At 41.8% G+C, this 72,089-nt stretch overlaps 3 protein-coding genes across 7 annotated transcripts in view; 1 reads left to right on the top strand and 2 right to left on the bottom strand.

The window, feature by feature from the left end:
• Positions 1 to 16,353: 16,353 nt before the first annotated feature.
• vps35 (VPS35 retromer complex component) lies at positions 16,354 to 53,706 on the bottom strand. 3 transcript variants are annotated; one of them, XM_079998111.1, is made up of 17 exons: positions 53,632 to 53,706; positions 51,221 to 51,307; positions 50,911 to 51,007; positions 46,690 to 46,813; positions 46,000 to 46,182; positions 39,339 to 39,558; positions 31,979 to 32,062; positions 30,685 to 30,794; positions 30,352 to 30,448; positions 29,776 to 29,924; positions 24,598 to 24,805; positions 24,343 to 24,498; positions 23,894 to 24,016; positions 23,592 to 23,771; positions 22,913 to 23,152; positions 19,448 to 19,591; positions 16,354 to 17,734 (listed from the first exon to the last, which is right to left on the bottom strand). In XM_079998111.1, exons 1-17 carry the CDS (start codon positions 53,632 to 53,634, stop codon positions 17,555 to 17,557), a joined length of 2,385 nt encoding a protein of 794 aa, XP_079854237.1. In that variant the 5' UTR covers positions 53,635 to 53,706; the 3' UTR covers positions 16,354 to 17,554. The 3 variants fall into 3 exon arrangements, 2 of the variants coding, with proteins under 2 accessions (XP_079854237.1, XP_079854236.1); XM_079998110.1 differs by having other exon boundaries at positions 51,221 to 51,319; positions 53,632 to 53,689; XR_013844086.1 differs by having other exon boundaries at positions 17,633 to 17,734; positions 19,382 to 19,591; positions 51,221 to 51,319; positions 53,632 to 53,689.
• Positions 53,707 to 55,244: 1,538 nt separating this feature from the next.
• orc6 (origin recognition complex, subunit 6) lies at positions 55,245 to 69,925 on the top strand. Of its 2 annotated transcripts, none has more exons than XM_079997708.1 (7): positions 55,245 to 55,369; positions 56,540 to 56,666; positions 59,149 to 59,312; positions 63,332 to 63,421; positions 63,670 to 63,779; positions 68,352 to 68,435; positions 69,277 to 69,925. In XM_079997708.1, the coding sequence occupies exons 1-7, from the start codon at positions 55,305 to 55,307 to the stop codon at positions 69,417 to 69,419; spliced, it is 783 nt and encodes a 260-aa protein (XP_079853834.1). In that variant the 5' UTR covers positions 55,245 to 55,304; the 3' UTR covers positions 69,420 to 69,925. The 2 variants fall into 2 exon arrangements, with proteins under 2 accessions (XP_079853834.1, XP_079853833.1); XM_079997707.1 differs by having other exon boundaries at positions 55,255 to 55,369; positions 56,544 to 56,666.
• Positions 69,926 to 70,056: 131 nt separating this feature from the next.
• mylk3 (myosin light chain kinase 3) overlaps positions 70,057 to 72,089 on the bottom strand; it is a 27,794-nt gene continuing 25,761 nt past the window's right edge. For both annotated transcript variants that reach the window (XM_079997704.1, XM_079997705.1), the window contains 2 exons: positions 71,129 to 71,264; positions 70,057 to 71,055 (listed from right to left, as the gene is read on the bottom strand). In XM_079997704.1, coding sequence (XP_079853830.1) covers positions 70,984 to 71,055; positions 71,129 to 71,264 — 208 coding nt within the window. In that variant the 3' untranslated portion in view covers positions 70,057 to 70,983. The remainder of the gene's footprint in view (positions 71,056 to 71,128; positions 71,265 to 72,089) is intronic.

The following is a 72,089-nucleotide window of genomic DNA, read 5'->3' as shown; positions in this document are numbered from 1 at the left end:
TTAAGTGTAGGGGAGCTCCTGTAATCGCACTCAAGGCGTCTTACTGGTTCAACATTATGATTTTGTTTCCTTGATCCCTCAGGCTGGGCGAACACACGGTTAATAATAGTAGCCTGTTTATCTTCACCCATAAGGCTATCCTGCTCATCTTCCAAACTCAGAACCCTCAGCTTTGGAATAGCACCCTCCCAACTAGCTCCAGATTCACGTCTCTGTGCAGCAGCAGCAGCTGAGCTGCCGGGTTGCTGTTCCATCGCAGCCCCATATCGTGTCTTCAGCCACTCTCTGAACAACTGTCTCTTTTCCATTTCGGGTGTGTATGCTGAACTATGATGTTGATAATCAATCGATTCGTCTCCTACTTTCCTCCGTTGTATCTCTGTTCCACCCAAACGTACCTCCATCTCTGCCGGAGTTATATCCGAGCGCGCTTGACTCACTTTTGCTTCCAAAGACAGGAGGGGGGGTTAGCACTCCACTCAGCATTCTTTTCTCCTCCATCGCCGTCGTTTTAGCTACCGTAGATTAGTGGGAAATCCAACACTTCTGACACCAATGTGACGTTTAGCGGGGTAGCTTGACAGACGAGGCGTGGAGACAAGATCAATGTTGCTTACTCAAACACTGAGCCCAGATTTATTTCCCTGTCAGTCACGTACTGACGTACAGCTAACCCGAGGTTGAGGGCACTGGATTAAAACAAATAACAGGGTGGCTAGCCCAAGGTAAATGGTAGATGCGGGGCAGTGTCTCTCAGCTACTTCGTTCCCCCGAGCGCACCACCAACAATCACAACCACCACCTTCGCTTCCCTCCTTTTTCTCTCCTCCGGAACAGAACCTGCAGCCAATCCCCAACCAGTGACACCTCCCTCAATTAAAGCAACAGAACACACATGTACACAGTACCCAAGCGTTACAATACATATCAAACATAAACAGAAAAAAAGCATTATAGTGTTAATCCACTTTCCTTTTAGTGGGAACAGTGTTGTTGATCACCCATTTTTTCCAGTGCATCCAAGTCTGGTGTTAGTTTTGTTGTAGCAATTCTCAGAACAGATCTGAGGTGTTCATCACTCAACTGGGATCTGTGGGGTGCTTTGTTGGTGTTAATCACACTAAAAGTCTGTTCACACATACGTAGAGCCAAACAACACCAGCATCCTCTGTGCCATCTTCTGGATGTTTGGAAATTTGGCTGCGCGAACACACATTTCAGTGCTCAGGACTAGGAAACAGCTCCACTGTCAGCTTGTCGTACAAAATGAAGAAGCGAAACACTGTCAGAGGGTATGTTAACAGGCAACAGTCAAAAATATTTTAGGTTGGCTTTAAACTTGAAAAAGGAACTTGCTTGTGAGAGGAACTTCTCACCGATACAACGGTAAGTGCTACGGGTAGCATTTAACTCCAAGATGGCAAAAGTCACTGCTTTGAGAAGAATTCTTTGCTCTTCTTTACATCAGGGATAATGGTATCACTTCCAGGTTTATTACAGTCACTCCTGATGAGCATAAAACTCATCCAGTTTAAGAGAGTTGAACTTCTTCTTCTCCTTAAGACAGTGTCACATTGGAGATCAATCAGTTCCAACTGCAACTCCTGTGGAGCCGTTTCAGGGTCTTGTGAGAAGGGACATGACACCAGCTGAAGTGACTTGTCAATTTTTCCAAAATCAGAGAACCGACGGCAGAATTCTTCATGCAGGTCATCCAGTGATTTCCTGTATTTTTTCACATGTTGTGGGGCCTCTTTCAACGTAGCCAGTGTGGGGAAATGAGTGAATGACTTGTTTGGCATTTGCTTTGAAAATAAAGCTAGCTTGGTTTTGAAGGCTCTGACGTTTGTATGCATTTCATGCACAAACTGGTCTTTCCCTTGTAGCTTCTTGTCAGCTCATTAATGTGTGACAGTATGTCCACAGCAAAAGCTAAATCACAAATCCAATGTGTCACTCAGCTCAGGAAACTTGTCGGCTGTTTGAGCTCCCACACTCGTTGACATACTTTTCCCAAACTGAACCAGCGGACATTAGAATGGTAAAGCAAGTCCCCGTGATCAGTGTCACTTTCGTCAAGAAACTTAATAAACTGACGATGGGGAAGTCCCCTCGCTCGAATAAAGTTAACAAGTTTTACAACTGGTTTCACCACGTGGCCAAGCTGCAATACGGATTTACACAGTGCTGCCCGGTGAATTATGCAGTGTAGGAAAATTACCTCCTGCTCAGGGTTGTCCTCTTTCACCCTCTCCTGGATTCTTTTGAGCAGTCTGACGTTTTTTCCCGTCAGATTTGGCCATCCATCTGTGGTAACGTTGGCACACTGTCATACAAGTCCTCTCCCCGTGTTTTCCCTTTTAGGGATTCCATGGCCAAAAACTCCTCGGTTTTCTCAGAATTGTCATTAATCCCTCTGATTAAAATTAAAAGCTGAGCGGTGTCCTTTATCTCATTACTTTTGTCCAGTGCCAAAGAATATAATTTAAATGACTCCGCTTTTTTGTTTAGCTTGCTAGCTAGCTTCATCAAATAGTTCAACACGGCGAGTAACTGTCCTGCGTGATAAGCTAATTTTTTCAAATTTGTTCTTGCTCCCAGGACACAAGATACCTGCTGTCTCTACCATGCACTCTTTGAGAAACTCCCTTTCGGAGAAAGGCTTGCTGGCTTTTGCTAATTTGAATGCCAGCAAATAACTTGCCTTCATGCTTGATTCTTGGATGGCAGTTTGTCGGATAAAGGTGTTTTGCTGAGCCTGCAAGCCAGCTGCCAACCTCTGAGCGGTAGCCATCCGTTATATGTTGATTGGTTGTTAGCGTAATTAGCATGCTTGGTGGAAAAGTGAGGGCTGATGTATTCCTTTAAAACCGCAATCGTTTCTTGGCTAATAAGACATACAGCCTTTGACCAGACCTAGGTAAAAAAGTATTTAGTTGTCCATTCCTTATTAAACACTCGGCACTCACTGTCGACTTTTCTTTTCTTTGGCCAACTCATTGTTGCAGATGGGTTCAGAGTAGTAGCAGAGTAATTACAGAGAGTAGCTCGGGCTCCACAAAATCAAGTCACTGCGCCTAATGCACCACCTGGTGAAACACCAGGCATTACAGGTCAAGGTGAAATGAATGCAGTCATAATTATGAATTCTGTACCAATCTTCAGCGGGCTGGATTAAAAAGACCAACGGGCCGGATGTGGCCCGCGGGCCGTAGTTTGCCCACCCCTGTTCTAAAGCCATAACATGACAATATAACACTATACGTATATATAAGTATAACACTATATAACACTCCAGCTAACTACCCCACACTACCTGTCATTACTGCCAAGCAATCACACGTGTATTGATGAGCTTTACATTCTAATTTTTGTATCATATTCGTGCTTCATTTCATGTTTTATGTCGGTCAATGTTCTTTATCCATTTTATTTTTTAATCAAAACATCATTACCTTTGTAGGATAAAACACCTATGGAGGGAAGTGTACACACAAGTCCTTGATCTGTTCCATGCTCTCTTCCGAAACCTTGACAGAGAGGGGATGTTAAATCCTGATGATGAGATTCATCTTTTTGCACTGCACTGGACTTTTCTGCCTCAACTACAAAGGCAACTTCCCTTCTTTATGGATGCCTGAAACCATTACAGTCTGAGAACAGCAGGTAGCCAGATTCCATACCAACTTTAGACAAGATTAAGAAACCTTGAAGATCCTGATCAGGTGTGTAACAATAGTTGGTTGTATTGTTTTAGGAACCAGTATTCAAAATATACATTTAAGTTGTATAAACTACTTATATGGTTATGTTACAGATAATATTGTGTCTTTTAGCTGAAAGGCATTTAAAAATAATTGTGATTGCTTCAGAAAAACCACTGCTGTTCTCTTGCATCCTCATTTGTACTTTTCTTCCACTGTTTTTTATACATGCTCCTCGTACACTGTTTAAGCTAGACATGCCATTCCAACTTGAAAGGGAAAGACCACTCTGATGCTATTTCTCTGCAGAGATCACTTTGACCAGCCACACAGAGGAACTAAACCAGTAATGCCTTTTCTTTATTTTTCTTTCAGCTGCTCCCATTAGGGGTCCCCACAGCGGATCATCTGCCTCCAATATCTTCTGTTCTGCGCATCTTCCTCCCTTACACCAACCACCTGCATGTCCTCCCTCACTACATTCATAAACCTTCTCTTTGGCCTTCCTCTTTTCCTCTTGCCTGGCAGCTCCATCCTCAGCATCCTTCTCCCAATGTAACTCTCATCTCTCTTACACACGTGTCCAAACCATCTCAATCTCGTCTTTATCACTTTTCCACCAAACTATCCAACCTGAGCTGTCCCTCTAATGTACTTATTCCTAATCCTGTCCATCCTTGTCACTCCCAATGAAAATTTCAACATCCTCAACTCTGCCACCTCCAGTTCAGCCACCTGCCTTTTTGTCAGTGCCACAGCCTCTAACCCGTAGAACATAGATGGTCTCACTACCGCCCTGTAGACCTTACCCTTCACTCTTGCTGGAACCTTTCTGTCAGATCACTCCGGACACTCTTCTCGACCCACTCCACCATGCCTGTACTCTCTTCTTCACCTCTCTCCCACACTCTCCGCTGCTTTGGATGGTCGACCCAAAGTACTTGAACTCACCCGCCTTCTCCACCTCCTCTCCTTGCATTCTCAGCTTTTCGCCACCCTCCCTCCCATTCTGGCACATGTATTCTGTCTTACTCCTGCTGACATTCATTCCTGTTCTCTCTAATGCATGCCTCCACTTCTCCATGCTCTCCTCAACCTGTTCCCTACTCTCGCTACAGATCACATTGTCATCCAGGAACATCATAGTCCACGGAGACTCCTGCCTGATTTCATCTGTTAACCTGTCCATCACCATTGCAAACAAGAAAGGGCTCAGAGCAAGATCCTTGATGCAATTCCACCTCCACTTTGATGGCCTTTGTCACACCTACTGCACACCTTACAACTGTCTGACTGCCCTCATACATATCCTGTACCACTCCTACTTACTTCTCTGCCACACCCGACTTCCTCATGCAATACCACCTTCCTCTCTCGGCACCCTATCATATGCTTTCTCTAAATTCACAAAAACGCAGTGCAACTCCCTCTGGCCTTCCCTGTACTTTTCCATCATTCTCAAAGCAAAACTTGCATCCGTAGTACTCTTTCCTGGCATGAAACCATACTGCTGCTCGTTGATCTCCACCTCTCCTATTAACCTAGCCTCCACTACCCTTTCCCATAGCTTCATGCTGTGGCTGATCAACTTTATTCCCCTGTAGTTACTACAGCTCTGTACGTCTCCCTTATTCTTGAAGATGGGTACCAGTACACTTTTTCTCCACTCCTCCGGCATCCTCTCCCTTTTCAGGATGGTGTTAAACAGTCTCATTGTCTCACCTAAACATTTCCATGCTTTCTCAGGTATGTCATCTGGGCCAACTGCCTTTCTACTCTTCATATTCTTTAATGCTGCTCTCACCTCATCCTTGCTAATTTGCTGCACTTCTTGATCCACTATCCCTAAATCATCCACTCTTCTCTCCCTCTCATTTTCTTCATTCATCAACTCCTCAAAGTACTCCTTCCACCTTCTCAACACACTCTCCTCACTAGTCAGCACATTCCCATCATTATCCTTCATCACCCTAATCTGCTCTACACCTTCCCAGCTTGGTCCCTTTGTCTTGCCAATCGGTACAAGTCCATTTCTCCTTCCTTATTGTCCAACCTCTCATACAACTCGTCGTATGCCTTTTCTTTTGCCTTTGCCACTTCTTGCTTCGTCGTGCGTCGCATCAGCTTGTACTCCTGTCTACTTTCTTCATCTCTCTGACCATCCCATTTCTTCTTCACCAACCTATTCTGCTCTATGCTCTCCTGTACTCCCTCTTTCCACCATCAAGAGTCCTTGTCTTCCTTCCTATTCCCGCATGATACACCGAGTACCTTCTTGGCCATCTCCCTCACCACTTCTGCAGTTGTTTCCCAGTGATATGGTAACCGTTCATTCCTGTCTATTGCCAGCCTTACCTCGTCCCTAAATTGCATGCAACACTCCTCCTTTTTCAACTTCAACCATTTTATCTTTGGCTCTTCTTTCACTCTCTTCCTCTTCTTGGCCTCCAGAGTCATCCTACAGACCACCATTCGATGCTGCCTAGCAACCACCTACCACCACCATGAAAGAGATTAGTGACTGCAACACTAATCTCTTTTATATTGCACCTCCTGCATAAAATGTAGTCCACCTGTGTGCACCTTCCTCCACTCTTGTATGTCACCCTGTGTTCCTCCCTCTTCTTGAAATATGTATTCACAACAGCCAATTCCATCTTTTTGACAAAATCCACCACCATCTGTCCTCCGGCGGGTTATCTCCCAAATAGGAGCCTTTCTGTGTGGAGTTTGCATGTTCTCCCCGTGCTCACATGGGGTTTCCTCCAACTCACGTCAGTAAGGACCCCCCTCAAAAACATGCACACATCATCGTCTGACCAGCGATGGACACTTATCACCTGGGCGCGTCTATGTATGCTGCCCACTGCTCCTGGCTGTGGCCCCGGAGGAAGGACAGGCCAGGATGGGTTAAATGCAGAGGAACCATTTCACCGGCCACCATCCAAAGCATTTGCATGTGTGTGTGTGTGCAAGCATGTGTTGTAGTGTGGTGTGTTGTGTGACAAATAAAGACTGATTCTTCTTCTTTCTTCTTTCTTAACATTCCTCTCCTTGACACCATACCTACCCATCACCTTCTCATCACCTATGTCTCTGATCTCTTCGCCAACATGCCCATTGAGATCTGCTCCAACGACCACACTCTCCCTTGGGGATGCTCTCCACCACTACATCCAACTCACTAAAGAATTTGTCCTTCTCTTCCATCTCACTCCCAACTTGGGGAGCATATGCACTGACCATATTCATTATTACCCCATCAATTTCCAGCTTCATGCTTATCACTCTGTCCAACACTCTCATCACCTCCAAAACACTCTTGACATATTCTTCCTTCAAGACTATCCCTACCCCATTTCTCCTGCTATCCTTTCCATGGTAGAACAGTTTGTACCCGGCTTCGATACTTCTGGTCTTACTCCTCTTCCACCTGGTCTCTTGTACACATAGTACATCTACCTTCCTTCTCTCCATCATGTTAGCAAGCTCTCTCTCTCTTTACCCTTCATAGTGCCAACGTTCAAAGTTCCTACTCTCAACTCTACTCTCCCACCCTTCTTCTTCTCCTGCTGTCTCCGGACACGCCTTCCCCCTCTTCTTCTTCGGCCGCCAGTAGCACAATTTCTACTGGCACGCTGTTGGCTAACGGCACCAATGGCGTTCGTTGTTGCCCCGGGCCTCGACCGATCCGGTATGGAAATCAGATTTGTTGTCTGCATGTTTTATTTGGCATGGTTTTTACGCTGGATGCCCTTCCTGACGCAACCCTCTCTATTCATCCGGGCTTGGGACCGGCACTGATGAAACACTGGCTTGTGCACCCCCAGTGGCCAGTAATTCCTTGATCTCGTAAATTATTTTAATGTTGTTTTGGGGTGGAATTTCTCTTTAAAATGTACAGGCTTGTTCAGTGGAGTGTGCCCACACGCATGCACGCACGCACACGCACACGCACACACACAAACACAAAGCTGAGAGATTTACAGTTACAGATGAGAGTATTGTAAAGTTGTATTATTTTAACCAGAGAACTGTGCCACTACTTTAAGGCCACTGATTGCTTTGGAAGTATAATAATGTGGTGTAATGTGGTAACAATCTTAAAGGTCCCCTATAGAGTGCAACATTGACCTCCCACGTTTGAATGGCTTCTGTTTAGCAAGTGAATTTCCCAATTCATTTCTCCATTGACATTTCAGAAAATCCTTAAATTCAGAGTTTTAAGCCTGGAAGCAAGCCAACCAACTACCCGATTAATCGTGACCATAAAACATTTAATTCAGAGCAAAACATTTTTGGTAAAATGGAAGAAAAGACAACCCTACTTTGTAGCTGCCTTTTCTTCCATTTTCCAATCTCCACTCTCCTCATCACTCCTTTTTTCCACTCTCCTCTCCTCTCTATAATCCACTCCACTCATGTCCAGTGTCTCAGCTCTGCTCCATTCGAGTTAAAAAGAGAGAAATATATTTTTGAACATGTACACACGCACACTATCTCTAATAGGTAAGATATAAAGTAATCTTTAAACACAGTTCCCTTCTCTCTTTTCTTTAGTTAGCTTCATATGCTCAGGTTAATTACATCATTACGTAATAATTTAGCAGACGAAAGGTAATGATATTTAGATGAAAAAAAAATGGATAAAGAACATTGCTAACAACACCGTTATCGTGGGCTTGATCACCGACTGCGATGACAAGGCCTACCACGAGGAGGTGGCTGACCTGTCACTCTGGTGCCAGGACAACAGCCTCCACCTGAACATCAGCAAAACTAAGGAGCTGATTGTGGACTTTAGGCGAGGATTACAACCGAGGACGCACACGCCCTTGGTGATTAATGGGACTTCTGTTGACAGGGTGAGCAGCTTCAAGTACCTGGGAGTCCACATCACAGAGGACTTAACATGGACTTTACAAACAGACACTCTGGTGAGAAAGGCGAGGCAGTGTTTTTACCACCTCAGGCAGCTGAGGAAATTCCGGGTCTCGGTGAGGATCCTCAAGTCCTTCTACTGTGGAGTGGTCGAGAGCATCCTGACAGGCAACATCACTGCCTGGTTTGGGAACTGTACTGCTCAGGCAGGCGGGCCCTGCAGAGGGTGGTGCGTTCAGCTGAACGTACCACTGGAACTACCCTCCCCTCCCTGCAGGACTTATACACCAGGAGGTGTAGTAGCAGAGCCCACAGAATCATGAAGGATCCTCACCACCCAAACAACGGACTGTTCCAGCTTCTGTGGTCAGGCAAGCGCCTCCGCAGTCACACAGCGAGAACAGAGAGACTGAGACGGAGTTTTTTCCCGCAAGCCATAAGAACTGTCAATGCTGACCTCACCAGGGGTCCTAACTGAGCCACACACATAGGCTCCACTACCTTCTTTACTGTATGTAGCATACTGTACCGCATACTGTATCACTGTTCAGGGTTGTTCGGTGTTACCGTATTGCTGCACCGTACTGTTGTATACTGTGCTGTATTATCCCACAAACACTACCTCACTTTAATCACATGTCACTTTAATGCGCATATCTGTATTTATATAATTGCCTACCCCATATACATAAGTCTATCCCATATATACGCAAGCCTATTCCCTTTATCTATTCTATTAATTTAATTTAATTGTATTTTATTCTATATATATTTATTTTATTCTATAAGTATTCGATTTACTGTATTACGTTTTAGAAATTAGTTAGTTGGTCTAGTACCTTGGTGATGTCCCGTCTCGACTACTGCAACGCCCTCTTAACAGGCTTGCCGGCCTGTGCGGTGAAGCCACTTCAGATGATACAGAATGCGGCGGCGCGACTGGTGTTCAACCAGCCAAAGAGGGCACATGTCACTCCGCTGCTCATCGAGCTCCACTGGTTACCTGTAGCCGCCCGCATCAAGTTCAAGTCTCTTATGCTGGCCTACAGAGTGATTGTTGGGAATGCTCCCACCTACTTAAATGCTCTTGTAAGAGCACATGTTGTCCCCCGGATGCTGCGCTCGTCAAATGAGCGTCGCCTGGCTCTGCCGGCCATACAGCCACGGCAATCCAGGTTATTCTCATTTGTAGTTCCACGTTGGTGGAACGAGCTGCCAAAAATGACCAGAGCGGGGACCTCCCTCTCTGTCTTTAAGAAGCACCTGAAGACCCAGCTCTTCAGTGAGTACCTCCTGTCCTAATCTACAATTACTTAGCACCACCTTGCAGTATTTATTGTTACACCAATGTTGTTATTACACTAATCTCTGTCGCAATGTAGCTGAATGTTATTCTCCCTTGTAAGTCGCTTTGGATAAAAGCGTCTGCTAAATGACTAAATGTAAATGTAAATGTAAATGTAGTAGAAAGAAATTTTCTTAGGTAGCTACTGTGAAATGTTACCGGGTAACATTACCGTACCATACCGGGTGCGTTGCATTAACATTTCACTGCATATATGTATGAAAGTATGGATATGTATGTGACGAATAAACCTCTTGAATCTTGAATCTTGAATCTTGAATGCGCGTATGCTGTCATAATACTGTGTGACAACTTTTTTGCGGCCTTGCAGCATTTTCTTTAGATAATTCAAGTGCTCTGTAATGTCCACCATAAATGCTAGGTCCTCCAGCCATTGTAGCGATTGAAATTCCAACACTGGTTTACCCTTTTTCTCCATGAACTGTCCAATTTCCGTTCGTAGATCAAAGAAACGCCTCAGCACGGCACCTCGGCTTAACCACCAAAGTAAGGTGGTTAAGCCGAGGTGCCATGCTGAGGTACTTCAGTGTGGTATGGCAGGCCATAGGTAACATCTTTATCACTGAGAAGGCTCTCAAACTGACATCTGGCTCGGATGAAATAAATCGTTCTGACAACCACTTCCATGACGTGATCCATTTTGGACGACTTGCAACATATTGCCTCCTGGTGCAAAATACAGTGAAATGTCCAAAAATGATGTCCTCCATTTGTAGCCTGTACTTTCTCTCAAAATTTTGTAACAACACCTGCTTTTTTCCTGATTATTGATGGCGCACCATCTGTAGCCAGGCTCACAGCAAGGGCCCAGTCCACTCTAACCCTGTCCAGCACTCCAACGAGAGAGTTGAAAATGTCATTTGCAGTTGTGGTGTCCGTCATTGGCACCAACTCAAGGAACTCCTCGGTGACGGTCAAGTCTCATCAACACCACAAATTTATTTGGCCAGTTGAGCAACATCAATAATGTCCGTGCTCTCATCAATTGCAGCGGAAAATGCAACAAAAGACTTGACTTTGTGCTTCTTTTCGCTGTCCCAATCTGCTGAAGTGAAAGCTAGCTAGCTTATTGCTAGCCAAATAGCATCAGCATCAAAACCATACTGTGAGGGGGAGTTTGTGAAAACATGCATGCTGAAGCTGCAGAAATCATGTGCCCTGAGAAGCGACAGACATTTGCTAACATTAGTCTGACAACAAACACCGTAACAGATAGGATTTCAGATCTTTCAGATTCAAGATTCAAGATTTTTATTTGTCACATACATATACATACAAATAAAAATCTTGAATCTTGAATCTGAAAGATCTGAAATCCTATCTGTTACGGTGTTTGTTGTCAGACTAATGTTAGCAAATGTCTGTCGCTTCTCAGGGCACATGATTTCTGCAGCTTCAGCATGCATTTTTTCACAAACTCCCCCTCACAGTATGGTTTTGATGCTGATGCTATTTGGCTAGCAATAAGCTAGCTAGCTTTCACTGCTGCGTCACTGATATCTCGGCTACGGGTAAAAAAAGGCTGCTGTTTCATCAGACCCACTAACAAATCATTTATGTTCTCTCTTCTCAGTTATCCTTGCAAGCTGTTGCATTTTGCACCATGATGAGTCTCATAGTGGCGCAGAATATTATATTCTTTGAGTACTGAAACCTGCTGTGAACACACTAAGCACACGAGTTTCCCATTCACCTCTGTAAATTAATAGTAAAAAGTCCAATTTCCCACTTTTCCACTTTTTTTTTCTCCACTTTTCTCCTTTTTGACGAAGACATTTTAGGTAATGAGGGCGCCACAGAGTGCAATGTTGACAGCAAAAGAACACGTAGAATATGAATTTTTTTACTGGCAGCTCCAGCAAAAACAGTTTGCTTGCTTGACAGTGTTGTGTGTGACCCCCAGTGGACAAATTTGAAATAACAGTTACTTTTATTGAAAAATTGCAGTTGATGTCTTCTCTGTAATGTCTGTGATGTCTTCTCAGGCCGGATTGTACCTTCTGGCGGGCCTTGTTTGGCCCATGGGTCGTCTGTTTGACACCCCTGCTGTATAGTGTGTATTAGACCAATTTATCAGACAATAGGTGATGTCGGACCTAACCATTGAGTGGAAATATCTTAGCCAATTTTCCAAAATTAACTTTACTTTTTAACACAATTTTTATGTGGGTTTTGAAGCCAAGGTTTTAATCTATGTGTACTCCTAAATATTTGTATTCTGAGACAACTTGTAGTCTCTCTCCTGAGATGAGAATATCTTGCTCTACCTCTACGCTGTGGCCTTTGGAGAAAAGCGTACAAACTGTTTTCGACACATTCAAATACAAACAACATTGGTTAAACCAGAATGTGACCTTCAACATAACATCTGTAAGCTTGATTGCAACCTCTTCTGCAATTTTACGATGAGTAAAAATAACTGATATAATAACTGGTATGCTGATAATAATAAATATCATCAGCATACATTAAAATATCACATGGTCAACACAGGTCATTAATGTATATGCTGAACAGGATTGGGCCCAGTGGGACCATTATGACTTGGTAAACTTTGTATACTTCATGTGATACAACAGCCTAAGAAGGTCACAGTCTTAAATAATACTACACAAACACCTACGTATAACTAACAAAGCATACTTAACCACTTTTGATCATGTGTCACTATGTTCCACTGGACCCTAAGAGCAAAAGTAATGAATATACTTTGTATATCAGTCCATACGCTGGGCCGGTTCAAAGGGGGTAGATTGCAATAGGCGGACACATTTGGGTCCCCTAACCCACCCAAAGGCTAACAATTTGGTACTCACATGCATTTGATACTCATTGTTAATGAACAAAATGTCATCGGAGGACATTGATATGAGTATATATATATATATATATATATATATATATATATATATATATATATATATATATATATATATATATATATATATATATACACACACACACACAATAATCAATATCAATATATATACAGTTTATAAAAATATATCCAGCTTCAGTCCTGCCAACACTGAATCCAAGTACTAAAGCACCTTAAAAGTTTAGGATAACTACTCAGTTCCCTATATTAGTAGTTAATCTTGTTTCTAGATAATCATTGCTCAATAACAGCAATCGGTGGTGAGTTATCCCTGAATGACTGCTGATCTGTCACACTCCAGTTGCTTTTGATTTCTTAAACGACGTTGCTTAAACTAGTCATATAAGTAATACAATGTTTCAAGTCAATATTAAGTGTCAATGTATCTATTTGTTTGGGAAATAGCCATATAATAACCAGGATAATGTACAGCCAGCCATTATATCATTTTATGATGGGCTGGCTTTACATTATCCCTTACATAGTAGTTTCTTTACAATATTAACAACACCAACAGCAATCATCTCTTGACAACTTCTCCATTGTCACCAACACCATCCTCTTTTCCCACACGGCTCAGTTACAGGTGCCAGAAAGGCACATCACGTGGAACTGTGCGGAAGATGCTGAGTGTCTGGCTAGCTGCCTTCCTCCTGTTCGACCTGGCAATCATTGCCTGGGAGCACGCAATCGGGGAAAGTGTGGTGCCCAATAACCAGTGTCACACAGAGTTCTACTTCAACTTTTACTTCCTAATGGCCGCCTCCACCTTTGAGTTCTTTGCAAATTGCAGAGACCGAGGCAGCAGTTGGGGACCCAAAGAGAGACATAACCTTTCTCCAGTTGTGGGAGTCGCCGTTACCCAGGGTGTTCCCGTGCCATTGTTCTGCGCCTCAGCACCTGGTCGGCCACAGACCAGCCATTACTGCGTTGGCCCTGATGTGGTGGGGAGCAATTCTCGCCTGTCTTGGGACAAAAGGTGGCCAAGTCCCTGGCGGTGATCGTGTTTGTTTTTGGTCTCTGCTGGGCGCCCTACGCGCTGTTGATGATCATTCACGTAGCATGCCATTCCCAGTGTGTGCACCACTTCCTGTACGAGACCTCTTTCTGGCTGCTGTGGCTGAACTCCTCCATCAACCCAGTGCTGTATCCTCTGTGCCACACCAGCTTCAGATGGGCCTTTCAGAAAACGCTCAGCCCCATTAAGGTCAAGATGCAGCTTTAGTACTTGGAAGACAATAATTAGAGGGCCACATTTTGGTGCTCCTTCAGCAGCACTTTGGAACGCAGGAAAGCACCTGCAGGGTATTTTGGTAAAGGAAAGGGCTTCTGGCAAACTGCTTTAAATAGTTAAAAATATTTACGCAGATTTTTTTCCATTGATTGTCAGTAGGATTGATGTTCATTTCAAATTGAAGTTTATATTCATGTTTTAATTTCAATAATCACATTTCTGGGTATTGTTGTGCTTTATTTGTGAATTCTGCTATAATAAATGGAAATAGTGTCGTCCGTCTCTGCTATCCATAATCTCGAATGATCCATTCACAATAGATGTGTAAGGGGAAAGAAAATGGCTATTCCTTAATAATATGTTACAGAAGAACTAAAACAAAAAAATATTTTTTTCGTAACTCAAATTACCAAGACCTTTACCATTAATTATGCAACAAAAGCTCAATCTATAAAGTCACTAACACCAGTATGACAAGGCTGAACTGCTCTGTTACTCTTAAACCGAGATCTCGAGTAAAATATTTTATAGGTGTTTATTCCCAATATTTTACACTGCTCAAAAAATATAGGGAACACTTAAACAAAACATCCTAGATCTCAATGAATGTGGTATTCCAGTTGAAAATCTTTATTCATTACATAGAGGAATGCGTTGAGAACAAAATAACATAAGAATGATCAATGGAAATCAAAATAACCCATGGAGGTCTGGATTGAGAATCATACTCAAAATAAAAGTGGAAAAATCTGATCACAGGCTGATCCACCTTCTGTGGAAATTCCTCAAGACAATTCAAAATGAGGCTCATTAGTGTGTGTGGCCTCCACGTGCCTGTATGCACTCCCTACAACATCTGGGCATGCTCCCAATGAGATGACGGATGTTCTCCTGGGGGATCTCCTCCAAAACCTGGATCAGGGCATCACTCAACTCCTGGACAGTCTGTGGTGCGACGTGGCGTCGGTGGATGGAACGAGACATGATGTCCCAGAGGTGCTCGATTGGATTCAGGTCTGGGGAACGGGCAGGCCAGTCCAGAGCATCAACGCCTTCGTCATGCAGGAACTGCTGACACACTCCAGCCACATGAGGCCAAGCATTGGCATGCAGCAGAAGGAACCCAGGGCCCACTGCACCAGCATATGGTCTGACAATGGGTCAGAGGATCTCATCCCAGTACCTAATGGCAGTCAGGGCACCTCTGGCTAGCACATGGAGGTCTGTGGAGGATATTCCTCCCCAGACCATCACTGGCCCACCGCCAAACCGGTCATGCTGGAGGATGTTGCAGGCAGCAGAATGTTCTCCACAACGTCTCCAGACTCTGTCACATCTGTCACATGTGCTCAATGTGAACCTGCTTTCATCCGTGAAGAGCACAGGGCGCCAATGGCGAATCTGCCAATCCTGGTGTTCTCTGGCAAATGCCATTCGGGTTGCACAGTGTTGGGCTGTGAGCACAGGCCCCATTTGTGGATGTTCGGGCCCTCATACCATCCTCATGGAATCTGTTTCTGACAGTTTGAGCAGAAACATGCACATTAGTGGCCTGCTGGAGGTCATTTTGTAGGGCTCTGGCAGTGCTCCTCCTGTTCCTCCTTGCACAAAGGAGAAAGCGTTCCTGTTGCTGGCTTGTTGACCTCGAGTGGTGATGGCACTGGCAAAATGCAAAGTGACCAAAAATCTGCCAGAAAAGATGAGGATAGAGAATTGGTCTGTGGCCACCACCTGCAGAACCATTCCTTTATTGGGGTTGTCTTGCTCATTGCCTCTCATTTCCACCTGTTGCCTGCTTCATTTGCACAACAGCAAGTTAAATGGATTCACAATCAGTGTTGCTTCCTAAGTGGACAGGTTGATATCCCAGAAGTGTGATTAACTTGGAGTAATATTGTAATGATTGTGTTCCCTTTATTATTTTGAGCAGTGTATATAAAAAAATTCCAACTTCAGAGTATGAGTGGTAATAGCTCAAGGATTGTGATCTTCAACCTTAGTAGTGGATCGATATCAAGTAATGCCCTTGGAAAATTATTCTGATAAAAACAAAAATGTGTGTTTGTGTCTAACATGCACGCAGAAAAAAAATTGAAAGTGTTGTCTTTGTACAATTCTGCAATAGCACAACACACTACAATCAAAGTAAAACTAAATGTCAAACGTAGAATCCCGAAAAGCGCAGTGAATCCCCCATTGCTTTTCACAAGCTCACCTGTTTTGTTTAATTAAGACCCTTTTCATTTGCCATGCATGCAAAATGAACACCACAGACGTGCGGGTTAGCATGAATCTGTTTATTTGTGCAAATGGCTTTGATGATAATTAATTCATTCTCTGATTTCCACCTTGGTTATACATACAATAAAGAATGGACAATGGGGAGGGAGAAGAGAGAGATGTGTATTGCATTTACCAAAGGCAATGACAATTTAACACCAATAGCTGCAAACAATAACAAAATGGCAAAAAAATTAAAATAATAAAACAAACGGTGGTTGACCAACAATGCGAATAATCATGCGTGTTCAACTGAACAGAGCTTCAAGCAAACGCTCAGTCTGCCATCTTAACTACTGAATTTCATGGGGAATCGGCCACTGCGGTGTGGATCTATCTGGGTGGGCCGGACAACACATTAGCAGGTGTTGGATTCACAAGGAGAAGCAAATCGTTGATGAACTCCGATTTAGGGATCGTAGCAGATTTGATTGCCCCCTCCAATCCAATCCACAGAATCAGTCAGAAATGGCGTCGCAGTGATTTAGTGGTGTCGACAGCAACCTGTACCTGAGCTGTTCAAAGAAGTACAACCATAACATTTGTTTTGACAGCGTTAAACCATCAGGTCAAAGCTCTTAATAGCCATTTCTGTACCACAGCTTGTGCTGTGATACAAGAATAATGCTGATGGTTCCGTTTTATTTTACCCGATTCCAATCTTTCCATGCCAACAGCTCTTCTCATTGACCACTGAAACATTTCTGACCAGAAAGCATCAGGCTTGACAAATCTTTTTTTGATTTATAAGAGCATGTTGAACGTTTCCTGCCAATCTTACGGGGGACGAGCGTAGCCTACAATCAGCTGAGGAGAACAAACATGATGTGACGGATGACAAATAAATGAAAGTGAATCAGTTTGTAAAAAAAGTGCACATTCCGGAGGAGTGAGCTCAGTTTGAGTACGTCTTTGATGCCAAATGGTGCGTGGGGGATGGGTGCAGTCTCGCAAAATGTTACACATTTTAGGGAAAATCGCTCACCTGGTGGGGGTGGGGAAAGTGGTGGATATTACATTTACTTGGTTGCATCACATAATTTTTCTTTTGTTAAATTTTTTTCCTTCTGTAAAACTAAACACCCTGACAAAAACACCCTGACATTTTGGATAGAATACCCCTGGGTAAAGTACATTTTCTAGAGCATTGTGTTTGCAAGTTTAATGAATATAGTTTCCACCCCCGTTGGCCCCGGCGTGTAAACAGGACTTTAGAGGACCAGGCCCTCATAGGCAGGGCCTTCAGACTCAGGAGACTCCTTCTGCAGGCGCAGGTGCTCCAGTGTGTTGTGGAAGTGCTTGTTGATCTGCTCCGTTTCTTCACTGGTCTCCAGGTTAGGCAAGTCCTCCCGGACCTTCTGGATCAGCTGATTCAGCACTTGCACTGTCACCTACGTGGGGGAAGGGAATGGGGGGGGGGGGGGGGGCGTTAGTTAAGAGAATTGACCTGATGGAACCTAAAATGACACTTTTTGTAGTTTGACATGCCAATATCAGACATGGCAAACGGCCGGAAAAGCACAATTTTGCCTCAACTTCACCTACAAATTAATAAACCGATGGTATATCCCGACCATATATCGGGAGCAGTTAGGGGTTAAGTGTATTGCTCAAGCACGCTTTGACATGCTACCAGGAGGCCGGGTATTGAACCAGCAATCCTTCAATTACCAGATGACCACCTCTACCACCTGAGCCAGAAGTGGTCTCAGAAGAGTTATTAAAAGGATCTATCCACAGTCAAGTAAAAGAACAATGTGTGAAATTATTCTCTTTGTGCAACTATGAACTCTTTGTCCAACCATGAACTGAACATTGAACATTGTTGCACTGTAAACCCTCGGGAACTGTTGTGGCGTGAGTGCAGGACCTCACTTCAGAGGTCTTCCTAAGTGGAGATGCGTCTCATTTTCTTCCACTGTAAAAATAAAGACACCATGACAAAAATTTCCATGTATTGCCCAAAGCTCTGACACCCTTGACAAGTTCCATTCTACACTCAGCAAGATATAATCGTGAAATTTGTAAAATGCCTCGAATGTGGCGTCAACCTCGGTGTGTTTGTTAAAAAAAATAAATGTCTTTGACCGTGCCAAAAACATACTGGACTGTGACCCAATCATGAGTTTATTTTTTACAAGCTACATGCCTGTAGTTTACCATCAGTGCAAGACAATTTGCACATTAACCATCTGATTTAAGTGCGAAAGGTATCCACCAAAGTTTTCCAACCTTCTCTTATAAGAAAACAAAAATCAACTCTTCCTGGTTAAAATAATCCATCAGCATCAATGCGTTTTAAAGGTCTACTACATCTACAAGCCATTCTATTGGCTTCCAATAGTTATGATTAGAACATCAAATGTGTAGAGATTCACACACTGACATGGATGCAGGCAAACACCATCTAACCAGGCAGATGGCCATTCTCCTGGCGTGTGGAGGGATGTTCTGAGTGTGTTCTGAAAATCAGAGGATCAACGAAGATGCAATAAACTGAGAAGGAGAAGCCCTTTTTTCTCCCTTTTTAAAAAAGGGAATACAGCCTAAAGGATTCAATGTTTGATAAATATAGATGAGAGCGATAACACGTCAGTTACATTGATAGTACAGCTGCTCTTGCTTATGCTCCAGAACAGCAAACATGGTCCCAATGCTCATAATCACTGGTGTGTGTGTGAGCATTTGGTGAAATCAGGATCTCACTGGCATTACACTCCGTGCGTAATGCCAGTGAGATTCTGAAGCCAACATATAATTCCACTTCCTGCTGCAATGCATGGATTTGTTAGGTCTGAATCTGAGAGTAAAAACAGGACCTTAATAGCAAGAAACAAATATCTATTTTGACAGCAACCCGTGCAGGCAGTACATCCATGTTGCGGTCGCATTGGAGACAACCGGCTACAATAAACAGCCTGGGATTCATTTTACAGTTTAGTTCAATACAGGACTGCTCATACAATCATGAATGTGAGTTTTGTTTCACAACTACATGCCTGTGTCTTTCACTTTACCCACATAATTTGTTCATTTACATCTGGTCGATGTATGGTAGGTGCAGGTAGGTGCATGGCCTAATCCTCTGTGGTGTTGTTTCATACCGCGTCGTTCTCCCGCTCATAGAAGCAGACGTATCTGTTGAGGATTTCGATGAAGAGCTGGACCTGCAGCGACGGGTCCATGCACTGGTTGGCAATCTTCAGGGCTTTCTTCAGACACTCCATTACTCGCTTGCCGTCACGGATCTGAAGAAAGATTGGATGTAATTCATTGTTGTTATCATAAAAAATAAAACACAGAAATGTAAAGATGAAATCAACAAATGTAATTTGGGGTGTAATAATACATTGTGGCATGAGATTTTGCAGTACAAAAACGTAAATTGAAAAATAGTTCATGATATCCACTGAACATACAAATTTTTCAGTTACATTAAACTGCAGAGAGCAGAATCAAAAATAAAACTTTGCTTGTTTGGCGTAGATTAGATATCGAAATCAAAACCTAGCGTCAAGTAGCACAGAGCAGCCTTAAGCTGCTTTCACAAATGCACTCCGGACAATGTCCAGATAATGTCCTGAACTGATTATCCGGACATTGTCTTGAGTTGCCCTTTCACACATTTAGCAAAAAAAACGGAGATTGTCCGTGTGAGACGCATTTACATTACCTGGAAATAATCAGTTTGCTTTAGACGAGGGGCGGAGACTGGGTAGAGTGTGCAGGAGGCAGGATGTAATGCAATGACGCTACGGCGTTTACGGCACACAAGATAGCAGACCGGGCTACAGACTTATCAGTAGTCTGGCTTTTTTTTGCGTTGATACTCCATGTATTTGGACGTATGCACAATATAAACGAGAGTGGAAAGGAATACTAAAGAAAACAGAAAGGAGTACGCAGCAGTTACGCTCCGTGCACCATGCATGAAGGTAAATAACTGGCATATGAGACACGCCCACTCGCTCATTGTGAATGCCCCGGACAATTACCTGCTCTGTTCACATACAGTACCACTCAATCGGACATTAGCCAGAATTTGTACTATGGTGCTGGCTGGGTAAAGTCCGGGTCAAATGATTCCGACATTTGCCTTCACACACACAGCTTATCCGGGGAATGTCTGGATAATTTCAGGTTTGCAGTGCATGATTGAAAGCAGCTTCTGTGAGTGATATGATGGCAGCAGTAACGGTGAACCAAGTGTATCTTCACACCCCTAGTCGGGATAGAGTAGAGGAGGGAGGTAGAGTAGACACCCAATCCCTCTCTTCTGGAGGAACAACAGCTATCACAGCTTCTCAGACAAAATCTTTAAAACAAAAAAATCTTTACAATTATGCTTACAAATATGGTTGATTTAATAATTTAAATATTTTTTTTTTAACTAGAGCAACACTATGTATGCTCTTGCTATTAGTTAGTGGTATAACAGAACGTAGTTGATCTGTACTGGTCTCCCCACGGTTCGGCACGAATGTGAACCGTGGATCAATTGCAGAATTTAACCATCATAGTGAAATGCAGTTTTACTGCCGCTCTTACTTTTTTTTTTTTCAATTGATAATTCCATAAAACTCAATTCAGAGTTGCAGTGAAAAGATAGACAGGACAGATGCGTGCTGTGTTTTACTCTGCAGCACAATGATTGGTTTACGCTACTTTGCGCAACGTTGATGCTACTTTACCACATATCGTGAAGCAAATGTCGCCGCAATGAATCTGTTTTTCCGCCATATTGGAGCGGTCAAGATCCGCTTGTAAACATTATACGAAGATACAATACTCTACAAAATCGACTGTAGCTCGCTTAATTCTGAAACAATTTTCATGAAATTCAGTTTGTTATAAACATGAGAAATTGAACATGACACTGCAGTACCAGATGGCAGTTCTGAGGTGAGAGAAACACAGCAGCCCCTATGAGTCATGCGGCCGCAATGACTACTCAATCCTATTTAGTCCGTCAAAATAATTAATTTACCTACCCGCTTTCCCATTCAAAAGGCATAAAAACGGATAAGGATAAGGATAGGAGGGTTATTTTTCAACCCGGGCCTTATCAAAATCTTATCTCCCAAAATGTATTAATGTTCAAAGTATTACCTCACTGGACACTTTAAAAATGAGAAACCCATCATTGCTGCAGCTTTTCATTGTGCTTGAATCAATGGGGCAAATGCTCTTTTTTTCGAAAATGGGAAACTCAAGCCACTTGCACTGAAAGCCATAAATCTACTGGAAATGTTCCGTATTGGCGTCATGTGGGAAAGGGAGCCAGTCTTCATGTCCCGTAAGAGTCGTTTCTGAAGTTTCCCCACTCTCGTCTAGTATAATTTCCGGGAAATTCCGGAAAGGAATGGAAGCAGTAACAGTACCACAAAGTAGGAGTGGAGCCGAATAAAAACCCCCCACAAATAATGGATTTTTATGAATATTTATTTCAAGTTATTTGTTTTTGGGAAGAAAAAATAAAACGTCTCTATGGAGACAGCTCTTTATATTCTTAAACTTAATTACTTTTCTTCATAAAAATACCACTCAGGTGACCCTAGAGGGCATCAGAGCCGGCGGGAGGGAGCGGACAGGGAGAGGGAGAGGGAGAACAGGTGGAGAACGTTCCTTCTCCGGAGGCAGAATGTAGGACAGGTTTAAAACGACCACTGATTTAATAACTTTGAGTGTTTGGGTTATTGCCTCCGGGGGTGGGGGCTCTGTCAGCAGAGGGAACTGAGACCAGGAGGAGCAAGAAGACGGGGGTCGAAAACCGAAACTGATTCTGATTTTGTTGCCTTGCCTCGAGTGATATTAAACACCTCTCGTGCCAGAATTAAGTAATGCATCCGTAACATTCTTCAATGTGGGAACAGACTCCGTAAGGGAGGCCAATGTGGGAATGACTACCAACTGCCTTTTCCAGATATTTTTTATCCAGAAATGTTATGGATTCCATGGGGGAAAGGAGCTTCACGTACTCATATGTGCGCTGTTTTCAACAACAGTAGCGTCTCATCAGATCTTAAACAACTTTTTGCAATTGCTGCAGTACATCCAAAGAACAACGTTGGCTACAATAGGTTACCAGTAGGAAGCGGTGCAACTTCCTGTTCATAGTCTCATAACTACTTATAAGGTGACACAATAATGGAGTCGAAATAAGGGTATTATCTGAAAATATCCAGGATATAAGGTCTGAAATTTTGTTGATATAATACATAAAAATAACATGCTGTTAAATGGATTGTAGCTTTAACGAGCATATTTAATAATATTACATTACATTACATTTCATTTACATTTAGTCATTTAGCAGACGCTTTTATCCAAAGCGACTTACAATTGTTCAAACACCGACGGACGCAGCCATCAGGAGCAATTAGGAGTTAAGTGTCTTGCTCAAGGACACTACAGCATGCTAGCAGGAGGAGCCTGGGATCGAACCAGCAACCTTTAGATCACTAGACCACCAGCTCTACCGCCTGAGCTACCATCCCCATATGATATATTGTTCAACTAATATTGACATTTTGTAAAACTACTCAAAGTGAAGAAATCAAAAACCGCACCTCCTCGCCGTTCTTGTCAGTGCTGCGGCTGGACCAGAAGAGGTGGGCACAGACGCTGACAGCGCGACACTGGTCTGGTTTCTTCAGCAACTTGGAAGCAGCCAGTGCACACTGCGTCCTCAGGGGCTCATGGTTCTCCTCACTGAAGCAGCGTGTGCGCTCAAAGGTGCCAATAATAAGCGTGATGGCTGCCAGCTGGGCCTTGGAGTCACTGATCTCGTCCTCATACAGAGAAAAGGCCTGCAGGAGAGGTGGGTAAAACTAAGTAAAACTGACACCTCAATTCAATGCGCCAAATAATTTTTTTTATTCATAAAAAAATTTGAATGACTCATTTTTTTCGTCCCTTTTTTGATGCTGGAAAATGTGACACGGGAGTAATTAGTTGGAGAATTGATAAAGGCAGATTGATATTTTCATTTTGTGAACAATGTTGTGGGAGATGGGAGCACGCTCTTGGGAAAAAAAAAAAAATAATAATAATAATAATAAATAAATAAATAAATAAATATATATATATATATATATATATATATATATATATATATATATATATATATATATATAAAAACTAATCTTAAGATATAGAAAATTTGTCTGGTATTTGAACTTTGGTATATAGCTAAAGAGCTGAATGTGGCAACTGGAAGCTACTGAAAAGGATTAGAGTATGCTTTACCTGTGACATGAACTCATAGGCCACAGTCTCATGGTTTTCAAAGGCGATTTCACCAGCGGCCAGAGCCCCCTGCAGGAAAAGCCGAAGGGGGAGCTCAGCTAGTTCTGCCTTGATGAGTGCGCTGATCGTCTGGTGGGCGAAGGAGAATATCTTCTGGCACTTTTTCTCCCACTTGTCATCCTGATGGAGACACATTCAAAAAACATTTTGAGATTTCCCTTTAGTTTGCACTGTATCGGATGCTCTTTTCCCCTTGATAAGGTCAGGCATATCTAGAATAAATCAGAATGGAATGTGTGTACCAATGAGGAGTTCTCCTTGTATCTGAAGGCCAACTGGTAGGCAGAAAATATGAGAGGAGGGAGTGTGTAACGAATCCTTTGGTTTCCACCAGCTCCAAAATGCTTCCTGGCAGTGTTCAGAATCTGGATGCACATCGCAACAATGTTAGTAACAATAAAATTACATGAACAAAACCTTTTTTTTTTTTTTTTCCCTCCCCATTATTCACATGCACCAACAATTTCTAGTTATATCCATATTCCAGTAATAATTATAATTAACAATTTCATATTTACAATCGAGAGACAAAGCTAAACCCACGCTAACCCTGACACAGACACATGGTGTATAATCCATTAGTCATTTGGAATATATATTGCATCTTTTACAAGCATTGCCAAAACCTCAACCGACCAAACAAACATCCAATAAGGAACCACCCACAGAGGAACTAACTGATAATTCTCACCAAGTACTGTTGGTCATGGTCTTCTGAATGCAGCAGATGGATGAAACGTCCAACCAGACTCTGCTCTTCAGCAAAGTCCTCTGGGTCCGGGTCCTCGGCTGGCTGGTCTGGCTGATCCTGGATCAGCGTAGACACAAGGCTCAGGATGGCGTCCACCTAGAGAAATCATTGGACAGGGACTGAAGTGAAGAGGGATTCACAGGCAATGAGGAATGCTGACGTCCTTGTGAAGAAATACTGGTGCTTTAATCCTACCTGCTCTTGGGCCAAAATGGTGGTGTTATAGTCCAGTGTATTGCTCAGCACGTAGCAGCTCATGCTTTTGCGCGATTCGTAGTCAAAGTACTCAAACAGCGGTGGAAAGTGCTTGAGCTGTAGCACGGTGAGGATGTTGTTGTAAGTGTCCACAGGGATTTTGAGCAGCCTTGTCAGCTCCTTGGACACTGCACTACTGGTTGCAATGCTGAAGACATCACATAAAACAAATAGGGAATAGACAAAAAAACATAGACACATAACATTTCAACACTTTCTATTGTCTTTCCTTGACACTGAGGTAAGGAAAATGTTACACCCAGAGAAGTCCCGGATAGTACTCGCATAGATTTTATTTTATTTATTATTATTTCTGTAAATCATTACATTTTTCAAGGTTTCAGACATGACGCTCATGTTGAGAGCTTGAACCTCCAGGGTCCCAATGTATTAGTCCTCAGCTTCATCAAACAAGTCAAGTCAACCAAGTCATCCATGGGAATGTGCCAAAGTGCACAACCCAAATGTAGGAATAATGATTGAAAAATATGACAGGATTTTTTGCTTCCTAATCCAGGATCTGCCATGAAGACACTTGGGCTGCCCCCTGAAAGTCAATGAGTCTAATCATCTTTCGGAGACCCGTCAGTGGACTGAGATTCTTAGAGTCGAGCAGTCGTTATTAGGGGTCCAGCCCCAAAGGAAAGGAAGCCCTATTGCTTTTGTTAATGAAAAACTGATGTCAGTAGTCTGTGGATCTCATTGATCTGCCACACTCACAGGCAAGATTAATAAAATGTGTATTCCAGGCAGTTCTGACATGCCGCATCCAAGTTTAAGATCAGTCCATTATTGTGGAATAATTTAGTAAAAAACTGCATTTTTTTCCATCACCGCATGCCCAAATGACTGCTCGCACAGGTCAAAAGATAGCCTTGTAGTCTTAGTGATTATTACGGAGTACACAGATCACGTGATGACACTGCAATCTACCAGGCCATTACGAGTGAGCTTCTGCATTCATAAAATATACCAGCGGCGATAGCCAGGACAGCGGACTCTCCGTGGACCATTGTCGGGGCCAATTGGCATGCTCACCGACTGGACTTTCAGCTGAGTGCAATTTGCCCTTGTCTTTCATCTAATTGCAGTTATCCATGTGTGGCAAAGTAAATAATCAGTTCGCCAGTGGGAGCCCGCTGCAGGCTCCATGGAATGTGTGCACGCACACAGGCTCCGCGGACATGGGACACCCGTTTTTTTTTTTGTTTCGTTCAATTATGGAAAAGTACATACATCAAAAATATTTAAAAAAATACTGTTTTTATTTATTTCATTTGGAGAAACGAGGATGCGCAGCGGAGGGTAAATGCATATTGGTATACATTTACGCATCTACACCTCTGCTCTAAACTTGCCTGTTTCATGAGTTATCAGTCTTAAATAAGTATAAAACTTAAAATAATTGTCCACTTACATCAAAATGTAAGGAAATTCTTGGGGGTACTGTGCGGGGGGGAGCTGTTTTTTTTTTCTTGCAAAACACCTGCAGGTGAAATGTAATTGACCTTGTTTGGATGTTATTTATGTATAGCCTTAACAAGACTGAATTAATGTGAAGAAAGTCCTATTTTGATTCAAAGATATACTGTATATGTAGATTTGAGTTTATTTATTCAGAGGTTTATGAAACACATAATTGTGAAGGCAGTTTCCTGATGATTTACATTGTGCAATAAAATAATTGTGTTCCCCAAAATGTTTGCCAAAACAGTGTGTTTTTATTATAGATTTAGGTTACTTTATTTTACCTCTTTTATGGAATGAAACCATGAGTAATGGGGACACTTTCTCTGTGACTCGTTCCTCAATCTCCTCTTTCCTGTAGGCGTGCTCTTAGCCAGGTGCAACCCTAATCACATGAGCAGCTGTATTCTATCACCTAGTTATGGTCCTGCCCTTGAAGCGTTAGCCTCAAGCGTTGGCCCATTTGTAGTCGCTCTCGTGTAAAGACGCACGTCTACCTCTGCACGTCAACCGAAGCAAGGACACCGAACAAGGCAAACCTGCCTTCTTTCTCTCACTCCATACAAAATGTGCTACTACCGCATCCCTACAACTTCAAGGTCACCCAGAAAGCCTCGTTATACCATACGCCGATGCAATCCGGGTAACCTCAGGTCCCTGCAGCAAACATCTTCTGCAAAGACCTCCTTCTCTGTTGGCTTGTGGAACTGTCGATCTGCAGTTAACAAGGCAGACTTCATTTCTGGTCATGCCAACTACCTCTCCTTGGAGCTCCTTGCTCTCACTGAGACATGGATTAAACCGGAAGATAGCGCAACCCCGGCTGCACTCTCCACTAACTACACATTCTCCCACACATCCAGACCATCTGGCCGTGGTGGTGGGACTGGCCTGCTAATTTCCAACACATGGAAATTTAATCCACTGCTGCCTTTAAACAACTTTGCCTCCTTTAAATATCACGCCGTCTTGGTGACTGCTCCGGTGAAAGCCTATGTGGTCGTCATCTACCGTCCACCAGGACAACTAGGTGACTTCCTACATGAGCTTGACACCCTGCTGTCATCAATTCCTGAGCATGAATGTCCCATGCTCGTCCTCGGAGACATGAACATCCACTTGGACAGTGCGACCTCGGCTGACTTCCTGTCTTTGGTTCGCTCGTTCGACCTAAGACAGGTCCCGACTCCACCGACTCACAAGGCTGGCAAAGAGCTTGATCTCATTCTTGCTCGGAGCTGTACCACGGACAACCTATGGGTCACTCCTCTTCATCTCTCTGACCACTTCTTCATCCACTTCAATGTCCAGCTACCAAAACAACCCCCCACCTTCCCACCCATGGTTACTATCCGCAGCAATCTCCGCAACTTGTCTCCCACCCACTTCTCCTCTGTGCTCTCCTCTTCTCTTCCACCCCACGGCACTTTCTCCTCTCTGCAGGTTAATGATGCCACTGACTCCCTCTGCTCCACCTTGAGCTCATGTCTGGATAGCCTGTGTCCACTATCCACCAGACCTGCTCGTTCAACCCAGTCGCACCCTTGGCTGACTGACACCCTCGGGACAACGCGCACTGATCTCAGAGCAGCCGAGAGGAAATGGCACAAATCCAAAACAATTGAGGATCTTGCAAGCTACCAGACACTGCTGTCCTCCTTCTCTTCCAGCATCACTGCTGCCAAGAAGGCCTTCTTCAACGATAGAATCAACGGTGCCACAGACACACGTAAGTTATTCGCCACCTTCAAGTCTCTGCTTTACCCTCCACCACCTCCCCCAGCTACTAACCTCACTGCTGACTGCCTTGCCTCCTTTTTTACTAACAAAGTGGCAGCCATCAGCAGCCAATTCACTAAACAACTTACTCACAACCTGTCTTCTCCAGCCCTAGGCTCATCGTTCCCTGGTTTCACCCCCCTCGCTGTAAGTGAGGTATCTAAACTACTAACATGTAGCCGTCCTACTACCTGTCCGCTAGATCCGATCCCATCTAACCTCCTTCAAGCCATATCACCGACTATCACCCCGGCAATCACACATGTGATTAATTCTTCCCTGACTTCCGGCACTTTCCCTTCTGCTTTCAAAGCGGCTCGGGTCGCACCACTGCTCAAAAAACCCTCACTCGATCCCAATCAAGTAGAAAACTATCGGCCGGTCTCTCTCCTCCCATTCCTTTCCAAAACCTTAGAGAGGGCGGTCTCTAGACAGGTTACAGAATACCTGTCAAGAAACAACCTTCTTGATACACTTCAATCTGGCTTCAAAAGTGGTCACTCCACCGAAACAGCCCTGTTGTCTGTGACAGAGGCCTTAAAAACTGCTAGAGCTGCTGCCAAATCCTCGGTTCTCATTCTGCTAGACTTATCAGCTGCTTTTGACACTGTCAATCATTGCATAGTCCTGTCCATACTCTCAAGTATGGGCATAACGGGAAGTGCACTTTTCTGGTTCGAATCTTACCTTACTGGGCGCTCGTTCAGTGTGACATGGCGAGGCCAGCTGTCTGTGCCTCACAACCTCACCACAGGGGTGCCCCAAGGCTCGGTGCTAGGACCCCTCCTCTTTGCCATATACACCACCTCACTGGGCCCGATCATCCGCTCACATGGCTTTTCATATCACTGCTATGCGCATGATACTCAACTCTATCTGTCCTTCCTGCCCGACGACCCTACTGTCTCGACGCGGATCTCGGATTGTCTCGCTGACATATCCACATGGATGAAGGATTATCATCTTCAACTAAATCTGGTAAAAACGGAACTGCTGGTCTTCCCGGCCAAACAAGGTATTTATCACAACATTGATATTAAAATCGACTCTCTATCTCTTGTTCCTACCAAGGCTGCAAGGAATCTTGGTGTCATTATTGATGACCAACTGACATTCTCGGACCATGTTGCGCCGTCTCCCGGTCCTGCCACTTCGCACTACTCAACATCCGAAAAGTCAGGCCGTACCTGACCCAATATGCCACTCAACTGCTGGTACAAACGTTGGTGATGTCCCGTCTCGACTACTGCAACGCCCTCTTAACAGGCTTGCCGGCCTGTGCGGTGAAGCCACTACAGATGATACAGAATGCGGCGGCGCGACTGGTGTTCAACCAGCCAAAGAGGGCACATGTCACTCCACTGCTCATCGAGCTTCACTGGTTACCTGTAGCCGCCCGCATCAAGTTCAAGTCTCTTATGCTGGCCTACAGAGTGATTGCTGGGAATGCTCCCGCCTACTTAAATGCTCTTGTAAGAGCACATGTTGCCCCCCGGATGCTGCGCTCGTCAAATGAGCGTCGCCTGGCTCTGCCGGCCATACAGCCACGGCAATCCAGGCTATTCTCATTTGTAGTTCCACGTTGGTGGAACGAGCTGCCAAAAATGACCAGAGCGGGGACCTCCCTCTCTGTCTTTAAGAAGCACTTGAAGACCCAGCTCTTCAGTGAGTACCTCCTGTCCTAACCTACAATCACTTAGCACCACCTTGCAGTATTTATTGTTAAACGAATGTTGTTGTTACACTAATCTCTGTTGCAATGTAGCTTGAACGTTATTCTCCCTTGTAAGTCGCTTTGGATAAAAGCGTCTGCTAAATGACTAAATGTAATGTAAATGTAAAATGTAATGTAAAGCACAGCATTTGGCTTACTGTTCCAGGTTGAGCTTGTTGAAGATCTCCACGGTGCTCTCTAGGACTTTGTCTACGTAATCGACACGGTCGGGGTAACACTTCATGGCCAGGTTGATAAGAGACACCTGGAGAGAAACAACGTCCTCCGATGGCATATCCTGGCGAGACTGTGGACAGAGGAAATGTTTGCAGGTATATGGAAGCGTAACATGTGTGTTTGTTTTCAGCTTCCACCTAGAAGCATTACTCTAGCTTGGTATGGTCTGTGTATTTTCCCCCAGGCGAGACAATTTTTGTAAGTGCTCAAGCTTAATTCACTTATTTCAACAGCTGAGCCCCTTTTTCACAGAAAACACTAGCCACTTTTATACAGAGATCCCGCAATATTGCCGAAAAGAAGATCCGTCTCCGACTACGATTTGTTCTGTTACACTGAACCAAACAAAGGGGGCATAATGCCGTCTCCCTGTGTGCCTTGACACCGAAGCAGTATAACATTGTATTCAAAAACAGGCACAGTGGAATGCAAAACTTTTAAAGATTCACTGTAAGATACATTTTGACTTGAGGTGCCCAATGAATATGTAAGGATACCTGAATAACCGTGGCCACTTGCTGGGAGAAGATGTCAAACAGTTTTATTTCAGCTGGAATGCCAGGGCCGTCTTCTCGGTGAGCAAACAGGGCCAATCTGAAGCACAGAGCACAAAAATCATTACCACAAACCTTGTGGAGACTGGAGCCAGGATAATTTGTTAATATGACCAAAACGTTTACCACTAATATCAAAAGCTTAATCACATGCAATTCACATGCTAAAGACTTTTGAATCATACTTTTAGATACTGGTAAGGCAAGGGAAGCCAACTTCATTTATATTGCACAATTCATACACAAAGACAAATAGGTAAACTGACAGGCCTTTACCTGTCTATTAGAGCGATGATGATGTTTTTGACGTTGACGTGCTGGTGCAACTCGGCACACGAGCGCAGGAAGGGGTTGAGGGTCTGGAGGTGGAACTCATCGGGGAAGACCTGAGGCAGTATGGAATGTGGAAGCGTCAATTAGAGGAGTCGCAGTAGGGGGAAATTGTTCCATCTATGTTCAGTGTGTTGCTATCAGGCAAGAAGTCTGAAATTTATTTTTGTTGCCCTGAATACCAAACCATATCTACAATTTTTGGATATTTACGGTTGCTGCAACCCATTAAAAACATCTTCTTAAACTAGAGCCGCACATACATTTTCCCGCTACCCGTGACAGAGAGGGTTGGAATCATTATCTTTAGAATACTGAAGTGCCGCACTAGCATGTCAATATGGGCAATCTGTACATTCAGACATTAATGCAAAACAAAATGCATTTGTTGCATTTTCAACAGTTTGTCAATAAACAAATCTTTAGTTTATACTTAATGTTGATTCATGCATGTAAAAAATAAGGTTATACTTGCAGTACTGTAGACTCAAAATTGGACAAACTGCACTTAAGCAGTGCAAGTTTATAACATAAATTTTGCTCTCTCAATATTAAAGCTATCGGTCAAACTGTGGTCTGTGCACTACAATTAATGAACTATAATTAATTCAAAACAATTAACATCTCAGTGTGTGGATTGAGAAAAAAACAACCTATCCTTCAAGATTTTTATTTTTTATTTCAATCCTGTAGGGCCCCATTAAATATTCAAATGATCCGTGTCTGAGAGCAGTATTGTGGAAAGTTAGAAAGTCCCTCCAGGAATTCACGCAAAAATTAACAGAAATTCAACCAATCGCTGCATTACTTGTGAGAGCTTGCATTCGTGTCCAGTGCCTGCAACATTTATGCATAATTTTGTCAAATTGTGAAATCATGGCACATTTATGAATAAAATGGTCCAATTCAAAACGAATGTCTGTCCTTGCAAATTAAGTCCAGACACAGAGTGGATGTTACCGAAACGTTCTGCTTGGCTACATCGCTATGTGACTAGCATAGCTATGCAAACAAACTGCATGAAAGTTGGGGAAAACTGTTAAGTAGCCCGGCGACATTATCGTGGAACGCAAACAAAAACTCACTTATTCAAAACATTTCTTCTCGCCAATTTGCAATTATGCAAGCATCCCCCGCCATTTCATTGCTACCAACACTAAAAATGTTGCAAATTGCATCCAACCGTGCCGAGCGGTATGAAAATGGCTGCGTTGCAGGTAGCATGAAGGTCAACATGTACCTGAATGATGCACTCCATGAGATACTCCTGAGCAAGTGAGTCTCTACAGTTCACTACCTGCTCCAGCACACCAGGCAGCACGATCTGGAACAGATGAAGGAAGACAATAACTGAAACCCACAGAGCCATATGTGCCCATCAAGAACAGCAAAAATATTAAAATACATATTTGTATACTGAATTTAAATAGGTTACAAAAACATGTAAAATATAAATGAATGAAACAAAAAATGCAACACATTCAACACATTCATTATTCAGTTTCCATTATTCCAGCTTCTATTGCTCAAAATTAAGGTGCAAACGAACTCCTTCATTTTGGAAGGTCTATAAATATAAGGGGTGGCACGATTCTCCAAAACCACTATTCAATTTGACTTTCGATTTAAACATAAGGGTTTTTCTTTTCTTTAAGCACTGACAGCTATGCCATGTAAGACTTGAGAGTCTTGATTTGTAAAGAAAAACACTTGTTTCTCAATAAGTAACTTTGAGTCCACACATTAAACCATTATAATGGTCTTTTCGGTAATGAAATGGTGTATAAACAAAATATTTCATACAATTTCATAGTTAAAAAAATGCTTGGGAGCCATAAGAGCTGTCTTTTTTCAGTGAGCAGGATCATCTGGCTCACTGAAAAGAGACAAACTTTACAACACTATTGTCTGCAATTGTGTCTTCTCCTCTGTATACGCTCTGTACATTGTCTAATCTGACTTATTTCCTATTTTTACTCATATCACAGCATTGTAATCTCTTGAACTTGTATTCTGTTTAACATTATTATCTTATCTTTTGATATCACAATCCAAATCATATCCGTAATGTTAACTAGTCTTATGGAGCACGTAGCGGCCTTTCTCACAAGCTGCCGGTTTCTGTCCTGCCCTCTCAAGTAGAAAATCAAATAGACATATTGTAAAATGTATCATTTCATTGAATCAGGTACACATTTACTTTAAATTATTTGAACGCACAAGCTGCAACATCCAGCGCCTGCGGCAAGCTGCGGCTCGAGCTTCGACAGTGTTTGACCAATCCCAATCCCTTAGCTTTTATCAAACTATGTTCATGCGTATCCTGTGGACCTGTCCCGCAAATTCCGTGTGATTCGGAAGTAGCGTACGGTTTTTGAGAAGAAGACTTTTGATGGTTTTTCAAAAAATTCTAAATGGTGTGAACTTCAAATTTCAAGATACCACCATGGCACTTGGTAGACATGTTTACCATCATGTTTCTGGCTGCTCTGACAAATCTCAAGTGGATCTATTACTGTGTCATGATTTTGGTAGCCACTCGTCCCGTAAAACACGGAATCATCCTCTTTTTGACAATTAAATCTTGCGCCCCGTTTTAAATTCAATACCGCATTTAAATCCAAACTATCTAAAATAAAAACCAAAAATTAAATTTTTTAATGAACAACTTACCCTGACAAAGATTTTACTTCGACTTAAATCAATGTTGCCAAGTGTAGGTGGAATCATGCATGTAACAGTTCTTAACTATTTTTGCCAGTTCTTAGTTTACTGATTAGTTTGTGAACAACTTCTAGCATTGGATTTTGGCGGAAGGCGAAGACTCAAATGAACAAATCCTTTTGGCTGATGATTCAGTGTCGTTCACTGAGAAGATTCTTTCGAAATGAATTAATCGTTCACGAACGACTCAAAACAAATAACTTCCGCTGCTGATGTCATATGACTTCTTGTGAACTGCAGACGTGCCTCCTGCGGATGTCCGCCATTTTGGCTGTATCTAGTTGCTCTTGATGCCAATGCCAATGCACTACTTTCAGGTTCCGCTTTCACAATACAGGTTCTAAAGCCACACTCACACAGGCATGTATTTTGCCCACCAGAAACATTTTATTAGCAATTTCCTCAAACATCAAGATATCACCACGGCACTTGGTAAACATGCTTACCATCATGTTTCTGGTTGCCCTGGAAAATTGCAAGTGGATTTATTACTATGTCATGACTTTACAGCAAATCGGTTGCCTAATTATTTCGCCAATTTTTGACCAACCCCTTTGCTTTTCTCAAACTATATTCATGCGTATGCGCATGTGGTGGCAGCAATGACCCTTTGACTCAGAATGCATCCTGTATCGCCCACTATAGGCCAATCAGTGCCATTGTTTGTGGCCAGGTTATGTGTGGCCTCAACTACGTGTGCGTTGAAATGGAAAAAAAGTTACCAATGTATGGATATGTTATTTGACAAAATACAGGAGAAAAATAAATGAAAAGAAATAAATAAAAATTAATCATAAATAAAGTTGCAGGCAGCATTACACAGGGTCCAGTTTAGTCGTGTTAAATACGTTTTACAGTTTTCCGATATCTGTGCAATGTAGCACAAATTACAATTATTCAATTTTCATAGTGCAATGTCTTGGACAAGGTACAAAAACATCAACAAGCGTGAACATCGTACTGTGAAGAGATTTGTGGCTGATTCAGAGCACAGACGGATTTGTGCAGAAAAATTCATCGGATTAAGGGAGTAGCTGCTAAAATGCCATTACAAAGCAGCAAACAGGTATTTGAAGCTGTTGATGCCTCTGGAGTCCCGCGAATCTCAAAGTGTAGGATCTTCCAGAGGCTTGCAGTTGTGCATAAACCTACTATTCGGTCAACCCTAACCCATGCTCACAAGCAGAAACGGTTGCAGTGGGCCCAGAAATACATGAAGACTAATTTTCAAACAGTCTTGTTTACTCATGAGTGCCGTGCAACCCTGGATGATCCAGATAGATGGAGTAGTGGATGGTTAGTGGATGGCCACCATGTCCCAACAAGGCTGCGACGTCAGCAAGGAGGTGGCGGAGTCATGTTTTGGGCCGGAATCATGGGGAGGGAGCTGGTAGGCCCCTTTAGGGTCCCTGAAGGTGTGAAAATTACCTCTGCAAAGTATATAGTTTCTGACCACTTTCTTCCAAGGTACAAAAAGAAGAACCGTGCCTTCCATAGCAAAATCATCTTCATACATAACAATGCACCATCTCATGCTGCAAAGAATACCTCTGTCATTTGCTGCTATGGGCATAAAAGGAGAGAAACTCATGGTGTGGCCCCCATCCTCCCCTATTGAGAACCTTTGGAGCATCCTCAAGCAAAAGATCTATGAGGGTGGAAGGCAGTTCGCAACAAAACAGCAGCTCTGGGAGGTTATTCTGACATGCTACAAAGAAATTCAAACAGAAACTCTCCAAAAACTCAGAAGTTCAATGGATGCAAGAATTGTGAAGGTGATATCAAAGAATGGGTGCTATGTTAACATGTAACTTGGCCTGTTAAGATGTTTTTGATTGAAATAGCTTTTGATTTCAGTAAATTACCTTCTAATTCTGCAAATTCAACAAATGACCATTTTCAGTTCTTTACAACCTATAAAATGTTTTGAAACTCTATTGTGCATAATAATTTGGAACAGTGCATTTTGGGTTTTGGAAAAAAATACTGTTATCATTGGGAGGTTTGTTCAAAAACATTCAAATTATACCCTAACGGTAGTAAGGGTAGTAAGCGGAAAATTGGCGGTTCGATCCCAGGCTCCTCCTGGTAGCATGTTGATGTGTCCTTGAGCAAGACACTTGTTAGGGGGTTCCCTAACTGCTCCCTGGGGGCCTACACATGGCAACCCAGTGCTCCTAGATATGTAAGAAACTAGGATGGGTAAATGCAGAGAAATTGCGAATTTCCCCGTTGTGCCACTGATAAGGGTTTATAAAATAAAAAAAATATATATTTAGGAAAATCTGAGAAAAATATAATTTGCATAATAATTTTGAACGCGGTGTTATAACCATTCCCTTCTGCTGGTGCTAGAGACAAAATGTCATCAAAGTGCTGGTCTTATACTTCCTGTACAATATCTACTGGTTGTAAAGATGTGTCCATAAACATTCCATGTTCCATCAATATTTTTTCATCTACTGAACTTAAATCGGCATTTTCAATATCATCAATGCACATAGTATCATTATTGTTGTTTGTGTCTTTCGGATCTTCTTCAATTTTGGAGAGAGGATGTGGTGGACCAAGGGCCGTGGTCAAGCACCAGCTGCAGATGACAGCATGGTTCCCTTTCCCGGTCCCCACAACCGCCAAGCTTCCTCAAATCGGCCGAGTCAGCGCCCACGCAGCGCTGATTGGCCTCTGAGGGGAACGGCTAGGGCTCCACCGCACCCACGGACTTCGGGAGACAACAACCCCCAGCCGGGTCCTGTGGTGCCGCAGGACGCTCTCTCCCCTTTCTGTGCTGTCCCCTCTGTCTCGCGTCACGCCAGGGCATCACTGGCGCGGGAAATAAGGGAGCTGTGCAAATGTCTGGGCAGTGAGCCTGCAGTGCGGGCACTGCAGGCGGCCCGGCCACAACTGCCGGTACTGCCCCCGGATGGATCTTGGCTAGGTGGTCCAGGTCACCGGCCTTCCGGACCCATCCCCCGATCGGGAAGGGGCCTACCCTTGTAGCCTACCAAGTAAGGCGACAAGGCTTATATTGAGTGAGCCGTGACAGACAGGAGATAACCCAGTTGCTGATGCCCTAGTGCCGCCGGGAAATGCTCTTCCAGGCGGCTCACCATAACCCAATGGCCGGTGACAAAAAAACACGACGGCGGATAATGGCCCGCTTCTATTGGCCACACATTTGGGCAGATGTGCGTAAATGGTGCGCTGCTTGTCCTGAGTGCCAGTTAGTCGTGAATCCGCTGTTGAGGCCACTCCCCTTAGTTCAAGTCCCGTTCGAAAGACTCGGTATGGACCTCATCGCGCCTTTAGACCGCAGTGCCCGCGGGTATAGTTTCTTGTATTAGTCCTAGTGGATTATGCAACCCGGTACCCCGGAGCAGTGCGCCTGCGTAGTATTACGGCCAAAAGTGTGGTGCAGGTGCTGTTTCAAGTCATCTCCCGAGTCGGGATTCCAAAGGAAATCCTGACCGACCAAAGGCACTACCTTTATGTCACGTACACTTTCAAGAACTTTAGGAGTTACTGGGCGTCTGCTCAATTCGGACCAGTATTTACCATCCCCAGACTGACAGCCTGGTGGAGCGCTTTAATAAAACACTGAAAAAAATTATTCAAAAGTTTTTTCACGACGATAGTGGTTGGACGCCCTGTTGTTTGCGGTGCGGGAGGTTCCCCAGACCTCCATGGGATTTCCTCCCTTTGAACTCCTCTTTGGCAGGAGACCCCGGAGGGTGCGAGACCCAATTATACAGTATGTTATGGACCTGAGAGCAAAGTTACACGCGCAGATTCGGCCGTTATCACGGGAGAATTTGCTCAGGAACGTCAGCGCCTCTTATACTACAGGGGGTCTTGGCTCAGACAATTTGCACCGGGAGACAAGGTGTTAGTGTTGCTCCCTACGTCCAGCTCTAAATTGCTTGCGAAGTGGCAAGGGCCTTTTGTGTAGGTTGGTGAGATCAATTATGAGGTCAAACAGTCTGACAGGCAGGGGGCGACAGAGATTTATCACCTAAACCTCTTAAATGAATGGAGGGGGGGGGCGTCTTACTACCAAAGGGGTAGTCCATGCAGGGGGCGCGGTCTCATAGTTCGACACCTACCCGATGCCCCGGGTCGATGAACTTCTCGACCGGTTAGGTATGGCTTGTTTCTTCACGACTGGATTTAACCAAGGGCTACTGGCAGAGTCCCTTGTCTCAGGAGTCCAAGGAAAAATCGGCATTCTCCACTCCATTCGGCTTGGACCACTTCAGCACACTTCTGTTTCGGGTTGCCACCTTTTAGAAACTATCTACGTAGACGACGTAATCATTCACAGCGACATCTGGGCGCAGTGCTTGAGTCCCTGAGGTGGGTTGGGCTCACCGCCAACCCAGAGAAGTGTGCCGTGGGACAGAGGGAGGTACGGTATCTGGGGTACCACTTGGGTGAAGGCCTAGTCCGACCCCAGCTTGATAAAACTGCTGCAGTCGTAAACACGCCGAGACCCAAGACCAAGAAGGAGGTGAAGCAGTTCTTGGGGCTAGCCGGCTATTATAGGTTTGTCCCCAGACAAGGGGCTGGAGCTAACCAGCCCCTTGTCTGAATTAACTCGAAAGGCTGCTGCTGATCCGATCCAGTGGTTAGAGAAATTAAAGCAGGTGTTTGGGAGGGTAAAGTCAGCTCTGTGGGAAGCCAGTGCTGTTTAACCCAAACTTCTCTCTCCCTTTCTGTCTGCAGACCATTGTGTCAGACAGAGGGCTGGGCGCAGTCTTGGTCCCCAGTCTCGGAGGGGACCGAGCAACTGGTGCTGTACCTCAGCCGCAAGCTCTCAGAGCAGGAGTCAGGTGTGCACAGTGGAAAAGGTGTGTTTGCCGATCAAGTGGGCAGTTGGTTCCCTCTGCTATTACCTCCTAGGGTGATTCGGACCACGCCCTACCGCAGTGGCTCCAGGTGGTACCTGGCTCTCCAGCCATTTAACTTCCGGGTGGTCCACGGGCCGGGAAATATAATTTGGGTTCCCTGCTTCGCAGTGGAACCCAAATTATATTTATTGCAACATTTCTAACATTGTTTTAAAACGAACACAGACGTTTGACTTAATGATAAAACATGAGCCACACAAGTAAGCTACAGCCAAGGAATGCTTGACTTGCAGTACAAACCTTCTCAAAATGTGTGAGATTTTCCAAATAATTTAAAACCGCTTGCAAGGGATACATATCTGTTTAACTTGAAATTATTTACTTGAATTTTTGTCATTAATTCAATGTAGCATTTCATTACTTCTGTCAATTTCAGGACACGGTAGCTCAGAGGCTTGAGAGGTGAGAGTGGTCTTGGTTCTGTTTGGGGTCGTAGAGGAGGATGTCATGACTTCCATTAGCACTTCATTGCTACCAATTGCTAATTTAAGCTTCGTACGGTGGATAGAATACGGGACTCTGGCAAGATAAGTTGGAAAACAGCTTCTAGTGGGAGGAAGAAAAGTTGACTAGTACCCTCACATGATTCATGACGCTTTGAAGTTCAACTGCTGTTAAGTAAGCCCTTGAGAGCTTCCATTTAATAGATGGCTAAATGCTTTAATAACAAATAGGCGAGTAATCTAATCCAAGGCCCAAAACCAGCCATAGAGCGAATGAAACAGCACATACATAATCCAATGCACTAAGCTTTGGATACAATAGTGTTCATATTGTAAGTCACTTTGGACAAAAGCGTCTGCTAAATGACGTACTATAAGGTATTCATAGCCCTCCAGAATAAAAGTTATCATCTTAGGTTCAAGTGACACTTCAGGAACTGATAATTAAGGCCAAAGATGCTTTATTATCTGCACTTCTCCTGAATAAGTGAGAAATGGTTTGAGGGCCTGTGGAAATGCCGCACACCTGTTTGTATTTCTCCACGTTGACTCCCTCCAGCTGGCTGAGGCGAACAAGGTTGGTTCCGACCAGGATGCGCAGCTCCTGCCTCTCCTTCTCCCTCTTCTCACGGTCGCGGCTATGACCCTGGTGCTGCATGCGCACCCATAGCTTGTTCATCTCGGCAAAGTTCAGTAGGACAAAGTCGATGGAATCATTGATGTCGCCAGTCATCTCCTCAGACCCTCTGTGGACAGGATATATAAAAAGTGAGATGGCGCATGCGGTCCTTGTTTCAACTGTATTTCTTGAATCAAACATATATGAAACTCAACTTTTGTTTGATATTGACATACACTTGTATTTTACGATAGAAACAGAAATAACATTTTTGAGATGCGGTAAAAATATCCATTTAATATGTTTGTTGTACCCGTGGTGGGGTTAGCCCCTCAACTGCTATATAACTATGTGTCAGAGAAGCCCCTTTGCACACGTCAGACAGATTTTCTGAGAAGGCCTGGGGGCCAGAATCATGTCGGCCACACGATTGGTACCGCCCATCTAACTGTACAGTAGGAGCCACTTGAAGAGGGCTGTCCCAGCCGGTTCAGCCGAATTGCTACCAGCTTCCAGCCAGTTTCCAGCCAACCACCAGGCTGCTTCCAGCCGGCTGGAATCCCCCCCCCCCCATGTGTCCTTACAGGGCGTGTTTTCAATTTCAACTGTAAACATGCTCATTTATTCAATTGCAGTGTGTCACCATGAGATGGTGCTACCTTCACAAAAACACAATCACATTTCCGAGAGAGATTTCAGAGCTTCACCTCTAATCCTAACTCATTATCTGAGACATTGTCCTTTGAACTATGACCAGAGGTCATCTTTCAAAGTTCAATTGTTTTGTCACATGAATGAGAACAGGTCTTAATATTTAATTTTAATCTACATGTTGCACAACTTTTTCATTTCAAAATGTAAGGTTTTTCTTTTACATTTTTAAGATTACAAAGTTCAATAGCTTTGTAATGACAGCACTCATAACTAGGTCTATGTACTTATAGTTTGAAGTTTATTGTCAAATACTTAACAATGCAAGCATTATTACCTGTAATGAGATTCTTAGTCCAAGAGCCAACTCAACTATATATATAATACGTAAAAATAAGGGCAAAGTAGTGATTAAAATAAAACAGTACTTAAAAACTGAATTTAAAGAGTAATTACAAACATTTAAAAGACAAGATTTAAAAAATTGGAAATGGAAAGAAGTAGTGTAGTATAAGTAATATAAAAGTATTTACATAAAAGTAAGACAAACTAAAATGCAAACAATGATGACAGCGAGTCAACTTGATAGTGGACAACTTAAATAGTCGTGGGCCACAACAATGCAGTGTCATACTGAATGTAAAGATAGACAGTGTTGTAAGATAAACACTGCAATGTACTACTATGAGGTAAAACAAAACAGGTATGCAATACTTGATACAATAAAGTGACAAGTTTTAAAGTTTTACTAGCCTCTTTTTAAAGTGACCAAGTGTGTGGATTTATAGGTTCTAGTCTTGGGGTTTTTTGAACTAACTTTTATTTTACTTAAAACAATTGTGAAATATCACAACAAATTTCTGCATTTGAGCCTCTCTTTACCCCTACCCCACCATCTAATAGATTGATTTTCCAAATTCGAAGAAATCCATTGACTGATTAGAAATAAATCAATAAAAGTCAATTAAATAAAATGAACACCAGGGATATAATAGATATAATAATAATTTGTACAAACGTGAAAGAGACTAAACAGTATATAGATCCTTCTGAGCACTCAGAATACAGACTAAACTACATGGTTTACATCATGGATTAGTTGGCAACTATAAATTAAGAATTAAGAATTATTACGCAGACCTGTATGATAGTAAACTGGATATTTGATTCCCCCTCTACAGAGGGGAATTTTCACCTCTCAGTGATCAAGGGCTGGACTGTTAAATCGAATGTGGAGATTTTTATCTGTGGGTCTGCGTTTGCATATGTATGGTTAGTTGTGGGGACTTACAGACCTATTGGGTGACACAATGATCTGCCCTAAGGTGCAAACAAAGAGATGGCCCAGGGCTTTACCTGTGGTCTGCTTCGGTAGGAAGTATCAGGTAAAATAGCAAAAACATGTGATGCAGAAATACAGATAAAAATGATCTCAGACAATCAATAATCATAATGCACAGATGGTCAATTACACTTGTGTGTGTGCGCATTAGTTTGATCAATAGTTACTAATAATATACTTCAAATTAGTATTTCCATTGAGTAGTAGTAATAAGTGATAATAACTTATAAGGTGCACACACTGCACACCGTACGACAAAACAATTAAAAACCCTGCTCCAATTCTCAGAGTTAGGTTAACCAATCACACAATGAGTTGGAGACAACAAAGTGTTGATAGCATGATTGTATTCATGAATTTATTAATTTACAGTAAAGCAGCAGAGCATAATGTACATTACATTATGCTTAACCAGCATACTGTACACATGCTGTATAACAGGCATCAGTAGTTCACCGTTGAATTTTCCCCTAACCCTGGTCTTAATCTGAGGTAGGGCTGAGGGCTTTATTTGTCTGTTGACCACATCCCCACACCCCCGGCATTTATTAGAGGCCCGGTTTTTATATGAATAACTGTTTATATTTAAGGAAATATGGTAACTCACTGTTTATATTTAAGGAAATATGGTAACTCAAATATATGACTTACCTTATCTTCTAAACCTTACACTGCTATTATGTACATTATCACCTCAATCCTACACCCTGCTAGTTGTTGTCGTTGTCGTTTTCATGTCATTCATTGTCTCAAGGTTATTCAATCATCACAGAGAACACAGAAGAAGAATTTTTTGAAAGTTGTGTGTTTATTTTATTCAAGCTAAGTACAGATGAGAACAGAACACTATTTTATATATATATAGATATACAAATGGGAATATGTGTTTTCGCACATGAGGGGTCTACCTGAGTGCAACTCGGACCTGGGGGAGCTTCCTGAGAACATGGCACTGGTGACACTGATGTGATGTCATCCAACAGGGTTTCAGAATAAGTTCCAAGTTTCTGATTTAACCTTATCATTACACTAAAATTTGTATCTAAACAAATTTGAGCTGAGAAATAACCACCCCAGTTGCTGAATCTTCACTCATATGAGATCTACAAGATATATTTTTAAAGTTTGTTCCCACTTTTGTAAAGCACAGGCTCGCTCTGTGATTTTCTGTTTCATTCAATTAACATCGTAAAATTAAATAAATACATCAATTTTTTTATTTGTCATGTTTATATTACTGCTGAGTGTATGTGGGCTGGTCCCCACCCAGAGTGATCCGACTTGACCGGGCAGACAGTTCGAGGGACGATGGTCTTATGTCAGGACCCATCACTGGCATTTACATCACTGAAGGTCCTCTTGTGCTCTTAGTCCTGCCCTGGAGTAGGAGCTGAATAAGTTGCTCAAAACAGAGTTTTAAGAACGACAATCGTTCCTACAGTAGTGCCTGCAGTGCGGACACAATAAAAGGGACGGTTCCTCCAAAAAGTCCTTAGAACGGTTAAAATTCAGAGACGTATATCTTGTTTCTATTAGATCTACAGAACATATGTTCCATTCCAAAACATGTATATTTTTCATTAAACAAACGCAAGATTATCCCGTATACGCAAGTTTATTTACATTTTGAACCACTGCTCCCCCCGGTGGACAGATAACGCATTGCAACTGCTTTTCCACAAATGCAGCCTAGGGGCGTTCCCAGGTGCCGGCGCGAAATTCCGTCAATAGAGGGGGATATCATTACAGACAAAATCAAGCAAGGACCAGGAGTGACCCTGCATGGGTCAGCCATGCTCCAATCACGGATCTGCCTGGCTCCTGTCATGTTCCAGCTGCCCTCTCCAAGGGGCTCCTATGTATACTCACCGGCCACTTTATTAGGTACACCTGGTCAATTGCACATTAACACAAATAGCTAATCAGCCAATCACATGGCAGCAATTCATTGCATTTAGGCATGTAGACATGGTGAGGATGACTTGAAGTTCAAACATCTGAATGGGGAAGAAAGGGGATTTAAGTGACTTTGAACATGGTATGGTTGTTGGTGCCAGTTGCAGTTGCAGTTGCTGGTCTAGTATTCAGGGTATTTCAGAAACTGCTGACCTACTGAGATTTTCACTCATAACCATCTCTAGGGTTTAGAGAGAATGGTCTGAAAAAGAGAAAATATCCAGTGAGTGGCAGTTGTGTGGACGAAAATGCCTTGTTGATGTCAGAGGTCAGAGGAGAATGGGCAGACTGGTTCGAGACGATAGAAAGGCAACAGTAACTTAAATAACCACTCGTTACAACCAAGGTATGCAGAATACCATCTATGAAGGCACAACATGTCGAACCTTGAAGCAGATGGGCTACAGCTGCAGAAGACCACACCAGGTGCCACTCCTGTCAGCTAACAACAGGAAACTGAGGCTACAATTTGCACAGGCTCACCAAAAATAGACAATAGAAGATTGGAAAAACATTGCCTGGTCTGATGAGTCTCGATTTCGGCTGCGACATTCAGATAGTAGGGTCAGAATTTGGCATTAAACAACATGAAAGCATGGATCCATCCAGACTTGTATCAAGGGTTCAGGCTGGTGGTGGTGGTGGTGAAATGGTGTGGGGGATATTTTCTTGGCACACTTTAGGCCCCTTAGCACCAATTGAACATTGTTTAAACGCCACAGCATACCTGAGTATTGTTGCTGACCATGTCTATCCCTTTATGACTACGAACTGGTTTATTGAACATGACAATGAGTTCACTGTACCCCAATGCCTCCACAGTCACCAGATCTAAATCAAATAGAGCACCTTTAGGATATGGTGGAACGGGAGATTCGCATCATGGATGTGCAGCCGACAAATCTGCAGCAACTGCGTGATGCTATCATGTCAATATGGACCAAAACCTCTGAGGAATGTTTCCAACACCTTGTTGAATCTATCGCACAAATAATTAAGGCAGTTCTGAAGGCAAAAGGGGGTCTAAACCGGTACTAGCAAGGTGTACCAAATAAAGTGGCCGGTGAGTGTATATGTATATGTACTGTACATACATACATACATACATACATTTATCTCAGATGGTGATAGTGTTGCATGACATGGTCGGGACTACAGTGACAAAGAGGTTCTGGATATTCACCAGTGCTATAAAGGCCGCTATTGAGCCCTTGGGTCTAACTAGGAAATTAATAGCACAAACGTTTGATCAGTGGAGTTCAGAATCAGAATAGGGAAAGCTATCTTAACACCCATTTTGTGCACTGTCACGCACACCAGTCACGGACACTTAAGCAGTTGTGTTCAGCAAGGATTTCTGAACATAAAATGTTTTTTTTCGAACCATCAGCATTTATTATGTTATTTTCCAATTCACCCAAACAAACTGCAGCTCTAGCTGACATATTAAAGTCTGTACTAAAGTGTTTCATCAAATCATTGCTAAAACATGTGAAAAGACTGAACTATGTAGGACTGAATTGTGGAGTTAGACCGTTAAACTGTTTTTCACCATTTTTGTGTTCAGGATTTTTTTACGGTTCTGAAATGGTGATCGGATGACGCACTGGAGCCCCCTTGCTGTCCCTCCCCCTTGCATGCGGCACGCAAAGTTTAAGTGATGATCGGAGCAACTGCAAAGTTTTGTTAAGTTTGCGAAAGAGTCTGCTCTGACAGCTTTTGCGATGGGAGCCAGCTTCCGTCTGAGAGTCAATTTCTTAGGATGATCCTATAACGTATTTGTTAAATACGACCCAGAAACGCCTCACTTTGGTAATTTGGTAAAACATTAAGAGCCAAGCACGGTGAGACTTTATTTATTTACTATATTTTGTATATTTCGCCAGTCACCCCCTACACCCGGAGCACAAATTCAAATTGCAGAAAAATAAATTCTATTTAAGACAGAGCTTGCAGCGCAAGCCTCTTTTTTATTCTTTAAATCTGATTTAAAATACATCCATAATAGGCAAACAATTGATCTATGACTAACTTCAATGGGCAATAACCTGACAAGATTTATTTACAGATTTTGATCGTGACAAAGTAGCCATCAAATGAGCCATTTTACGCACCTTTCTAGAGACACCAATAAACCACTAATAGCAAACAGTTGGTAGTTTATTTTAGGTTGTTACCTTGTAGGGCAATTTTTTTTTCTTTTTTAATTGGGAAATTAGTTTGTTTGTACAGTTCAGTAACTTGAAAAATAGCCTTAAAAACCTACATAAAAAACAATAATGATAAGATCGTGGATCGGAATCCTGCCTACATTTTTTTTTTTATATTCTTGCCATAAAGCCCACCCCTAATTTCTACTGCTCGATTAATTGAGTACTGATAGAATACATTTATTTTATTTTATTTTATTTCTTTCAACATCAATGTTTGATTAAAATAGCCTAGAACTGAAATTGTAATTAATAAGGCTATAGATTGGAACACAAAACAACTGTCAAATTACAGTATGCTGTTAAAATCAACGATGACATGCCTTTATAAGCAAGATGCCCCATCAGAGATTAAGTGCAAAATACGCCACTGTCTATTTTCAAAAATTCAAAAATAATGCTTTCTTACTCAGTCTGCTCGGCGTCATCAGGAAGGATGTTGCGAGTGCACTGAAGCAAGTAGTTCCGAAGGAAGAGACCCCGCAGAGGGTGCTGAACACCACGACACATTTCAACCAGGTCCTTCAGGATGTCTCTGCGGGACTGGGGGAAGGAGCGCACGTACACCACACCTACAGTGATCAGCAAGTAGCTGGTGGAGCAGAAGATGGATGCTGTTTAGCGGGTCAAAATTCAAAAGACAAATGCAATATCATTGGAAAATGACATAACTGGGTCTGAAATGGCATACGACGTACAATATGTTTGTACTATCTTCTGGTGTGGGTTAAAGTGCGAGTTAATAGAATGATAGCTTCTCAGACATACTACATACATTATGTATGTTTACAATATTATATGCTACATATACTACACAGTCATATAGGCAATCCACTTCCTTCCAGCATTCTGCGGGTTGTGGGATACGCTTGTCAGCAGAACGCCAAGTGTTTACATTCTACAATATTTTACCGTATGTTGTCTATGTATGTGATGAATAAACATCTTGAATCTTGCATTTATGTCATTCAATCCCATAGTATGGTTTTGGACATTCAAAACATTGTTCTCATAATGACATAGTGTCCTAAATAATATGCCCATATGCTAGTTTTCAAAATCAGTATGGGCTTATCTTGTGGCTCAAGTCATGACTTACAGCCTGGGGATGATGTTGCCAGCGTACTGGACCAGTTCGTAGAGGTCTGCAACCTTGCGTCCCTTGGCAAACTCATCAGTCAGATAGACCTCAAGGTAATGGAGCTCATCAGAGATGGCCATGTCTGGTCTTGTGGTTAAGAGCTAAACTGACCACAGAATAAAACATTTGCAAGCTGCTTATTAGACTGGTAGGCCTTCCGATGCCTTGTGGATCATAGCACATTTCTTGCAACAGATGTCATTGTTGAATTGAACTTAAACTTGATTACACATGGCTGCCTTATGTGCTGCAATGATCCAATTCCTCTACGACATACTCCAAAATCTGAAGAGATCCTGGATACAATGAATGGGAAGTAATACAACATGATGGCTTTAATGTTCATTATCATTATTTTCAATGTCATTAAAATAAATATTCATTCTTGTTTGGACAGAAAATCTCTGTAAATTGTGAACCGGAGCTAAATAAGATAGTGTTGAATTGCCAGTGCCAACTACACTTGGTTAGAATCGCCATAAATTAGCACACAGGTGTCAGTCTGAAGACCTTTAGTCCTTGTGGTGCAAAGAAATGTCACAAAAGTCTGGTTATTTCTGGTGAGTGTATAATGTCTTGCATGCTGGGTGATGTAATCACAAGCCAACAGCTCTAAATATACTGTACGTGTGAACCAACCCAAGATGGATTTTGGCAACTTTTGCAGAGTCGATAATTTTTTTTAACTTAAAAATGACTTAAATATAACCTATTAAGCTCCTTTTTTACACATGTTAATATAGGTACCTGCATGCATTCGAGTCATTGTGACTGTGGAAAACAAGAGGGGCGTGGTTAAGTCGCAGTCTGCGGCTGACGGCGCTGTCTTCTTCTCGCCGCAGCCCAGCTGTACTGGGTCCGCCTACTCAGCCTCTATGCGCTGATTGTCGGACCCAGCTGGAAGAGCGTTCTCATGTGTTGTATTGTATTGCAGTGGGGATCACGTGGTGCAGTAGACGGGTCCCTGCGGACTAGATCGCGAGACAGACCCTGACGCAGATTAATGTGATGTTTTATTTTCTCGATTAGGCCAGCAAGCCTTTTTTTCTGTCAGTATGCTTGGCATACAACAGAGTATTTATTTGTATGCAATTGCATCGAGGAAAGGATTAGTCGGCAAGTGAGTTGAACTCCTCAACCTGCAATGTCAGTTTTTTTAAATCACTCTTTAATTATCAAGAACTGCTTGCAATAACTCTGTCCTGTGGATAACCTGTGGGATGACAAACACAGCTGTTTTGTTACAGAGCCGCCACCAATCCCCCTCTTTTGACTTACCATGTTTTAGTCTATGAACAACTTATCATCATTACCAGGGTGTAAATTGCCAGAGCTGCCAATTTGATATGTATTGCAATACTTGGGTGCTGATTCGATAGGTATTGATGATTGATTGATGGATTCTGCAAGTTTTGTGATATTACAATATATATTGCCATTTTCTTTAGACTACTCTTTAAATCACTAGGCCTATGGCTTTGAAATGTTAATTGCTGAAAAGTTGTGTTTTTTGCCATTTGACATTGCCTTTGACATTTGCCCTATGACATAACTTTTGAAGTTACTTTATTTTCAAGTGAAATACTCTTGGGTTGTGTTTTAGTTTATTTTATTGACTTTTAACATTTTATTGTTTCGTTGTTGTAATTTATCTGTTGTTTTAATTTTGCTATGTGAAGCACTTTTGGGCTACATGTTTGTATGAAAGCAAAGGTGCTATAAAGTTGAGTTTATTTAGACTAATTTGAAAAGGATAATAAAATAAGGTTCCTCTTGCACCAGGAGAAAACCCATTTTTGCCAAGCTGCTTCGATTGTTGGCTGGCTAGTTTTTGGTAGCATCTTACCGTCGTCTGCACTTAGCTCCGGGAGGTGGCGATTGAGATGCACCCCTATATTTGTCTTGCTGTAGCAAATAGGCCTTGGCAGATTAACAATTAAATCGTCTATCAGCGATCGACTCCATCGATCACGATTGACATTGATGACACGGTTTTTTTAAATATTTTCTATCCGCCAGGGAAAATCCGAGCATTGAAATGGTTTAAGTGCAGTTTTCCGTGTTCTGAAACTCGAGTGGAGAGGGAGAGAGGGCAAAAAGGCACATGGACCTCTATCTCCAGTTCTAGGCATTTTGCCGCTCTGGGCAAACGGAGCAGCACAGCAGAGTGCAGACCACTCGGGTGGATGCCCCTTGATCTGGGCTCCACATCGCAGCACCCACCCCACCAACCCCGCGAGCTCTGAAATCTGGTGATCTCTGCGAAATCTGGTGATAATAATATACCAATATATAATATAATCTCAGAGAGAAAGACTTCCATTTTTTTTGTTTCCTTATTTTCTTATTTATATGGAAAATGAAAAACATAAACCTAACTCAGAGAATTGGAGCAGAGTTTTTTGTTTCTCCTCCAAACAGCGATGTGCGCCGGATCCTGTGCCTGTCTTTTTATTTTAGATCTGTTTTTTTGTTTGTTTGTTTTCGACATGTATAAAACAACATTTTTAAACACAACTGAGTGAAGGGACCGTCCCTTTTTGTTCCAAAAAACCCCGCCAAAAAAACCTTTTGCTTTGTACCGAGATGATGCAGCATGCACTGGACAGTCTATGCTCATTGTCGCACGTTTTAAAGATACAGCGCCGCACTTGTATGACTTCATCGGTGCACTTGGATGACGTAACCCAGAAACCAAAAGTTGCAAATTTGTGAATTGTTTGTGCGCAGAATCGCAATACTTAACTGAATCTATTTTTTCTTACACCACTAATCATTACTACTCCAAGAGGGGGGAATCACCATGGGTGAGAAAAATAAACATAATACCAAACATGTACATGGAAAAATGTAAACAGAAGGCCTCAAGGAAAGCCTCAAGCACCATGTCCCGCAGCCACAGAAGACACATAAAACACTGCCCACGTACAGGCGTAAGACGCACCTGCATTCACAGAACCTGTGCCGTGGATGCCGGGCACCAGGCCCCGCCGACAGACCGACACCCTGCCAGAACCTCCTGCCACGCAGCGTGAGAGCAGATTAAGAAATCATGGCAAAAAAGGAAACCTTTGAAAACTGAGCGATCAGAGCAGTCACAGCGATTACCTTGTCATTACTTTACCTCATTATTTGACACTTTGGCCACATCTAATAATTGTATATATATATATATATATATATATATATATATATATATATATATATATATATGAGACAGAAAATAAGCAAAAGCATAATTGGTCCCCTTTAAAATTGCTTGAAATATTGCAATTGTAACAATCTGGGGAAAAAAAAATTATATTTTCTCATTTGTGTTGTCAAACATTTTCTGTTCTGTTGGCTGTACTGATAGACTAAAGGTTGAGTCCTTCTTCGTAAAATGAAAAATATGAAATCTTCAATACAATATTCTATATATTCAATACATATATTGTCTAACTATGGAATATATACAACTATTCAAACTTCTGATATCGATTCCAGTAGTGAATTTCTTTACCAGTTTGCAAACACCAGGCAGCAATAGTTCAGAGGGACAACTTTAAATTGCATGCACTTTAATTGTATGTATTAATACTATGCCCAAGTGTATTGATGGCATAAAAAAGATTACAGAACAGAGGAATCAATATATTTTTGTATAAAACCTACTCAAGCTATTAGTATAGTGTGCATAATGTTGGATGACATTGGACCATTTTGTGTTTGGTCAGAGGGCAGTTTTGTCAAACCAAATACAGACAAGAGAAATCGAAGACAAAATTAATTATCAACTTATTTTGAACAATGGGGGGTGGAAAAATTTATTAGCGCGATGGTTTTTGACAATTTACTTTATCACATTATCACTAATCTTGCAACGTAGTTTCCGCTAATTTGTCCCTACACTTTTGTGATAGCTATGAAGTACAAGAGATTTCTTTTAAATTATTTTCTTTTTTATGTTTGCTTATAGCACCACCAGCTGAAGAAAGGGTTCAATATTTGAGTAGACATTTCAAATCCAACCAGAGTTCTTCGGAGTTTCAGTTAGTGAAACTGGCTACAAAATTGCAACCAGGTATTGTCACTGAAAAGGGTCCATAAAGGATAGGATTTACAAAAACTGAAAAGCATACCGCAGATATCTTACCAATTTAAGCTCCCATATTCCCAACTTTCCACTGCAAAGGATACAGAGTTCATAGTAACTCTTTGGAGAAAGCATTGATGTCCTCAGCTCCCCCAGCATGTTAGAGGCATGCTTCAGGGCATCCATTAGCTTGTTCTTGTCCTGTGCAACAAGAATGGGTATAGACACTTTGACTGACAATGTTCAATAAATTAACAGCATGAAGGTAAAAGGAGGGATCTTTTTTTGAAAATCAAGATAATTGGAATATGTGCATGTTGTCGAGAGAAATACAATAATTACATTATGCCTCAGAGTCATTGAAAGGCTGAATTCTTACAGTTTTAAAAAGAGACAACAACATCCCCATCTTACCAGGCATCGCTTCATCTGGAAGGATTGGACTTTGACAGCCTGCACGGCCTCATCCAATAGCTTTTCCTGCTCGTCCTGGGGAGACTGCTGCGTGGTAGGCTGAAAGACAGCCCACACAGGCTCAGGGCAACGAACATTACAGCTGTAACATTTCTGACCATTATATACATCCTTGTAAATGAATGATATTCCAAACAGTTTTTTTTATAACTGGGGGAAACACACACCGAAGACACAATATAGCTCTAAGCTGGAAATTCCTTTCAATTACAATACATCTTAAAATGGACTGTAGTAGGCAGGTAATTGGGCCCTATCCCAGGCCCAATTACCTAGACCCAACACAGGTATGCCTACTTACACCACACCACCCCCACCAGAGTTTCCATTAGAAAAATGTTTTGCTGGTCAACGTGTCCTGTAAGATTTTAATTTCCCGGACAAATGGGAGAGATTCCGGTCAAATATTATCTAAAAACATGTAGAAAAAATAAAAGTTCCATCAGTTAACGCTATTTTTAAAAAACAATAAATATCACAAATGTTACTACTTAAAATCAAATAATTTCTGTTCGTGAACAATAAGTAACAAGTGCAGCTGCTTTAATTAACATTTCAATAAAATAAAATGTTGATCAAACCAAAAACAAAATAAATATGGCAAGTAGGCCTAAATAAATAATAAAGTTTGTGGTGTTGTCCGTCTTCATCGGCCCCCAGAATTATTTTCAATGGACATTATGACCCAAGAGATCTAAATATGTCGGACTTCAACACATTTTCCCGGTCAAAAAACCGGCAATTACCGGATAACGGAAACGCTGACCCCGACACTACATTCATGTAAAGCATGCTCGGCTCAATAGGTGGGCATGGCTTTCTAGGTAAATCTGTGTATCTGATAACATCATCAGATTGATTGAGATAGAACAAAGGGTACAAAGTTATTTTTCAAAGTGAAGATAGAACAAAATGCATGATGACAAAATAATGATGGTTTGCTTTGAGTTTTTAGAGGGAAAACAGTAACTAGCCATCACTATCTTTAACTACACGAGCTAGCTAGCAAGGTACAACAGATTTTGGTAGTTCTCCCTAGCCCCCCTTCAGACATGCAGAGACAAAAACAATTGCCGGCGCAGCCTTGCGTGGCCTCTGGTTGCCCCCTTTGGGAAAGACTTTAACATAAAAAAATAGGAACAGCAAATAGAAAAACATGCACCCTTAAAATGAATGAATTTGTCGTTTTAGTTATTGTGGGTGTCTCTACCCAACGGTAGGGATTTAGGGAGGGAGACAGTCTTTCTGGCACCGGGGCGCCAACACAGCGTGAGTTTTATTAAATATATGAAAACAGAAAAGCTCACTGGCCAAAATGGTAAACAATAATTATAACTATAGCTGCAGGCAGCAATACATGAGGTCCAGTTTATCTGTTTTAGGCACGTGTTTTTCGGGTGTGTGTGTGTGTGTGTGTGTCTTACCTGAATCTGTTTAAGACCAATTAAGGCCTTCACAATGGTCAACTTGTCACATAAGCCAAATAATTGGTCGCCATCCTCCACAGTTTTTTGTTTTACCAGAATTTATTTGACGGTAACTAAACCGGTTATTTGGCCATCAACGATTTACAATATACAATGCGTATTATTATTCATCATACGACACACTTGCATTAACGGGTCCCCGCCACAACACTACAGCTACATCTGTAGCATCATCCGGGCGACGCCATCATGCTTCACACGTTATCGCTATCATTTGATAACAGTGCCCTATAACACGCCCGCAACCTGTTCCATTCCGTTATTACCGAGTAAAGAAATAGACGAGTCTGACATCTGCCAACAATAAGAACGAAAGCTAAACTAATTTGGACCGATAAATTGTGCAAAAATAACGCCGCGGTTCGTCTGGTTCGTCATTTTCTCTGCGCAGTGTCTTTGAAATGTGTGTAAGGTATATGTATGTATTTATTTCCAGTGAATCTATCCGGAAGCGAAATAAGTTATGTTTTGCCCCGTGTATGTTAGCTAACGCCAACTAGCTAGCTCGCTGAACAATTCTATTGCAAATGAGGAAAAAAAAAACATTTTGCTATTTTTTACAACAAGAGCTCATTCGTTTCGATAATGACGGGTGATAGATATAATTTGGTGTAATTATGAGGTCCTCGTAGTTAGCAGTGAAAATATTACCTACCAGCTGCAGAGCAAACCGTTTGGTAGCTTGACGATTGACTAGCCGCTGGCTAACGTTACCTCGACAGCGATAGGCCGTAGCACCACTCACAAATGTTTCCAATTCATATTTGAAGTCCGGACAAGACACTTTCGGTGCTACAAAGTTGCGGGCCTACAGAAGTAAGAATCGTGTCTCGGCCATTTAGGACTTTGGACAGGTTTCCTTACCATTATTGCTGAATGTGTCAGAGCGATTAGGCCGAGGAAGCTTCAAAACTGTTTCCCTGTCATGTGACTCAACTGGCCTTAGCCAGCCAAACGTTTTTCGCCCGCAAGAAAGCCTGGGACCAAACCCTATTCATCCCAAAACAACAAACTATGTCATGTGCGCTAAAAAAAAAAACCCCATACATTAAGACAAGATTTAAAAATTCAAACCCCCCCAAAAATGGATGGGTTTGAGTGTTTTAGTAATACATTGAAATTAAGTTATTATTATTTATTGTTGTCGTCCACAGACGATGATCCTATTGTTATTGCTCTGTTTATTAGGGTCCTCATCTACAGAATGTAGAATGAGGATCCTATTGTTATTGCGCTGTTTATCCTTCTTGTGTTCTTCAGCCTTTTTGCGTCTGCTTTTCGGGGGCCTTAAGAAGCTCGAAAACTCACAAAGCTCGTCAGTCCCAGTATGTCATTTGATATTCTAGGGGTCCCCTGCATGGGCGTGTCAAAATGGCCGCCTACGCCCCTCGGGGTAAAAAAAATCAAACCTATTCACTTATTTCCTTGAAAACTCACAAAATTCAGTATACGTATATAACATCACTGGACGTAAAAAAGATATATTTCCGCCATGACTGAAACCCAACAGGAAGTCGGCCATACTGAATTAAAGGTGCCTTTTTCGTCACTTTTTGGTTATTTTTATGCTTTGTACTTTTACATACTCCTCCTAGGCGTTTTACCGGATCCACTTCAAACTTGACGAGTGTCTACAAGACACCTTCACGATTAAAAGTTTTTTAAAGATTTTGTTGTCGTCACAGGGTGTGGGCGTGGCAACGCGTAAAATGTCATGTTCCAAAAGATACTTGGAAATTCATGAAACGTTATACATATGTCAGTCCCAGTGTGGCAATTGATATTCCATGGGTCCCGTACATGGGCGGGGCAAAATGGCCGCCCACGCCCAATTGAAAATAAAAAAAAATCAAACCGATTTACTTGTTTCCATGAAAACTCACGATATTCGGTACACTTATGTAACATAACTAGACATAAAAACACATCGTAACATGATGTGGGCGTAGCAGAACATTGAATTTCCTGTTCAATCGACACTGTTTACGTGACTTTTTTGTCGCTTCAACTTCACGTTCAAGAGATTATTTGTCACATATATATACAGTATGTACATACTGCCATACATATATGCAGTGAAATGTCATGACACCGGGCTTTTTGGTCATTTTCATGCTTCATACTTTCGCGGACTCCTCCAAGCCGAATTATCGGGTCCCGCTGACACTTGCACTTTGAGGACTCGGTCATCGCTGCTTGCATCTTTAATTGTTATTATTATTGTTTATTTTATTTTTTATTGAGAAAGAAAATTGTACAACATACCGCAACAATGCGTATAACATATTTGTCAGAAGAAAATATACAAGTTCTACACGTATAAATATTAAGATAATAAGAAGATAAAATGAAAATAAATAAATACATAATACATAAAAAAAAAATACTATCACAGGAAAATCCCAACCCCCCCCCCCCCCCAACTCCGCTCTGCCCATGCGCGTTATAGTAGGCGTGTCTAGTGCCATTTTGCCGCGAACAAGTCAATCGAGCTACGGATCAGTGTCGAAACGGTCCTTTTCTATTAATGCCGAATAATGGAAAAAGTTATGTTTCGCAAATTCGCTACCAAAATGGGCATAACTTCAGCGAGGGTAATTCGGTGAGTCCATTAGGTTTGTTGTTGAAAGGCTGTTAAAGCGAGCGCGACACGACAAATTCCATGTATGTATCAAAATGTACTTTCTGGTTCAAAACTTTCTCCTTAAAAAAGTTAATTCCAGTCCCATGTCTGACAATTTGAATGTTGTAATCAAAAACTGGCCAGGTGAAAACGCTTAAAAAACAAGTCATTAGTCATTGTTTCCTTTGTCTACATGTTGCAGTATACTACACGTTGCAGTACATACACTTATATACTGTGTTGGAGCTGAGTAAGAAAATAATTTCCTGTACACTGTAGTATGGCCGGACAGTACTTAATCATATAAATGTTGTCTTCATTGCTGAAAAAAATCGAGTATCTTACGAGTAACATCTTGAAATGCAATATAGGATTGTTGTGATAATCTAGTCCAGGTTTGACTACTATAAGTAAAGTTGTTTTTTAAATATACCTGTTTTACGTGGACAGTGTGAGGGGGGGAATCTAGTAAAATCCACCCTGTTTCTGTTTTCACAAATACAATACAATACAATTTTCACAAATCGGAAATGCTGTCAGAAATGTATGTTGAAATATGTGCTTGTTATTATAATCTAGTCCCGGTTTGACGACTAGAAGTACTTTAGTAGAATTTTGATCTGGACCTGGTTTTAAGTGGTCTGTGTATTAAAACTGCTAAAAATTTGAACAAACCATGAAAAAAGAAATTGTCATGCGACCTGGTTTTTCGGTAGAAGGTTTGCTTTGCTCATCAATGTCTGAGGTTTGAGTAAATTAGAGTGTGATTTTGACATTAATTTGAATTGTTGAACCTAATTTGAACTAAATTAGCTTTAGGTGTGCCTGACATTTTATCGACAAAGGTTTTTGTTATGCCAATACTACTATTAATTGTCTGTATATTAGTACATTTTAGATTCATTGTCCTTTTTTGATTTGGTTTCATTGAGTGGTCATTCATTTAATTGTCCCAGAAAAATTTAGCAAGCCTGCAGACTAAACTTTTGTCCATGTCTTGGGCAAGACATTACAATAAAAATGCTCCTGGAATTAAAAAAACAAGCTCCCGGAATTGATACTGAAATCCAAAGAATGTAATGTCATATCATTAGATGAGCTTGTTTTTTATTTTTTGATGTTTGTTGATGACTTGTTTCTCTACACTAGACAGGCAGAGGAGTATGTCCGACTGTCCCAGGTGAAGTCAACTGCACTTGGCAACGTTACAGCCACAAGCAAAGCAGTGCTATGTCTCGATTTAGCAGCAACCTCTATGAAGCTACCTCTGGACAAGGTATGTATTTCGGTTTTTTTTCGTCTTTTACGAAAGGTTTAGATGCACCACAGCGAGCATAATTAATATAAGTGACTTGTGGTTGCAAGCAGCCCTTAACTGTAGTGCAAATGCATCAGATTACAGTTTTGAGCAAGCAGAGGTTTTTACCATGGAGATGTACTTAATAGATTCCCAGACCAACAAAATATAAGGCACACCTCACTCAATTGCAGGGTTCTTCCCAAATATTCCACAAAATGTTACAATCTTAATTTTTGCAACTACATAATAGGTTTGCTGTATATTACAGGCTAATATATTAGTGGGTCTAAAAAAATCATGAGTTTAAAATTTCTAATTGGAAGAAGTGGTGGTATCACAAATTCGATGGTTGGCATGAATATAAACAAGGTGGGCTAAAACATTTTGAGATGTTTTGGACTTTGAAATGGAAGTGCGCAGACACATCTTGTAAACAATTTATAGCTTATTCAGAAGGATAAACAACAAACCATAAGTTTTGCGTTTCGTGGTTTCATAGAAAGTTCTGGTTGGCAGACAGTGTATGTCAGTGCAGTGGTGATAGACTACTGATCTTAATAGCAAACCGTTTTCTGTGACAATGAAATTGTTTCAGATGGCACATAATGGTTTGATTTATTGAAGGAGAACTTGCATGTTACATAGTTCAAAACATGTGCGCATGGGTCTGTGCCCTCCTCCACTCTCACCACCAGCCGCCACTATATTCAGACCTTCGTTTGACATTATCCTGTGAAACTCCTCGTTACTCATGTGTGCTGGCTTCTGTTTTGTTTGTGTGTGAGTGCCAAGCAGGAAATCAATGTTTCCTCCGGTTTGCAGGGGGATGACAAAATGTTGCCAAAAGAGGTGTTTATCCACAGACCGCCCATATGATGCAAGTCTGTAAAACATTACAAAAAAATTCTGATGTACAGCAGCTAAAACTAGGACAAATGATTATATATTTTCTCATTAAATGCAAACAGATTTGTTGCATTCTTGGGGACACAGCGTTTGTCTGTGTGTGTTGTTATATCGATCTATTGCTTTATCAATCTATAACAACCGTGAGTGAATAGTCTCAGACCCTCATTGCGTTGTTAGCCTGTTATAGATGGCAAGTGCAGAGCCTCCATGACTTGTTTTAATTGGAAAACAAAGCCGCAGAAGCTGAAGTCTAGTACCTTTGTCTGAATTATCTATGAAAATTAAGGCCATACATGGCTGAAATTCAGTTTTAGCCTGTTTACTTTGTCGGCACATACATCAGGACTGCTGTTACTACTATAATGCCACATTTTGCACCTGTAGTGCCACCTGGCCATATGTGGCTCAGTACTAGTACTACATAGTAAGCTATTCTCGTGCTACTCCTTGTTAAGTTTGTTAATAGATGTGTGCATATATTTTTCTTTATTTCCTGGAACACTTGAATCTCCCATGGATAAATACCAATGCAGCTGGATATCATTTTGCTAAACCTGTTCAGCTCAAGCATATCTTACGATGCAGTCAGGGCCGACGTTAACGGTTGCCCTGGGGAGAGAGGGAGAGGGAGAGGGAGAGAGAGGGAGAGAGGGAGAGAGAGGGAGAGAGAGGGAGAGAGGGAGAGAGAGAGAGAGAGAGAGAGAGAGAGAGAGAGAGAGAGAGAGAGAGAGAGAGAGAGAGAGAGAGAGAGAGAGAGAGAGAGAGAGAGAGAGAGAGAGAGAGAGAGAGAGAGAGAGAGAGAGAGAGAGAGAGAGAGAGAGAGAGAGAGAGAGAGAGAGAGAGAGAGAGAGAGATTTACTGCCCATTTAAGTTATTAGGTTTATTTGTACATCACCTTTTTTTCTCTCATCTTAGGTTGAGCTATCTGGTTCACTGCCATCTTTGTTTTCATTAGTTATGGTATATGACCAAACTTTTGTTACTGTTCTTCTGTATTATTGTTTCTTGTTCATCATTAGGTTTAGTGTATATTGTATTACTCTATTATGTACAATGGACCATCAGGTTTTTTGGTATATTTCCACACTGTTGCTGACACTGAAATTACCCTTCAGGGATGAATGCCAAGGAGACTCCCTGTTACACTATTGTGGTACTCAAAATATTTTCCCAAGGTTGGCAGGTCTGAAGCTGGCTATACAAGTGTCCGCAACTTGTCCATGATGGAGGTGAAGTAAGAGCACTCTCAAACCAAAGTGCAACTCCTTATACCCTCGTGGACTTCGCGTTATAAACTAGGTTTACATGTTTTCATTTGAACTACCAAAAGAACAATGCAGAAAAAAAATGTTTATTTTTCATCTTACTTCACATTGTTGCATCATAATCTCTGCAATATGAATCGTGAAAGCTGTTAAACCATGGTATTTCCCCTAACTATAAGTTTTCTATATAATATTTTCTCTTCAGGCTATGGAATAGAATAAGAATGTTCAGTTACATTTGACAGTCATTGTTAATGCTTTGAGTTTTCTTTAATTTTGCACAGGAATTTGCCATTAGACTGTCTGGGATAAATGAGAAGGTGTACCAAAGTAACCTCAAGGCCATGGAGTGTCTGCTGGGTCTGGAATCTAACCCTTGTCTCAGGGACTTGGGTGTTCAGTATGGATGCTTGGACGCTGTCAAAGTGGCAGCACAGACACTGAAAAGGTGAGGGAATGATTTGTAGCTGTAAGCCTGCACTTGAGGGGAGACAGTGTTGGCTATACAGCTGCAATTGTTGTATCAAGATTCAAGAGGTTTATTTGTCATATACATACTTTCATACATATATGCAGTGAAATTTCAATGTAACGCACCCGGTAATTATGCGCAATATGTTCTGGACTGAACACAATTGCTACCTAATTTCTACTGACTAACTGAAACTCACTGATTCCTAAAACGTAATGGAGTAAGTAAATAGAATAAAATAAAATAACTCAAAGTAATAGAGTGGGGGTACAAAATATAAATAAAGTGAATAGACATATGTATATGGGATAGGCTATTATGTATATACAGATAGGTGCATTAAAGTGGCATAGGAATCAAGTGAGGTAGTGTGTGCAGAGATGTACAGTATACAACAGTACAGCATAGCAATGCAGTAACACAGAACAGTATGCCGTTACCCAGAAAAGTGATACAGTATGCAGCACAGTATGCTACATATAGTACAGTAGGGCAGTGGGGCCGATTGTGTCTCAGTGAGGTCCCCTGGTGAGCTCTGCGTTGACAGTTCTTATGGCTTGCGGGAAGAAACTCTGTCTCTCTGGTCTCGCTGTGTGACTACGGAGGCACTTGCCTGACCACAGCAGCTGGAACTGTCCGTTGTTGGGGTGGTGAGGATCCTTCATTATCCTGTGGGGTCTGCTACTACACCTCCTGGTGTATAAGTCCTGCAGGGAGGGGAGGGTAGTTCCAGTGGTACTTTCAGCTGAATGCACCACCCTCTGCTTGGCCTGCCTGTCCTGAGCAGTACAGTTCCCAAACTAGGCAGTGATGTTGCCTGTTAGGATGCTCTCCACTGCTCCAGAGTAGAAGGACTTGAGGATCCTCACCGAGACCCTGAATTTCCTCAGCTGCCTGAGGTGGGAAAGACACTGCCTCACCTTTCTCACCAGAGTGCTCCATCTGTAGCTCCATGGTGTCCCTGTACGTCCGTTTGGCGTCCTTCATTTCCCTTCGCATGTTGTACGATGCCACTTTGTAATTGTCCATGTTTCAGGATACAAGACCGTCGTTGTAAGCGGCCGTGCGAGCATTCAGAGCGCCACAGATGTATTTATCGACCCACAGTTTCTGGTTCGGAAATATCCTAATTTTCACCGTGGGAACAATGCTGTCCCCTTACGTAGCGATGAAGCTCACAGCTCCTTCCGTAAACTCGCTGATGTCACTGGAACTTGATTGGAACATGTCCCAGTCGACGTCAGTCAAAACGTCCTGAAGCACGGCCTCTGATTGGTCCGACCACCGCTTTACGTCCCTCATCACTACCGGTTCACGCGCAATGCAGGGCTTGTAAACAGGAAGTGATTTGATTTCCCAAAAGCAGGGAGCAAAAAGGTCTTGAATCCGTTCTTGGACAGTGTGTAACAGTGGTCCAAAGTTCTATCTCCCCTGGTAGCCAGGTGATGTGTTGGTGGAAATTAGGCAGAACTTTTTTAAGGTTCGCCCTGTTAAAGTCCCCAGTCACCATCACAGACGCGTCGGGATGTTCATGCTGAAGTCAGCACAACACATCATATAGGTTCGATAGTGCTGTGTCTGTGTCCGCTTGTGGTGGAATATAAACGGCTGTGATGATGACTGTGCTGAATTCCCGGGGGAGGTAGAATAGACTGCATGAGATGGTCAACTGTTCCAGGTTCGGCGAGCAGGTGTTGTTGGGGTTACACCAGCTGCTGTTTATCATGAGACACACCTCCACCCTTGGACACACCGCCACCCGTGTTCCACGCCGACCTGTCCGCCCGGAACACGCAGAACGACTCGGCTCGACGTATGGCGTGGTCCGGCACCAGCAGGTTCAACCATGTCTCCGTCAGGCAGAGGACACAGCAGTTTCTCGTATCCCGTTGGAATGTAATCCTCCCTCGAAGGTCATCCATCTACGTATTTCTCCAGGGACTGGACATTGGCAAGAAAGAAGCTTAGCAGAGGTGGATGGTAAGGTTGCGTCCTCACTCTGACCCTTGTTTACCACGGTGCTTCCTCCGTGGGCCCACCCGTGGTACAGCGGCTCCATCATTGTTGCTGTCATTGTTGAGAGCGTTGGCGTGTAAAATCTCTGGCGGCCACTCTGGATCCGTGGATAAAAGGTCCCAAATTTTGTTCTTTCAGGGAAATTTTTATACCCACGAGTGCATCGTAGCCACTCACTGCAGATTGAGCTTTTGGCGGACATGGTGATAAAAAAAACAGAAAAAAAACCTAAAATGTGCGTCGTCGACATGGAGCGCCTGCGCAGCCACAATGGGCGGCGCCACAATCGCGGATATCAAAGGGAACATTAATTATACTTGCTGTGACTAGTTGACTAGAAATATCTGTTGCACCTCGCTCTGCCATTGATGGTGGAAACATCTTGCTGCCCTTTAGACCTAATGAAACTTTCTTGCCAGTGAACAAATTGCTTCCCGCAGAGTTTTTATCAGCACATTGCTAATAACAGACTGAAATGTCCTCTTCACTGAAACCTGAATACAGCTGTGGCCAAAAATATTGGCACTTTTATATTAATGTTGGCATTATTTGTTGGCAATGGAACAGAAAAAAATCGGAAAAACAAATACTAGATCTTGGCTTGTTCCACACAAATATATACCGTATTTTCCGGACTATAGAGTGCACCTGTATATAAGCCGCATCCGCTCTATTTAAAAAAAAGAGATATACAAGCCGCACCGGGCTAAGCCGCAGATATCTATGTTGAAAAATTAGATATTTACTGCATGTACAGAACGATTTTGAACTGTAAGTGTACATGTATGTACCTGAACAGATTCTTTCCGAACAGTGTCTTTTAACACGGCAGCAACTTTGCTGATTAAAACGGAACAGAACCAAGAGAAAAAAAACGGCGTTTATTTACCTTCATTTCTCCTGTGTTTGAAACCACAAGTCACTTTAATCATCTTCGCTGAAACCCATGAAGTCGTCTTCTTCAGTGTCGGAGTTGAACAGCCTCAGAAGCGCTTCGTCACATCTGTCTCCATCAGTCTCGCTCTCCGTGTCACTGTCATCCTCCGGTGAAGTTGACTCTGAAGGTGCGCCGCTCTCTTCGCGTAGCAGTCCAGCCTTTGGGAACCCGTTGGTGATGGTGGATTTTAGGGTCCACTGACAGACATCAGAAAAAGATGCTTTTCGCATGCGGCCAGTTTTTGTGAATGACTTCTCACCACTTGTCATCCAAGCCTCCCACTCAACCCGGAGTGCAGCTTTAAATGCCCGATTCACACTGCTGTCGATGGCCTTCAACTTAAAACTTGCATCATACGAAACTTCTTCGTGTGCGAGGATTTGAAAATAATTACCAGTTGGTAATTTATCGTCCGCGTTCTATCTGCTAAAGAAAAAGTAGCGTATTCTTCTTTGCATTGATTTTTCGACTATCTTATTTTTGATTCTACTTCCGGTTAGAGCGCCCCTAGCGGTGGAAGAAAAATCCACAGACTAGCCGCACCTTTGTATAAGCCGCATGGTTCAAAACCTAGGAAAAAAGTAGCGGCTTATAGTCCGGAAAATACGTATATATATTTTTTCATTGCAAGTGTGACGCTATTTTCAGCCATGACCATGTGAAAAGTGCATGTGTAAGCTATTCCTGAATCAGTCCTGTTTATTTCATCTCTCAGAAACAATGTTGTCCTGTAATGATAAGGTTTTTGAAATGTCTCCCTGACAACAATGGATGTTAGTGGTGACTAGTACAATTGATATAAATTGGACACTAAGAAATTGACTCTAAATTAAGAATTTTGGTCACACTATAGTAGTCTTGCTGCCTATACGAGAAGTTCAAAGCTCAATCAGTGAAGTTGATATTTATTCAGAAACAAACAAATGTTAACATAAATGCCTGTGATAACTTTAAAGTTCTGTTTCACAGTTCCCCCAGTCTTTTGACAATCTATTTCCCAGTCATCTCCTGTTTGATTACACAGTTTCACTTTTATTTTTAGGTATAAAAAGAGCCTCCCTTCTGCCCAGCAACAGGCCTTGGACATATCCAAACCACTCTTCACCACCGCTGCACTCCATGCTGCGTGCAAGTCAGTGAATTACACTAAACTGGATTTATCAAAAACTTTGACACATGCTGTTAATACATACCTTCAAACTCATTTTTAACGGTCTTTCAGTTAAATATCTTTTTCTAGAATGCAGATTTGTCCAGGGTTTACTGATCATGGGTTAATTGCTACCTTGGTTGTGATATGTACGATGTTCTAGTTCTACTGAGCGATCCTGTAGTTTGACATCTAAATTCCAGTTTTTGCTCACCATTCCACCCATACAGGAGTCTTAAGATCAGAGTTGACAAGAAGCTGGCAGCGTCATCTGGAGCCAAGAAGGCCATCTTTGACCGTCTTTCCGTTCAGCTTCAGAAAATTATACAGGATATCTGCAGTAAGTAGTAGTGGTTGTAGTAGTAATAAATATGCTTCAGGCGCCAATACACAAGGTCCATTGTCAACACCAATGACAAATTTTCGTGTTCCCATGGAATGTAGCATCAATTCATGCTGTTGCTCCTCTTTACATTAGCATTGCGTCTAAAACTAGTTACATTTTCCAAGTTTGAATGTGAATTCGAACTCAAATTCAATTTCACAAATTCAAAGTCCTGGTGAATTACAAACAATTCATAAACTAACTACAAAACTATTACAAACAAAGAAGAGACGATTTTCAACACAAGACGGTGTTATCTGGCAATACAACATTGTTCCAGAACTTGACAAAATCAACAAAGTATGAAATAACAACAAAGATGAAACTACAACATGAAATTACGGAAGGAACACAGACTAATCAATTTCGCTTGAAACAAGAAATGTTTCAAAATCAAAACGGACAAAACAAACCCCAAATGGAACGCAGCATCAACTCACATAATGATGCAGAACTGCTCTGGAGCTGCAAGCTGTGGTGGAAATGTCCCACTGCACGCATCTAAATTTATATTATTGTACCCAGGGGTGAGACAAATCAAATAAAGAATCTATTCCGCAACAACTTCAGCCTTAGTCTAGGTATTATTTAATGTGTTTGCAAGCATAGGGAAAAAAACGCTTCTCACTTGCGTCACAGCTAGGTTCTCCAACGATAAGTTGTGGTTGACAGCTTTTAAGAGGGTGTTGCATACAAAGGTCATGACAGTGATGACTAATGTGACACCTTCCTGTTGCGGTTGACTCGGCATTGATGGATCAGGTAAAAGCTACTTGTGGTTGACTTGAGGAGAAAGGGTCTATCAGTTTGCTATCAACAGGTGACAGGTGTGAATCTCACAGGATGAACTCGAGTTCAGTTCAGCACGCACAGGACATGTAGTTTCAACAACATTCAGGTTTGTCCATAGTCACACCTTAGGTTACACAAAGGTGAAAGGTACAGTGCAAACGTTGTCTAATACACATAGAGAAGAGTTTTATTGATGATGGCAACATCGCTGGCCATTCCAAGGCGATATCAAAGAATTGCTCCATGTGTGTGAGGACACAACCACGGTTTGTGTGTTACGACTGGCTCGATTGCTGCAAAATAAGGAGGGACGCGGCAACGGGTTAGATGGAACAGAATAAGTTTATATTTTCAAAATTGGCAAAAGAATAAAATATCAATCACAAAGCTCCACCAACATCAAGCAGGTATCAAGATACACGCGGTTTGTAACCCCTACAGAGCGATGGCGTTTACGCCACATAGCTTGCACAATGCAAATGGACATTCATAGTCACAACCTGCACATATAGGAATTGAATGATGTCACAAAGTGCCTTACTCAACAAACTCATCTCGCTCCACCACCTGACCGGCGGTTTTCGAAAGTTGGCGTGTTGGTGATGCACAAACATTCGGCTACTTCCTGTGAAATTTTTATTTTTTTTTTTTTTACAAATTCCTGCTCCGTACGTGGAACGGTTTGGATGAAAGTTGAACCACGAGATCTCAACTGTGTCCGTCGCTGCAGCAGTTGTCCTGTTCCAGACACTTTAAGCCCGAAAAGTGCCAAGGGGTATAATTGTAATAATAATCCAAACAATAACAATAGGATTCCAGCCCTGCGGGATGTTGTGTAAGTGACGAATTACATTTTGGAGGTTTTTGAAGATTTTCCGTATTGATACCTGAAACTACACAGATTCAGCCTGATCCTCGCTAGAATTTGGCCTGAAGGTGTGCAGAACATTTGGACATATTCGTGAATTACAAACAATCCATAAACTAACTACAAAACTAGTACAAACAAAGAAGACAAACCATTGTCGATTTTCAACACAAGACGGTGTTAGATGGCAAGACAATATTGCTACAGAACTCGACAAAATCAACAGTATGAAATAACATGAAATTACAGAAGGAACACAGAAGACTTATCAATTTAGCTTGAAACAAGACTCATGTTTACAGATGGGACAAAGTCAAGAAAGTCGAAACGGACAAAACAAACCCCAAATGGACACAAACTACGATTACAAACAAAAATGAAGAACACAAGTAATCATCCAACGTTATCTACATATTGTAAATATCGACACATCACTGTAATATAATTAAGGACTAACAAGTTCGGTCATAACTTCAACAAGGCAGAAAAAATAATAATGTACAAGACTATAAAGAAGGATACACACTGATGGGGGGGGGGGGGGTTGAAACTCTATATGACATGCAGGCCACTAACAAACACATCACCCAAATTGGAGACAAAAAAACTAAATTGATGTCAGGGCAAGTGCAGACAACTATACAACTATACAATGTAAAGGTTATTCTAAAATTACAAAAATTGGCTAACAGAAAATAAAATATGACTGCAACACTATTGACACGGAATACAGAATTAAAAATAGTTTAGAATAACTACACAATTCTGAAATTCTTTCATACAAAAAATAATTACACATTGAAGATGGAGACAGCATGCTGAAGATAAATACAATAAGGACATAACAATGTCAACTTGAGCAACATCATTTCAGATCTAAGTAAATTGCACAATAATGACCAACTTGTTGTTGAAAGCAGTACCATAAGTTATGTTATTATAAATACACATGCATGCTCATTTTCATGCTCATCTATCTTACTGCTCATCTAAGGCTAGATGTTTGGACAATTGCTTCTTTATTGCATTAGACTTTCTACTATTTTTCACCATCTGTAGCAATAATAAACACAAACTTAGTAATTATTTTATACAACAATCATAATAAATTAGTGATTTGACAGTTATTAAATGTTAGTTTTAATTTGTTCTTTGTTCAATTTTCCTTAATGTATAATTGAAAAAAAAGTTAAATAGATTACTTATCTATATTGCAATACAGACTTTTTTCAACAATAACATTAATTTGGAATTTGAATTATTATGGAAGGGCTCATCACCTTAATGCTTTTTCTCTTGATTTAATTACGTTTAGCTGTAGCAAGCTGCATGTATATGATATTTTTTTAAGTCTATTTTTGCCTTTAAACCAAATCTTGTCATTATTATAACTTACCTTTATTGTTTGTGAGAATATCTGCAGTCACAGTGACGGAAGTTGACGTTTGGTCAGTGTGGGCCAATAATGACGAATTTATGGAAGTTTCCGAAGGGAAGCGAACTTACGTAATTTCCCACTTCACCAAAAACCCACTAACACCTGCTAACATCCGGCATTTGTCTTCAGTGGTTCTGATGACAATTTTGGTGTAAAAACGGTATTAGTGGTGACTTCTTTCAGATAGGTTACGGTCCCACAGTTGTGGTTGACTACACTCGACGTGGTCACGCGTTTCTGTCGATTAGTGTTTTTTCGTGCCCAACATCTCCAGCAGTTCACGATTATATGACACTGACAGGATACTATTTTTCCAATTCATTCAGGGAATATAAACTCATCATGTACTCCCCAATTTTCTATCTTACCGCTGTCGCGAATCCAGCGTCCATAAGGAGGACCCTGACTACATCTAACCCGCTGTTATATCGGAAGACATTGTCTTAATTCTAAAAAAAAAAATTGTCTTATCTCCATCAACAATACCAAAAGGTCATGTGGAAACACTGCAGACCACTGATTAGTAACAGAGAGTCATCAGTACATCATTGCATCACCACGTCATCATTGCGCGACATGGTATGTCCTGCCTGGTGTTTACATCCCACCGCAAGCCAACTTGCAGAGAGAAGGCAGCTGGAACCCGTCCTCGTTGTTTTCGGGGACTTGAACAAACGGAATTTAAGACGACCCATGGACGACCTGTAAGATGACAAGAGCACAGCTTTTTGTTACACAGAACCGCCACCAATCCCCCTCTTTGGAGAATGGGGTATGGGGTACCGGGGCCATTGGTACGAGCCATCCGGGCCTTGTACAACCAAAGTGAGAACTGTGTTTGTATTCTCGGCACAAAGTCAAACACATTCTCAGTGGGTGTTGTCCCCGATTCTGTTTGTGATATTCATGGACAGGATCTCAAGGTGCAGCCGAGGTGGGAGAGTGTCCGGTTTGGGAACCTCAGAATTGCATCTCTGCTCTTTGCAGATGATGTGGTTTTGTTGGCTTCATCAGACCGTGACCTCCAGCACACACTGGGGCGGTTTGAAGCAGAGTGTGAAGCGGTCGGGATGAGATCAGCACCTCCAAGTTTGAGGCCATGGTTCTCTGCCATGAAAACAATGGATTGCTCCCTCCGGGTCGGGAGCGAGTTGCTGCCCCAGGTGAAGGAGTTCAAGTATCTCGGAATGTTGTTCACGAGTGAGGGGAAAATGGAGCGTGAGATGGACAGGTGGATCAGTGCGGCGTCAGCAGTGAAAAACTGCATAAACTCAGTGCTTTATTTTCATAACTGACTTTCACATTATATCTGACTTGGTTTCTAACAAAGCAGCAATTATAAACACATAGGGTCTTCACATCTGTGATCTCACTGATATTGTAACTGAAACCTTTGCAAATTTTCTGTTATGTGGTGTCTTTACCACAGAGGAAGGCACGGCACTGAAAACCCCTCAAAATGTGGCCCAGAAAAGACCTAAAATGGTGCTGGGAAGTGTTGACCAAGTAAAAGGTGAGTAGGAACGTCCCTCGCCAGTACGTTATTCTATGAACTATGTAGTGTGTCTGTAGGGCTGGATATCGAAATTACTTTTGTGGTGTGAACCAAATATCATTGATCCTAAGGACTATTAAAACATTGGCATTCAATATTAAAGTTTATCCCTGAAAGGTCAAGTCTCAAATTGGTGTCAGTGATCAAAACTAGTCTAACGATTTGAGAAGCAAGAGAAAATATGCAATGTCTTTTTCTTGAAAAGGTTTGTTTCCTTCCTTGGTATGTCGACTATACAAAACCTAATAGTTTCAGAAAAAAAGAGTTTGGAGCTGTGTGTGTGTTGCATAAATTAACGAACAAAACAACCTAAAGGGTATTAGTAAGGTTTGGCCTCCACGAGCCACCGGAACCACTCCAATGCATCTTGGCATAGATTCTAGTCTCTGTAAATCCACTTGAGGGATGGAACACCATTCTTCTGAAAGATATCCCCGAATTTGGTGTTTTGATGATGGTGGTGGAGGAGCACCATCACTGCTATTTTAACACAGCAGTCCAAAATCTAAATCATACATTTATATTTAATGCTAATTTCAAACCGAATTACAGAATCAATGATAAAGTGTTGAGTAAGGTTGTGCAATGAACAGTTATAAATGATGGATGATGGAACATTTTGAGGCCTGGGTTGAAAAATGGTCAAGTTATGCTGTGAGGTTGTGAACAGCCTAGTGTGTGGACTACTGGGATGAAAACCAAAAAAATTCAATACGGGATGCTGTCTTTTTGTGTATCCCTGCCATTAGTCTTATCCCAAGACTCTTATCTATATGCTTGTGTTTCCCTCTTAATTCAGACGATTGTTTGCTGTCATCGCCGAAACGACTCAAGAACGAAGATGAAGATCTGGGGGATAATGAGAAGATGTCGTGGAATTATGAGGAATGGAAAAGGAAGATTCTGGAAAACGCATTAAAATCCAAGCAGACAGATGCCTGAGCATCTGAGATCCTCAAAGCATTTAACTGTTGCCGTGTAAATGTTTTTGAAGAGATTTAAGATCAGTTGATATTTACAAAACACAGTTTGCAGATTGAGCACTTCAACACATCGTTTAGTTCATTGGTCTTCACCATAAAGACCAACGAGGACATTTATTTGTGTCGCTTTAGGGCCTTTTTAAGAAACTGCCAAGGAATGCAAATTTTTTTTTTTTTTCCCCATTAATTATATTTTCATCAGCAGTGTTTACTTTTATTTTAAGCCCACATGGTTGGCATGGTATATGGCTCCAGTGGGTCTAACATGGTCCAACATGGAATTTAGGCACGATATTACTGTAGCTGTGGTTCCAAACTCCATCCCTAAAGGGACCCTGGATGGAACATGTTTTTCTCCTAGAAATGGAATTGTTTTTTCTTTGAAATTTGCTGGTAAAACATTTAGTCCTCTCTCACTTTGCAGCTTTGAACATTAAAATCAATTTTTAAAATTGTATTCAAAAAGGTTGTCACAGTGCTGCTTATTGATAAACACCAGATTAAAACTTTAAAATTTTAGATTGTTAAAAAAGACAGTACTTCAGAATAACTCATTTTCTACTCCCAATCCTGATCGGATAATATGGAACATTTGGAAAAAGATTTTTTCGAATCTTTATTTTTTATGTACATCAAAAGAAATATCTATTTTTCACACAATTTTTGCCTCCATACACACATCAGCAAAGTTGTTTGCACGGTGTGCAACTCCTACAAATTAATGCTGTAATTTAGTCAACACAAATATGTGAAACAAAAGATGCATATTATGTTAATATATGTGATTATGAAAATGCCATTTCACTATTGTTTTTCAGTAAGCAAAATTTTTCATATCTTAATTTTAAGGTGCAATCAGTGGGATAGAGCTACTTATTCTGGTGTGGCTTTTCTGTTATCAGTGTATCTTTTTGACTACAGAACTGGAAATTCCATGGAATTTTAAGCTCCATTCCAGGAGTCCAGCATGTAGTCATGGCCAAGGTCCAATAGAGTTTACAGTAAGTTTGAGGTGTTTGCAGTTTATTATAAGCACACAAGTTCCACCTTTGCGACTTGGTCAGCAAAAAAAAAAAAAAAATCCTGAAACAAATGTTGGAACATGACCTGAGGTCTAAAACCGCAGGTCATCTTTTTGACATTAGTGGAAGAATTATTACTAATTGCACCTTGTATATTTAAAAACTTTTCATTTTAAAATACTTGCATGCACATTCTGTAACAAAAACCGCAACAGAAATTAAATACATTTTCAGAAACGTTCACAACACGTAACAATTCAATGTCTAACAGAAAATGTGCACACACATAGCGCTAATGGCCGCACACTGAAACTTCACCAAGTCCCGACACAGCCCAGCTCGGCAAAATTTGGGTCATCGTAAAACAATATTCTAACTAGGAATTTACAGACGAGTACAGGAACAAACAGCAGGTGACGCAAATGGGAATAAACAACAATTCTAGGGGTCTAAGATGTGTCTTACTGCAGTGATCGAAAATCAAAGTAGATGCTTTGGATGCTACACATCTGTATCTCGATTGTGTCGGAATCTCTGCAGTCTGTTGGCAGCTGCAACCACGTAGAAATGTTTCTGCAAGTGGAAGAATAGTTCTCAATTTAATTTGACATCATGCATATCTTTGCATTTGTCTGCCTGTCCATACCTTCCACTGGCGGTGAGCATCAAGATAGCGCTGTAGCTTGATCTGGGACTTGAGCTTGACATGGTGGCATTGGGCTTTTTCCTCCAGGTTGTTTAGCCAGTTGTGTTTCATACACCCAGAAGCGCTCATTCGTCCACTACCAACACAACAAATATTCACAGAAACAATTAGGATCTTTTAAATGAAGTGATATATTTTTTTAAAGTTACTAGTACTTATATTTTAGTGACTAGTTTCTATTCCAACAGTTGGACACCTGTCCAAAGATGCAAATTTCAATTCCACCAAGGACACTCGCCATTTTGCAACTCTAGTTTAGGTTATAGTGGTTTTGGGTTTGCTCAATATTCATCAGACAATTAGCATATACTCAAGATATCTCATTGGCTATGTTAGTAGCTCTCATCTGTATAGTTTCTAGTCCCTGAAATAAGTGATAATATGATAGAGTTGTGTCACTGTGTGTCCATATCACTTTGGATAAGTAAAACAAAAGTGTTGAGTTGCAACAAGGAAAGTCACTAGTCACAAATGAATAAGTACTAGTATTACATTTTTAGAAACTAGTAACGTTCCAATAGTTACTAGTATCTAATAAATAATTACTAGGACCTAATATATTTTGACTAGTAAAGCTAAAATAGTAATAATACTAGTAACTGTTGGATAGCAACTAAAATGAAGGTACTGGTAAATTTATAAAAAGTGACTCTTTCGTGTTGCCATACATGCCCTGGTAATGAGAGAGGTCAGAGGAGAATGGCCTGGACTGGTTGAACCTGACAGGAAAGGGACAGAAACTCCAATAACCATAATAATGATGTGTGGAAGGTTTTCTTGGCACACATAAGACCCTTTAATACCAAATGCCACATGCATCCCTTTATGGTCACAGTCTGGCTACTTCCAGCAGGATAACACACCATTTCACAAAGCACACGTCATCTCAAGCTGGTTCCAA

This window comes from Zeus faber (genome assembly GCF_960531495.2).
Source record: "Zeus faber genome assembly, chromosome: 3".
Classification (NCBI taxonomy): Eukaryota; Metazoa; Chordata; class Actinopteri; order Zeiformes; family Zeidae; genus Zeus; species Zeus faber.
The sequence above is the reverse complement of the archived record's forward strand: the minus strand, read 5'-3'. Positions and strand labels throughout refer to the sequence as shown.

Coding starts and splice junctions, on each gene's coding strand:
- vps35 (XM_079998110.1), bottom strand. Junction 46,183..46,689: donor GGCAACATCATCCCCAGGCT/GTAAGTCATGAC, acceptor CTGCTCCACCAG/CTACTTGCTGATCACTGTAG. Junction 32,063..39,338: donor ACGTGGAGAAATACAAACAG/GTGTGCGGCATT, acceptor CATCTGTTCCAG/ATCGTGCTGCCTGGTGTGCT.
- orc6 (XM_079997707.1), top strand. CDS start 55,295: ATGCCGAATAATGGAAAAAGTTATGTTTCGCAAATTCGCTACCAAAAT. Junction 59,313..63,331: donor GCAGCACAGACACTGAAAAG/GTGAGGGAATGA, acceptor TTTTATTTTTAG/GTATAAAAAGAGCCTCCCTT. Junction 68,436..69,276: donor AAGTGTTGACCAAGTAAAAG/GTGAGTAGGAAC, acceptor CTCTTAATTCAG/ACGATTGTTTGCTGTCATCG.